This window comes from Triticum urartu, chromosome 2 (assembly GCF_003073215.2).
Source record: "Triticum urartu cultivar G1812 chromosome 2, Tu2.1, whole genome shotgun sequence".
Lineage (NCBI taxonomy): Eukaryota > Viridiplantae > Streptophyta > Magnoliopsida > Poales > Poaceae > Triticum > Triticum urartu.
Window position 1 is genome coordinate 655,470,159 of NC_053023.1, and position 72,089 is coordinate 655,542,247.

The 72,089-nt window shown below is 47.3% G+C and overlaps 3 protein-coding genes across 3 annotated transcripts; 2 read left to right on the forward strand and 1 right to left on the reverse strand.

Annotated features, from left to right (window-relative positions):
- Positions 1–36,650: 36,650 nt before the first annotated feature.
- LOC125539480 (probable potassium transporter 11) lies at positions 36,651–41,858 on the forward strand. The gene is made up of 9 exons (XM_048702937.1): positions 36,651–37,518; positions 38,093–38,318; positions 38,740–38,985; positions 39,086–39,136; positions 39,246–39,512; positions 39,636–39,688; positions 39,768–39,882; positions 40,060–40,314; positions 40,566–41,858. The coding sequence occupies exons 1-9, from the start codon at positions 37,399–37,401 to the stop codon at positions 41,609–41,611; spliced, it is 2,379 nt and encodes a 792-aa protein (XP_048558894.1). The 5' UTR covers positions 36,651–37,398; the 3' UTR covers positions 41,612–41,858.
- Positions 41,859–41,991: 133 nt separating this feature from the next.
- On the reverse strand, positions 41,992–44,133 carry LOC125539481. The gene is made up of 3 exons (XM_048702938.1): positions 43,787–44,133; positions 42,711–43,213; positions 41,992–42,598 (listed from the first exon to the last, which is right to left on the reverse strand). Exons 2-3 carry the CDS (start codon positions 43,209–43,211, stop codon positions 42,302–42,304), a joined length of 798 nt encoding a protein of 265 aa, XP_048558895.1. The 5' UTR covers positions 43,212–43,213; positions 43,787–44,133; the 3' UTR covers positions 41,992–42,301.
- Positions 44,134–48,667: 4,534 nt separating this feature from the next.
- Positions 48,668–49,443, forward strand: LOC125537695 (F-box protein At5g07610-like). Its single transcript, XM_048701021.1, has one exon. It carries the CDS (start codon positions 48,682–48,684, stop codon positions 49,441–49,443), a length of 762 nt encoding a protein of 253 aa, XP_048556978.1. The 5' UTR covers positions 48,668–48,681.
- Positions 49,444–72,089: the final 22,646 nt, after the last annotated feature.

The window sequence follows — 72,089 nt, forward strand, 5'->3', positions numbered from 1 at the left end:
AAAGCATTCAGACGATAAGGTTGCATTTTCAAATATACCATGTCACCTTCCTGAAAAGATCTTTCTGTGCGTTTGCGGTCAGCAAACTTTTTCATCCTCTCCTGAGCAAGATGCAAGTTTTCCTTCAGATCAACCAACAGTTGTTGTCTGTCCGTTAACAAATCTTGAGCTTCATTGTTGTGAATGACATATTCACTGAGTTGTGGAGGAGGATACCCATAAAGAGCCTCAAATGGGGTCTTCTTCAGAGAGGAATGAAATGAACTATTGTACCAATATTCCGCCATTGGTAAATGTTGCACCCACTTGGTTGGATGAGCAGAAGTAAGGCACCTGAGATAGTTTTCAATGCATTGGTTAACCCTCTCGGTTTGGCCATCTGATTGTGGATGATAAGCTGAACTGTATCTCAAGTCAACTTTCAGTGCTGCAAAAATATCCTTCTATAGCTGACTAGTGAAAATTTTGTCTCTGTCAGATACTATGGCAATAGGAGGGCCATGCAGTTTAATGATATTGTCAATGAATACTTGAGCCACTGTCTTCACAGTAAAAGGATGTGACAGAGTAAGGAAGTGTGCAAACTTTGTGAGCCTGTCAAAAACCACAAAAATCACTTCCTTCCCTTGTGACTTTGGAAGTCCTTCTATGAAATCCATACTCAGATGAGTCCATGCCATATCAGGAATATGCAGAGGGTCCAGTAGCCCAGGATAATGGCAGGTTTCCCCCTTATTTTTCTGACAAACAGGGCATTCTGTCACCCATTTTTCTACATCAGATTTGAGGCCAGGCCAATAGAAAATTTTCTTTATCCTTTCATAAGAAGCTTTTCTGCCTGAATGCCCACCCAAGGCTGATGAATGTAAGGCTTGTATGATGTTGGATTTGAGTTCTACATCATTTCCAATGTAGATTTTGCCCTTGTGCCTTATGAGACCATTATGAAAAGAATCATGTTGGTCTGTATGATTAGGAGCTAGCAGCAGTTTCTCCAGGAACTCTTTTCCTTTTTCATCCTTTTGATAAGATTTTTCCACTTCTTTTGTCCATTTTGGTGTGATCAAAGATATTGCATTCAACTAATCTTTCCTGGATAGTGCATCAGCTACTGTGTTGTCCTTTCCTTTTTTGTATTCCAACTGAAAGTCAAACTCCAGTAATTTCAACATCAACTTGTGTTGAATTCCAGTATGTAATTTCTGGTCCATCATGAACTTCAAACTCTGATGGTCTGTTCTGATGATCAGTTTGTGTCCTACCAAGTAGTGTCTCCACCTTTTTAATGCTTCTACTATAGCCAAAGCTTCTTTCTCATATGTGGATAATGCAGCATTTCTTGGGCACAAGGAGGAACTGTAGTAAGCAATAGCTCTGCCATTCTGCATCATTACTGCTCCCAATCCCACACCAGATGCATCAGTCTCAATGACAAATGGCAAAGAGAAATCAAGCAAAGCTAAAACTGGTGCAGTAATAAGTGATGTTTTCAGAGCTTGGAAAGCCTTATCTTGTATTACTGTCCACTGAAAACTGTCTTTCTTCAAGAGATCATGCAAGGGTCTTGCAATTGGTCCAAAATTTTTAACAAATCTTCTATAATACCCACAAAGACCTAGAAATCCTCTCAATTGAGTTACAGTTGTAGGGGTTTTCCAGTCAGCTACAGCTACAATCTTAGCTGGATCAGTGGCAACACCTTCACCAGAGATTATATGACCAAGATATTCCACTTGGTTAACTGCAAAGAGGCACTTGGAGAGTTTCACATACAATTTCTCCTTCCTGAGGACATTCAGTATAGTTTCCACATGTTGAACATGTTCTTCCAGAGTTTTGCTGAAAATCAAGATATCATCAAAGAATACCAACACAAAGATCCTGAGATAAGGGGCTAGAATGTTGTTCATGAGGGCTTGAAATGTGCCTGGGGAATTTGCCAGCCCAAAAGGCATTACCAGATATTCAAAATGCCCAAAATGAGTTATGAAAGCAGTTTTATGGATATCCTTTTCATTCATCCTGATTTGGTGGTATCCAGACCTTAAATCAAGTTTGGTAAAGTATTTGGCTCATTGCAGTTCATCCAACAAATCTTCTATAACAGGTATAGGGAATTTGTTTTTAATAGTGAGAGCATTGAGGTTTCTGAAATCCTAGCACAGTCTCCAAGAATTATCCTTTTTAGCAACTAAAATAGCTGGTGCAGCATATGGACTCTGGCTTTCTCTGATGATTCTGTTGGACAGCAGCTTTTGCACTTGATGTTCCATTTCATGCCTGTGTCTGTGAGGGATTCTGTAAGGTCTGGAAGAGGGGGGAATTGCACCAGGCTGTAGAGGGATTTCATGATCAAAAGCTCTCACTGGTGGCAGTCCTTCTGGTTCAGCAAAGACATCCTGAAATTTCTTTAACAATTCTTGCATAGGAACAGGCAGTTCAGAGTTGCTCAAAAACTTGTAGTTGTCTTCCTCTGCATTTTGTTTCAACAAATCTGTCTCATTTTCTTTTACCATGTTGAACTTAGGAGCACTATTCTTTGTGTCAGAGTTGTTCTCAACACCACTTTTTTCTTGTCCTGTGTCCACACTGACAGTGTTAGAAACAGTCTCCCTTGTAACAGGTGTAAGAGTGTCAGATACATCAGTTTTCTGAGGTTTTTCCCTTAGAGTATTTATCAGGAACAAAGCATATCCTGGTGCACCTTTAAGGAGGACATCTTTCTCATCCACCTCAGTTGCATTTGCCATAACATCACATGCAGGGATTGTGATAGGTAGTACCCTATCTTTGTGAACAGTAATTGTTCTTTGGATGTGATCAAAAGATGTGGGGCTATGCTTTGCTAACCAGTCACAACCCAAAACCACATCATGACCAGGAATTTCCAATATTTTGAATGTCTGAAGGAACTTCTGTTTGGCTATAGTGAAATAAGTGTTTGGAATATAAGCTCCAGACCACAATTTCCCTCCACCTGCAACTGCCACTGATCTGCTTTTGTCTTTCAAAATTGTGCAATTTGTTTTGAGGGCAAACTGCAAGTTCATGAAAGTAGAGTTACTTCCTGAATCAATCAAGGCCACAGTCTGTTTTCCTCCCACCTGAATTAATATGGAAATGGTGTTAACACTATCAGGCTCCATAGCTTGTGCAGAGATTTTCATGCATTTCTCCTGAACCTCCTCACTTTCTTCTGGTTCATATTCTGACCCAGTATCCTGTTCCTCCCCTGTTTCTGTTGGTTCTTCTCCTGTCAACATATTGATCACAGGAGCTTGTTTGCATTTATGCCCATGGAACCAATTATCACCACATCTCCAGCATTTACCAGGCTCTCTGGCTTTTTGTACTACTGCAGGTAATTTCTGCTCAGGCAGTTTAGTTTCAAACCCAGGTGTTTTGAAAGAGTTGTAAGGATTTTTCTGGTAGCTGTTTGGAAAGGAGTTCTTTTTGGGAATTAGGGACTGCTCCATATCTACTGCCAACCAATAAGCTTCAGTCAGAGAAGGGGGCCTCAATGGTCTGAGTTGGAATTTGATCTGAGGTTTCATTCCATTTACAAAACATTTGATGAACCACTCTTCAGACAGTGGAGGGTTTTCTTCTTGCATTTCTGCCATTAGGGACTCAAACTTATCTGTGTACTCAGAGATGGACAGGTTTCCTTGTTTGAATGCAGTAAACCTATCAGTTAGATCATAGGAGCTTGTGGGAGAAAATCTTTTAAGTACCTCTTCACAGAATTGTGCCCATGTAGGATGTTTCTTCAGTAGACCTGACCTCCTCAACCAAACATCAGCTCTATCAGTGAAATAGAGTTGTGCAAGGGACACCTTGTATTCATTTGGAGCTCCTGACATTTGGAAGTATTTTTCAGCCTGTCTGATCCATCCTCCAGGATTATCACCATCAAACCTTGGGAAATCCATTCTAGGACCCTTGGTAATGTTCTTTAGGAACTGTTTCTGATGGGATCTCTTGTGGATTTGTTCTGTTGAACCCAGGAGGAGCTGATTTCTGTCCAATTTGTATAGGGGGCAATCTAGAAGCACTAAGTAGTGTATACTGTCTTGTTTTTTCTTGTTCCAACAGTAAACGCTTCCTTAATTCCTCTGTGAGTGGCCTTTGCCCCTGTTCGACTAACTCCGTGGAATTTTCAATGCCTGTCTGAACAATGGGAGGTGGATCTGTTCGTCCCCCTTGCTGCTCTGTAACTCTGGCTGTTGGTTGAGCAGAGGAACTAGCTCCTTGAGCACCCAGATTCTTCAGAACATCAGTAATTGTGGTTAACTGATCATTGAGGGCAAAAACTGCTTTCTGAACTGTTGAAAGTACAGTATTCATGTCATCCTGCTTGGCATTCATGAGACTCATCTCTTTTCTTAACAGATCAACCTCTTCCCGAAGCCCAGTCGTATCCTCTCGATTTGTCAGCACGTCTTCCTTGAGCTGAAGAAGTTCAGCGAGCTCAGACTCGTCGATGCTCGGCTTCGAACGCCCCATGATCACGCTAGCAGAGAGGATTTTTACCACCGTAACAACGGCAACCCGAAACGCTCACGGATCCTGCCGCCGCCCAAAATTTACGCCACCGAACAGCACCACTCGTGCGCGTACCTGGGATTTCACTACCGAGACGAGGTGTCCCAGCAACCAGTACCGCCCTCCGAGCTGCCGACGAACAAAACACCGCCGCCTGCGCCGCCAATTCCCCGTCCCGCACCCGTGAACACCGCCGCTGTCGCCAACCAAGGGTGGGAAGGGAGGAAAAAAATTCTAGCACGAACACGCGCGATCGCGCCTCCGAGGAAATCGTTGGCTCATGATACCAATTTGTCACACCCTACTAGCAGATCGGGGAAATTTCAGGCAAGGATTTCGATCTAGGGTTCTAACTTGCTTGTATTAACTCGAATATGCTAAAGTATATTCCTCACAGAGGGAGGATTAGGTATACATTGTTTGGATATTTCTGGGAATCGAATGAATGGCTACAAGCGCACAGCGCTGGCTGTTATATAGCCCCGATAATAGCTAAACGGTAACGGTGACCGGCAACCTGCTGAAACGGTACAGGGAACGGGCGAGCGAAGCGAGCCGTTGGATCCTTTCTTCTTGACGTTTGACATCCGTCCGATAACTGAACTTCCTCTGCACCTGACACCCAGTTTTCCGATCGAGTGGACGAGTGATCCGGCAGAGCTAGCCAGCGCGCAGCCACATCCCTCGCCCGCCCCTAGCCTGCTGACTCGCTCGCTAGCTAGCTCACCGGAGCTAGAGTAAGCCTAAGCGGCGGCGCAGCCACATGTGCAGCCTGCGCGCGGCAGGCCTCCACGTACTACGTCGACCCTACAGGGTGGTTAGCCGACTAGGCGGCCGGGCGGGAAAGTCCCTTCTCAATGCCACAGCAACGTACGGTCGACGTCGCCCTCGCGTATCCTCCGTCACGAATTGATTAACCGGTCTTATAATGGCACGGTCGCTAAACAGATCGATAGACCGAGATGGCCGTCGGAGATTATATTTGTAACAAAGAAAAGATCGACATTCATGCAGGGATATATATCTATATATATATCGATCATGTCCAGTTGAGCTACATGTGCATGCGTGCACGCTAGACCGCCAACGGTGTCACCGGCCGTTTCAGAAGGAAGACCTGCCGGTCGACTTCTCTTTCGCCGGGGATCCGTATTGATCGTTCGGTTCACAAGTAGGAGCGCACAATATCGGAGGAGAAGGAGAGAGATATGTGTATGGTCGCTCTCACGCATAAATTGCTGCGACAAATGCTCCTACACGTACGCAAATCTGCACGATCGATTAATTCCGACAGCCGGTTGACGGTTGGTTTAGGGTCCACCATATTAGGGCTGACTGATATGCTGGCTGGTCGTTTGGTGGGTGCCGATGCTGCTCATGGGTCTTGTATTAGTTCCATGGGATGATCAAAATTCAAAAGTTGCATATCATGGCCGAACTTGGCCGAGGGTTTACTCATTTACTACATTAGATCCCCGTCAATCAAAGAAAAGAAAAGGAGAAGCTTGTTTTGATTTTGGTACGTTCTGTGGTAAGCTAGATCCCTGTCGAGAAGCACGTGGTTAATAATATCGGGCGCGAGAGATCGACATCGATCTCGATCTCATATCTGCTGAGGACAATCAAGGAGGTCGTGGTCGGTACATGCCACATCATGATATATGCTTTTCGATAAAGGGTGGTTTTTATTCGCTCAAATGAAGCATTAAGAAGATACAAACATAATAAGCATACATCCAACCTCTGTATAGATAAGATGCACACAGTTAATACCAACAAATACACATAAATAGCAAAGTCATATAAAACTAAAGCTATGCGTTGGCGAAAGAAATAGACCCCTAAAGCGACCAGATCACGATCGACAAACTATAACAATGACCATATCTACACCAACCAACTTATGACATCACACGGTCAACGAAGTTCTTCAGTAGCAATGCCTTTACAAAAAGAGTGACGCTAAAACGTCATCGTCGCCGGATCCAACCAACCAAGGCCAGGTTCTAGGTTTTCACCTTTAAGAACCAGTATAGGCATGCCCGAACAATGCTTTCAACACGGTAACGATGAAAGAACATCGCCATTGCCAGGTATAACCAATTCATGTTAGACCTAGGTTTTCACCCCGAAACTCGAGACCAGGTGCTCGAGAAGCACCACCATTGAAGTCAATCATGTGTCGTCGCCACCACTTTCCCACCACCCCAACAGCTACACGCGATGTGCCGCCGCTGTTGCACAACCATCCCACTACGTCAATTCATCGTCTATAGATTGAACCTCCTCGCCAAAGTCAATCACCGAATCTAAAGACCGGTGGCCACCGTACTCCGCAGCGAGGTTGCCGTCGTAGGTCGAAGTAATAAGGACCAACCCGACAGCGAAGCACACCACCGCCGACTACCACTTTGCCAAAGAGAGCCATCTGCATAGGCCCATCGGCCTAAGGCTGGCATCATGATATATGCTACATTCCGAGCTCTTTTTTCCATTTAAAACAACGACCCACTTCCGCGATTTTTATTAAAGAAATCGTCACAAGCTTCACAAAGTAAGATAAATGCAACAAGGGCATAAGGCCAAAAACCTAAACCTGCTAACATACATGTAGAGCAACTACTGAAATCAATTGCACCCAGGTAAATCAAAACCTAGCGATCATGTTTTTAAAGTTCAACAACTACAGATCAGCAGATAACAACAACTTTCCACGGATAGAACAACATTTCAGTCTAGAACGAGCCAAGTGTCAACTGCAAACCCTTCTAGCTAAAGGGTTCCATCCATAAATTATGGGATACGCCTCACGCAACACCGCCTTGATCCTTAGCACATCAGCTAGTTTCGCTTTTGTCTTGGCTTTTCTACAATATGCTCCAATATTGTCAAAAAATAGCATATATTGAAAACAACAATAGTTGGATCATTAGAATTTTTTTTTATCGAAACATGCTCTGTTTCTAATTTTTTTTCAGATAGTCCAGCAAATAATAACTCCTCTCCTTAGCACAAGATGCCTCTGATTTCTATGAAAGGGAGTGCAACCAACACCCCAACATATCTGTTACCCCATTAGGAGGTCTGGTCAGATCAAAAGCACAGACAACTACTTGCCAACAAATTCAGCCAAGTTACAATGAAACATGATGTGATCCACACTTTCGTTAACCCCACAAAAGTGGCACTCCTCATTTACAGTCCAACTTCTCATTATCAGGTTATCTTTAGTTAGAATACATTTTTAAATCGTTAACCAAAGAAAAACCTGATCTTAAGAGGCAGCTTCTGTTTCCAAATGCTTCTAAATCCAACTAAGGGAGAGGATTTAAGAAATAGGTAAAGCTCTTTCACCACAAATTTGTTTTTGTTGTTCAACAACCATATCACTCTATCTTTGATGTCACTTAATTCCACCTCATCAACCAGTTTCTTCAACTCCTCCCATTGCCCGAAGTATTCTCCATGCAAGATCTTCTAAAACTAAAACAACCACATCCGAATCTTTCACAAACTTGACAGTGACCTGCTTAGCAAAGTAATATTGAAGATTCTCGGAAAAAGCTCAGCAGTTTCTTCTCTTCGAGCCAAACATCTTTGGAGAACAAAATCTTAGCACCATTATGAACCACCATTCTGGTCAGGCTGACAAAAGTATCTTTAACCTTCATCAGACCTTGCCAGAATTTTGATTTCATTATTTCCCGCAACCAGAGCAGTAAAAGTCTGATTAGAAATATATTTCCTAAACACTTCCTGCCATAGACCCTAGGAGTTCTCAAGCTACCGGAGCCGTTTTATTAGCAAGCATTTGTTCATGATGTCCAAATCCAAAATCCAAGTCCTCTGCAGCTTTTAGGCATACACAGCATACCAGTTAACTAGATGGTATTTCTTCTTAGTTTTTTCCTCTTCTATGGATGCAAAAACATCTTCAAGCTTGACCATAGCTGTTTGATCACGACACATGAGAACTACGTTCAGCACAAGAATTTTTTTACCACTACGTTGATTTTGTCAGAAAATATAGATCCATGCGCGCATGATACCTTGGGCATGTCAAACTTTCTACAGTACACCAACATGACGACGGGTAAGGAATCCTGAACACATGCGTACAGGAATCGTATCTAGGTATGTGGTATTTGATTCGATCCATCGCGATCTAAATTTATTTTATAGATCATCTGTACATTCACAAAAGAAATATTAGTACGCCCATCGTACAAGATCGCGATCTGAATTTGTACCGAGTATTTGAATCAGTTTTACAAATCTGATGATCCTGAGGAACTTGTCCAAGGCTCCATCTTTTTTTGTTAGAAGTACACACACACACTCTCTACACACACATATATAATTGGGAGTCATCGGTTGCATCTGGTGGGGTCAGAGGAGTGAAACCGGCCGGCCACCACATGTCTCTTTCGATTCCATCAGCTGATCTGTGCGTGATGATCTCACATCAAATGTTTTTTTTGTCTGTCCATTTGAAGTAGATTGGGTATCTAATTAGATTAGTGCTAATCCTAGTACTCATCTAAAGTATGTTTAACATACTGCAAACAACTAACTCTTAAAGGCTAAAGTCAATATACGATATAGAATTACCAAACCATGTGTATATCAACTTGCACACATGGTGTAAGAAACAATCATCGGGAAACTAGTATGAGTTTTTTTTTCTTTTTGTCTCATATGATCACCGCCATTTCCAAAGTCAAACATGCATCATATCATTATTTATTATTCTTGTATATGTATTTTGCACCACTTTATAGAAAACTTAAATTCAAACATGACACGTCAATAATTGACCATCTGGAACTGCGTTCAGGGAAATGGAATACAAATATTGAAACCACAAGAGGTGTATGAATGACGGTCTAGTTAGCCTTACGTCGATGCACGGAATGTTTTGATGGTATTTGAAATATGTTTGGACATGAGAATTTTTAAGGGAAAATTCTCATGCCTTAAAAATGCAGCTGTGACTACGGCGACAAGAATAGTAATCTAGGACTAACCATGGTTCTTGAGAACATTATGAGTGAGTGAGTGAGTGTTTAAAAGTAACACGAGTGGGCATAAAAATTAGGTGCGCCCTCGCTGTCATTCAAGCGGGCCGTCCTCTTCTCCATTATCAGTGATGTCGTGCGTCATGTGGACACGATCGATCTTAATGCAGCTAGCTGCAGATCGATCGATGGATCGACGATAGTCTAGATCTGAGAATGCACTTTCTTTTCTCTCTCTTTATTTGGGGAGGATCGACTGCAGTTAGGTAAAAGTTCGAGGGAGAAAACTACGGCCACTTACTTTCCTTCCTCTCTGTTCTGAAGATAATCATTTACTTATATTAAATTTGTGTGGGTGCATGCAGTAGAAAAAAGGAGGATACGACACCTCAAGTCCTTCCACTAAGACCAAACAGCTTACTTTGATCAGCACGCACCAAGCTACACGATAGCTTATAATATAACCACACAGGACACCGAGAACAAAGTGAAAATGACCACACGTACACACACTATCACAGCCAGCTATCACACGCACACTATCACACAACTTAGCGAGATAGGGTGAGAGAGAGAGAGCAAATATTAGGTCATCTCCAACGCGGACCCTTAAAATCGCAATCATCCGAACCGAGCTGATCGGACTTATTTTGTCATTCAACCCGGTCCCCGCATGAGCCCGCCGACGTGTCCAGCTATCCGTTTTCCCGCAAACCGAAAGCAAACTAGGAGAGGGAAGGGGCTTTGAGGGAGTCCGGAATGCCGCCACGTAGGACTTTGGCAACCTCGGCCCACTAAAATCCTCCTCCACTCCCGCCTGCTCGCGCCTTGCCTCAATTCGCACCCTCCTCGTTCGACACTTTTGTTGTACCTCTCTAGGTGTCGTCTAGGCATCCTTGGACGCCCGTAGCCCCACCAACGTGCCTAGTTGTCTTGGACTACGTCGTCCTTCACTCAGGATCCGTTTATAGCCAGGTACACTCCATCCCCTGCTGATTCCGTCCACAACGGACACCACGCCCTATAGGTGTTCGATCAAATGTCATTGAGCTTTCTTGTTGAAATTTCTGTTATTTCCTAGAGTAATTTGATGGCGGGCTACTCGGTGATCGAAGATGATTTGTTGTGCAATGTGTGGTTGATCGTATCTGCCGACTTGTAGGAAGGTACTCAAGGGGCTCGATTTTGTGGCAACGTGTGCATGCTTCGCTTCATGAGCAAAAAAACAGAACTTCACGATGTATGACATGCACGTCATCCATGAACATAATGTGCAGTTGGTATCACATCGATGATACACGATCTGCAACTCTGTCATCAAGTATCGTGGTGCGATTCACCTGAGTGGAGACAATGTGGCCATTGAGCTCGTCAACCATGGAGATTGTAAGTTTTGCTCCTTGTTGTTCTACATGTTGGTTAATTCATTCATTCACTCAACGTTGCTCTACGCATTGTATAGCCTGCACTCGCTGCTGTGTTGTACTACAGGACCGAAGGCAGGCCATTCACGAACATACGTTGTTGGATAAAACTCAAGGGGCAATATGTGTGGGATGACATGTGCCGATTCTGGCTCGAGTATCTTTGAATTTGAATTTTGAAATAGATGAATCCGAAAAACTTGTTGAGCATCCGGTAATCTTGGATGCAATCATTTACATTTGAACTATTGTTTTAGGGATATTTGCAAGTTATTTATGAATGAATTATTTTATTTTCTATAATTATTTTGAGTGTCATGGTCTTTAAAAAAGCAAGGACGAATATTTAGAAGACGTGGTTAGACGAGGACGAAATCACTATTCTGATCCTTTGAACGAACTTTGTCACAAAATGAACTCGACGTGAAAGTATTTCACGATCTGACCCTTTTAGCAACGCCATAGCCCGCGTCGTTTCTGCTCAAAGAAGAAACGCCGAGGTAGCTAGCGTTTCTGATCAAAGAAGAAACGCCGAGGTAGCTAGCGTTGCGGACCAGGTAAGAAACGCCGAAGGCGCTGGCGTTTCTGGCCATCATAGAAACGCCAAGGAACCCTGGCGTTACTGCCCTCTTTGGTCATAATTAATTAGCCTTATTAATTAGGTTGTTCATGCACGTTCCACATGCACATGAAAAAGGGCAGCAACGCCATGGTCATTGGCGTTTCTACGATGGGCTGCAACGCCAGCGCCTTCGGCGTTTCTTATCTGGTCCCCAACGCTAGCTACCTCGGCGTTTCTATAACGCCCTCGATGCGGCTATAGCTCCCACGTGTCGAGGCACGACTTAGAGACATAACCGCATTGAAAGCAATGTCACAAGTCAGGCAATCATTACAACATCCCATGTAATACATAATAAAAGGGGGAGATACATAGTTGGCTTACACTCGCCACGTCACATCAGAGTACATAAATAACATCCATCAAACAATCACTCATGGCCCGACTACGGCGCCAAAATAGAAAAGAACCCAACATGCGACAAGGCCCTGAATCGAACCCCAACTAGGCACCACTACTGATCATCGGGAAAGGAAACATAATAACGCTGAGAGTCCTCGTCGAACTCCCACTTGAGCTCGTACTCGTCACCTGGGGCGAAATCACCTGGACCTGCATCTGGAATTATAGTATCTGTGAGCCACAGGGACTCAGCAATCTCGCACCCTCGCGATCAAAACTATTTAAGCTTATAGGAATGGATGAGGCAAATATATGTGGAGTTGCAGCAAGCGACTAGCATATGTGGTGGCTATTTTATACGCAAAAGAGCGCGAGAAGAGGAGGCAAAGCGCGAGCGAGAATCTAGAGGAACAACCTGCGCAAGCATAACTCCAACACCGTGTCCACTTCCCGGACTCCGCCGAGAAGAGGCCATCACGGCAACACACACAGTTGATTCATTTTAATTAATTAAGGTTTAAGTTATCTACAACCAGACATTAACAAATTCCCATCTGCCCATAACCGCGGGCACGACTTTCGAAAGTTCAATCCCTGCAGGGGGTTCCAACTTAGCCCATGACAAGCTCTCACGGTCAACGAAGGAATAGACCTCCTCCCAAGACGTTCCGATTAGGCTCGGTATCTCGGTAACTCAAGACACTTCGACAGGTTAAAACAAGACCAGCAACACCGCCCGAATGTGCCGACAAATCCCGATAGGAGCTGCACATATCTCTTTCTCAGGGCACACTCAGATTGTCTTAGGTACGGGTAGGCCAGCCCAGAGTTGCCCCTGGTGGCCACCGGCAGCTGACAGGTGGACCAACACTCAGAGGAGCACTGGCCCGGGGGGGGGGGTAAAATAAGATGACCCTTGAGTCTGCAGAACCCAAGGGAAAGAAAAGGCTAGGTGGCAAATGGTAAAACCAAGGTTGGGCATTGCTGGAAAAGCTTTAATCAAGGCGAAATATCAAGGGGTTCCCATTATAACCCAACCGTGTAAGGAACGCAAAAATCCGGGAACATAACACCGATATGACGGAAACTAGGGCGGCAAGAGTGGAACAAAACACTAGGCGAGAGGCCGAGCCTTCCACCCTTTACCAAGTATATAGATGCATTAAGATAACATAGCAATATAATGATATCCCAACAAGTAAATAAATGTTCCAATAAGGAACGGCCTCCAATCTTCACCTGCAACTAGCAACGCTATAAGAGGGGCTGAGCAAAGCGGTAACATAGCCAATCAACGGTTTGCTAGGACAAGGTGGGTTAGAGGTTGACATGGCAATTGGGAGGCTGACAAGCAAAAGGTAGGCATCGTAGCATTGTCATAGCAAGAGCGAGCAAACTAGCATAGCAAAGATAGTAGTGATTTCGAGGGTATGATTATCTTGCCTGCACAGTTGTCAGAGTTGACTGGATCCTCACAAGCAAACTCAACGGGCTCCTCGGTAGCGAACTCGTCTCTCGGCTCTACCCAACAAGACAAACAAGCAACAAGGATACAATCAACCACGTGGAAGACCCAGCAATAAGATGAAATGATGATATGCTATGCGGGATGCGATGCGGGATGCAAAATGCAAGATATGACAGGAAATGCATAAACCTGGCCTCAACTTAGAATTCCAAGGGTGCCACTGGATAGAGGGGATGAAATCGCTTGAAAACGATATAAAGATCATTGGAATCGGAGTTACGGTTTGGAAATGGCAAGCGTTTTAAGATATGACACCGGTCTGCGATTTACAGCAAGTAGGCATCTAAATGCAACGAAATGAACATGCTACAGCCACCAAACATGACAACAAAATACATGGCAGGGATACCCACAAGATGCTTAACAAAATAATAGCACTGAGCCGCGGCCAATTCATCCATTATAAGGTTCAAACAAGCATGGCAAAAACGCAAATGCAAAACAGATTCCAGACTTGGTGAAATTAACACTAGTCTGAAATTTCAGATCACGAAGCCCTCTTCGGAGCAGCAAAACAACATGAAACATGACCTGAACATGACAAGTAAGAACATGGCATGGAGCTACTCAACAATCGTAACAAAAGACCCAAAGTGACCTGGGGCCAAAAGGGTTCACAAAATATATTAACGGGCACACGAACATAGCTAAAACACAATCAGTTTTCAGACTTAGCGAAAACTGAGACATGCTGAAATATAACTCACGAAGGCATGTAAACGAGCTCGATGCACTCACCATGGTGCAAGTCACAGCAAGGAAAGAATACATCCAATAAGAAGGCACAAAATACAAGCTAGACATGGCAAGAACAATGGCATAGCATGCACGGATCAACTACAACAACGCCGGCAAAATCGCAAACGAGTTGACGATCTGCCCAGATTCACCACGAAGCAAAAGTAGAACTCGACTGACTCAAGCTATGGTGCTCCATAATTGCAAACAAAGACATGGATGGGTAGAGCATAACATGATTAACAAAACTCCTTTACTGATCATCCTCAAAAGAGGCACGGATCACTAGGAAACAAGCTGAACATATGGCATCATGAACTAAAATATCCCAGACTTGGTGAAAACAACTAAGTCTCTGAAAACAGATTTCCCGGGTGCCTCACTTTGCAAGCTTGCACAAGTCACCACACACATCCTAAAAATGCATGGGTTGCACCTCTGGATAGAAGACAAAATGCTTAACAAAACATATGAAGGACTCACAGGCATAGCATGCACACAATAATCATGGCAAAAATGACAAAAGTCTAAGATGAACTAGCAGATCTGACAATTAACTCACGAAGGCTCCTTCTAACAGCATTTTGGGCATCAAGATGGACTCAAATGAAAATGATGCAATGGAATAAATGATGTACTCGTCGAGACGAACATTTTGATATACTATATGTCCAAATCGGAGCTACGGATGCAAAGTTACGGGCGGTCAAAGTAGGCATAAAAAATTAAGGGGGAGAGGGAAAAAGTCAACCCTAGATATTTTGGATCTCAGATCTGGAACGGTGCACTGTTCATCGGGCGCGCGAACCGAGGTCGCCGGAGAAGATGGCCGGGGCGAGGCCGGCCGGTGGAGGAGGGAGGCGAGGCCGGCTCAGGCGGGGGCGGCCGGAGTGGCCGCGGCGCTCGCCGGCGTTGGCGGCGGCCGGAACGGGGCGGCGAGGCGGCGGTGGTGGCGATGGGAGGCGTGCCGCGGCGGCGTGGCGGCGCCGGCCGGCGATGGCGGCGCGGTGGCCGACCGGGGGAAGACGGCGGCGCGGTCGGCGGAGCTGGGGACGAAGGGAGGCGGCGGCGGCGCTCCTCTGGCCCGGGAAAGCGGCGTCGGGGGCCGGCTCGGGCCTGGCGGGCCCTCGCGGTGGGCGGCGAAGCGGTCCCGCGCCGGGGACACGTGGGGCAGCGGATAGGCGAGGGGCGCGGCGGACGTTGTCCGGCCGGGGGCGGACACGTCCGTCGGCGGAGGTTTCTGTTTTTTTTAGAACTAGGGTTTCGAGGGGAAGACGAGATCCGAAAATGGAGGGGGTATATATAGGCATAAGTAGAGCTAGGAGAGTCCAAATGAGGTGCGGTTTTCGGCCACGTGATCGTGATCGAACGCTCTAGGACATGGAGCAGAGTTTGGTGGGTTTTGGGCCAAATTGGAGGGGTGTTGGGCTGCAACACACACGAGGCCTTTTCGGTCCCTCGGTTAACCGTTGGAGTATCAAACGAAGTCCAAATGGTACGGAACTTGGCAGGCGGTCTACCGGTAGTAAACCAAGGCCGCTTGGCAAGTCTCGGTCCAATCCGGAAATGTTTAATCCCCACACATGAAAGAAAGCTAGAAATGGCCACCGGAGGAGAACGAAGCGCCGGAATGCAAAACGGACAACGGGGAAAATGCTCGAATGCATGAGATGAACACGTATGCAAATGCAATGCACATGATGACATGATATGAGATGCATGAAAACGAAAACAACACACGGAGACAAAGACCCGAACCCGAGAAATAAATATAACTTAACGCCAGGAACGGCAAGAGTTGGAGTACAAATAGGGAAAGTTACATCCGGGGTGTTACAACACTCCACCACTATGAAAAGATCTCGTCCCGAGATCTAGGACTAAAAGAACTCCGGGTACTCAGAACGGAGGTGATCCTCGCGTTCCCAGGTAGCTTCACGGTCAGAATGGTGTGACCACTTGACTTTGAGAAATTTGATTGACTTGTTGCGAGTCTTGCGTTCAGTCTCTTCAAGAATAGCAACTGGGTGCTCACGATAAGAGAGATCTTCTTGGAGCTCAATGTCCTCGAAGTTGACGGTGCGGTCAGGAGTCTTGAAGCACTTTCGAAGCTGAGAGACATGGAACACGTCATGAACATTTGCAAAGTTTGAAGGAAGCTCGAGTTGATAGGCGAGGTCGCCTCTCTTGCTGACAATCTTGAAAGGTCCCACGTATCGAGGGGCAAGCTTCCCTTTGATACCGAAGCGACGAGTACCTTTCATAGGAGAGACACGGAGGTAAACATGATCTCCGATCTCGAAAGCCAAATCACGGTGCTTACTATCATAGTAGCTCTTCTGGCGGGATTGGGCTGCTTTGAGGTTATCACGAATGACTTTGCACATTTCTTCTGCTTCTGTGATTAAGTCATTACCCAGCAGCTGACGTTCACCGGTTTCAGACCAGTTGAGAGGGGTATGGCACTTCCTGCCATACAGAATTTCAAAAGGGGCCTTGCCCGAACTTGCTTGAAAACTGTTGTTGTATGAGAATTCAGCATAAGGAAGACAATCCTCCCACTTCATGCCGAAGGAGATCACACAAGCCCTGAGCATATCTTCAAGAATCTGGTTGACACGCTCGACTTGACCGCTTGTTTGAGGATGGAAAGCAGTGCTGAAGCGGATGTTCGTGCCCATGGCCTTCTGAAAAGAATCCCAAAACTTGAAGGTAAAGATGCTGCCACGGTCTGAAGAGATCACTTGAGGAATACCGTGCAGAGAGACAATGCGAGAGGTATAGAGTTCCGCCAATTGAGCTGCAGTGATCGACTCTTTGATAGGCAGAAAGTGAGCCACTTTGGTGAGCTTGTCGATGACGACGAATATAGCATCATTGCCACGCTTGGACTTTGGAAACCCAGTCACGAAGTCCATTTCAATGTGGTCAAACTTCCATTATGGAATGGCAAGAGGTTGGAGGAGACCAGCTGGCCTTTGGTGTTCTGCCTTCACTCTTCTGCAGACATCACATTCATTCACGAATTGAGCGATCTCGCGCTTCATTCGAGTCCACCAATAAGCTTGCTTAAGGTCCTGATACATCTTCGTGCTCCCAGGGTGGATGGAGAGGAGAGAATTGTGAGCCTCGTTCATGATCACTTTACGAAGTTCACCTTTGGGCACAACAATACGATCCTCGAAGAAGAGAGTGTCCTTGTCATCAAGGCGGTAGCACTTGTACTTGGACTGACTCTTGGCAATCCCAATCTTCACCTTTTTCACCATAGCATCAAGAAGCTGGGCTTGGCGAATCTCGTCTTCTAAGGTAGGAGAGACTTGAAGGTTGGCGAGGAAACCTTGAGGAACAACTTGCAGATTCAGTTTGCGGAAAGCTTCACAAAGCTTGGGTTGATAAGGCTTGAGAATCAGACTGTTGCAGTAGGCCTTTCCGCTCAAAGCGTCAGCAATCACATTGGCCTTACCTGGAGTATACTCAATACTCGGATTATATTCTTGAATCATTTCGACCCATCGAGTTTGCCTTAGGTTGAGATTAGGCTGAGTGAAGATGTACTTGAGACTCTTGTGATCAGTGAAAATGTCCACTTTTCTTCCCAATAGAAGATGTCTCCAAGTCAACAAAGCATGCACAACTGCCGCCAACTCGAGATCATGAGTGGGGTAGTTCTTCTCATTAGGCTTCAACTGGCGAGATGTATAAGCAACCACTTTCTTCTCTTGCATCAAAACTGCGCCAAGACCTTGGAGAGAGGCATCACAAAAGACCTCGTACGGCTTGGATTCATCAGGCGGAGTCAGAACTGGAGCAGTGATCAATTTCTCTTTCAAAGTGTTGAAAGAAATATCACACTCCAGAGACCAAACGTACTTGACGTGCTTCTGAAGAAGATTTGAGAGAGGCTTCGCGATCTTGGAAAAGTTTTCAACGAATCTTCGGCAATAGCTTGCGAGACCGAGAAAACTTCGGAGTTGCTTCACATTCTAAGGAGGTTCCCAATTCACAATTGCGGATACCTTCTCGGGATTCACGGAAATGCCCTTGGCAGAGATGATATGACCAAGATAAAGAACCTCATCGAGCCAAAATTCACACTTGGAGAACTTGGCGTAGAACTGATGTTCCCTGAGCTTATCGAGAACCAAATGCAAGTGCTTGGCATGATCTTCCTTGTTCTTCGAGAAAACCAGAATGTCATCGAGATAGACCAAAACGAAGTCATTGGTGTAGGCGTTGAAGATGAAATTCATCATGCGAGAGAACGTCGGAGGAGCGTTGGCGAGGCCAAAAGACATGACAGTGTATTCATATGAACCAAAGCTTGTTCTGAATGCTGTCTTGGGAATATCTTCTTCACGAATGCGAATCTGGTGATAACCCATACGGAGATCAAGCTTGGAGAATACTTGGGCACCTTTGAGTTGTTCGAACAGCTCATTGATGTTGGGAAGTGGGTATTTGTTCTTGATGGTCTTCTTGTTCACTGGACGGTAATCAACACAAAGTCGGTCCGTCCCATCCTTCTTCTTCACAAAAAGAACACCACAACCCCACGGAGAAGTACTAGGCCGGATGAGACCCAATCTTTTGTTGGAAATATGCCCTAGAGGCAATAATAAAAGGCATTATTATTATATTTCTTTGTTCATGATAATTGTCTTTATTCATGCTATAACTGTATTATCCGGAAATCGTAATACACGTGTGAATACATAGACCATAATATGTCCCTAGTAAGCCTCTAGTTGACTAGCTCGTTGATCAACAGATAGTCATGATTTCCTGGCTATGGACATTGGATGTCATTGATAACGGGATCACATCATTAGGAGAATGATGTGATGGACAAGACCCAATCCTAAGCATAGCACAAAGATCGTGTAGTTCGTTTGCTAGAGCTTTTCCAATGTCAAGTATCTTTTCCTTTGACCATGAGATCGTGTAACTCCCGAATACCGTAGGAGTGCTTTGGGTGTATCAAACGTCACAACGTAACTGGGTGACTATAAAGGTGCACTACAGGTATCTCCGAAAGTGTCTGTTGGGTTGACACGGATCGAGACTGGGATTTGTCACTCCATATAATGGAGAGGTATCACTGGGCCCACTCGGTAATGCATCATCATAATGAGCTCAAAGTGACCAAGTGTCTGGTCACGGGATCATGCATTACGGTACGAGTAAAGTGACTTGCCGGTAACGAGATTGAAGAGGTATTGGGATACCGACGATCGAATCTCGGGCAAGTAACATACCGATTGACAAAGGGAATTGTACGGTTTGACTTGAATCCTCGACATCGTGGTTCATCCGATGAGATCATCGTGGACATGTGGGAGCCAACATGGGTATCCAGATCCCGCTGTTGGTTATTGACCGGAGAGTCGTCTCGGTCATGTCTGCATGTCTCCCGAACCCGTAGGGTCTACACACTTAAGGTTCGGTGACGCTAGGGTTGTATATGTATATGCAGTAACCCGAATGTTGTTCGAGTCCCGGATGAGATCCCGGACGTCACGAGGTTCCGGAATGGTCCGGAGGTAAAGAATTATATATAGGAAGTACTGTTTCGGCCATCGGGACAAGTTTCGGGGTTATCGGTATTGTACCGGGACCACCGGGGTCCCGGGGGCCCACCGGGTGGGGCCACCCCGGGGGGCCACATGGGCTGTAGGGGGTGCGCCTTGGCCTATATGGGCCAAGGGCACCAGCCCCTATAGGCCCATGCGCCTAGGGTTTCCATATGGGAGGAGTCCCCACTAGTGGAAGGCACCCCTAAGTGCCTTGGGGGGGAGGGAAACCTCCCCTGGCCGCCGCACCTAGGAGATTGGATCTCCTAGGCTGGCGCACCCCCCCCTTGGACCTCCTATATATAGTTGAGGAGAGGGAGGACTTCATACCTCAGCCTTTGGTGCTTCCTCTCTCCCCGTTACGTCTCTCTCTCGTAGTATAGGCGAAGCCCTGCTACTGTGACGCCCTGCATCCACCACCACGCCGTCGTGCTGCTGGATCTTCATCAACCTCTCTTCCCCCCTTGCTGGATCAAGAAAGGAGGAGACGTCATCCGTTCCGTACGTGTGTTGAACGCAGAGGCATCGTCCGTTCGGTGCTAAGATCTTCGGTGATTTGGATCACGTCGTGTTCGACTACATCATCCCCGTTCTTTGAACGCTTCCGCTCGCGATCTACAAGGTACATAGATGCATCTAATCACTCGTTGCTAGATGAACTCCTAGATGGATCTTGGTGAAACCATAGGAAAATTTTGTTTTCTGCAACGTTCCCCAACAGTGGCATCATGAGCTAGGTCTATGCGTAGTTCTCTTGCACGAGTAGAACACAAAGTAGTTGTGGGCGTTGATTTTGTTCAATATGCTTGCCGTTACTAGTCTTATCTTGATTCGGCGGCATCGTGGGATGAAGCGGCCCGGACCGACCTTACACGTACTCTTACGTGAGACAGGTTCCACCGACTGACATGCACTAGTTGCATAAGGTGGCTAGCGGGTGTCTGTCTCTCCTACTTTAGTCGGACCGGATTCGATGAAAAGGGTCCTTATGAAGGGTAAATAGCAATTGGCATATCGCGTTGTGGTCTTTGCGTAGGTAAGAAACGTTCTTGCTAGAAACCCATAGCAGCCACGTAAAACATGCAAACAACAATTAGAGAACGTCTAACTTGTTTTTGCAGGGTATGCTATGTGATGTGATATGGCCAAAGTTGTGATGAATGATGAATGATCTATATGTGATGTATGAGATGTTCATGCTATTGTAATAGGAATCACAACTTACATGTCGATGAGTATGACGGTGACAGGATGATCATGGAGCCCCAAGATGGAGATCAAAGGAGCTATGTGATATTGACCATATCATGTCACTATTATTATTTGATTGCATGTGATGTTTATCATGTTTTGCATCTTGTTTGCTTAGAATGACGGTAGTAAATAAGATGATCCCTCATAATAATTTCAAGAAAGTGTTCCCCCTAACTGTGCACCGTTGCTACAGTTCGTCGTTTCGAAGCACCACGTGATGATCGGGTGTGATAGATCCTTACGTTCACATACAACGGGTGTAAGACAGATTTACACACGCAATACACTTAGGTTGACTTGACGAGCCTAGCATGTGCATAGACATGGCCTCGGAACATAGAAGACCGAAAGGTCGAGCATGAGTCGTATAGAAGATACGATCAACATGAAGATGTTCACCGACGTTGACTAGTCCGTGCCACGTGATGATCGGACACGGCCTAGCCAACTCGGATCATGTTATACTTAGATGACTAGAAGAGGGATGTCTATCTAAGTGGGAGTTCATTAATAATTTGATTAGATGAACTTAATTATCATGAACTTAGTCTAAAATCTTTACAATATGTCCTGTAGATCAAATGGCCAACGTTGTATTCAATTTCAACGCATTCCTAGAGAAAACCAAGCTGAAAGACGATGGCAGCAACTATACGGACTGGGTCCGGAACCTGAGGATCATCCTCATAGCTGCCAAGAAAGATTATGTCCTACAAGCACCGCTAGGTGATCCACTCGTCCCACAGAACCAAGACGCTATGAACGCTTGGCAGACACGTACTGATGACTACTCCCTCGTTCAGTGCGGCATGTTTTACAGCCTAGAGCCGGGGCTCCAAAAGCGTTTTGAGAGACATGGAGCATATGAGATGTTCGAAGAGCTGAAAATGGTTTTCCAAGCTCATGCCCGGGTCGAGAGATATGAAGTCTCCGACAAATTCTTCAGCTGTAAGATGGAGGAAAATAGTTCTGTCAGTGAGCACATACTCACTATGTCTGGGTTACATAACCGCTTGACTCAGCTGGGAGTTAATCTCCCGGATGATGCGGTCATTGACAGAATCCTCCAGTCGCTTCCACCAAGCTACAAGAGCTTTGTGATGAACTTCAATATGCAGGGGATGGAAAAGACCATTCCTGAAGTATTTGCAATGCTGAAATCAGCAGAGGTAGAAGTCAAGAAGGAACATCAAGTGTTGATGGTCAATAAAACCACTAAGTTCAAGAAGGGCAAGGGTAAAAAGAACTTTGAGAAGGACGGCAAGGAAGTTGCCGCGCCCGGCAAGCAAGCTGCTGGGAAGAAGAAGTCAAAGTATGGACCCAAGCCTGAGACGGAGTGCTTTTATTGCAAAGGGAAGGGTCACTGGAAGCGGAACTGCCCCAAATACTTAGCGGACAAGAAGGCCGGCAAAACAAAATGTATATGTGATATACATGTAATTGATGTGTACCTTACCAGTACTCGTAGTAACTCCTGGGTATTTGATATCGGTGCCGTTGCTCATATTTGTAACTCACAGCAGGAGCTGCAGAATAAACAGAGACTGGTAAAGGACGAGGTGACGATGCGCGTCGGGAATGGTTCCAAGGTCGATGTGATCGCCGTCGGCACGCTACCTCTACATTTACCTACGGGATTAGTTATAAACCTCAATAATTGTTATTTCGTGCCAAGTTTGAGCATGAACATTGTATCGGGATCTCGTTTAATACGAGATGGCTACTCATTTAAATCTGCGAATAATGGTTGTTCTATTTATATGAGAGATATGTTTTATGGTCATGCTCCGATGGTCAATGGTTTATTCTCAATGAATCTCGAACGTAATATTACACATATTCATAGTGTGAATACCAAACGATGTAAAGTTGATAACGATAGTCCCACATACTTGTGGCACTGCCGCCTTGGTCACATAGGTGTCAAACGCATGAAGAAGCTCCATGTAGATGGACTTTTAGAGTCTCTTGATTATGAATCATTTGACACATGCGAACCATGCCTCATGGGTAAAATGACCAAGACTCCGTTCTCAGGAACAATGGAGCGAGCAACCAACTTATTGGAAATCATACATACTGATGTGTGCGGTCCAATGAGTGTTGAGGCTCGCGGTGGCTATCGTTATGTTCTCACCCTCACTGATGACTTAAGTAGATATGGGTATGTCTACTTAATGAAACACAAGTCTGAAACCTTTGAAAAGTTCAAAGAATTTCAGAGTGAAGTTGAGAATCAACGTGACAGGAAAATCAAGTTTCTACGATCAGATCGTGGAGGAGAATACTTGGGTCACGAATTTGGCACACACTTAAGAAAATGTGGAATAGTTTCACAACTCACGCCGCCTGGAACACCTCAGCGTAATGGTGTGTCCGAACATCGTAATCGCACTCTATTAGATATGGTGCGATCTATGATGTCTCTTACCGATTTACCGTTATCCTTTTGGGGCTATGCTTTAGAGACTGCCGCATTCACTTTAAATAGGGCTCCGTCGAAATCTGTTGAGACGACACCGTTTGAATTATGGTTTGGGAAGAAACCTAAGCTGTCGTTTCTAAAAGTTTGGGGATGCGATGCTTATGTCAGGAAACTTCAACCTGAAAAGCTCGAACCCAAATCGGAAAAATGCGTCTTCATAAGTTACCCTAAAGAAACCATTGGGTATATCTTCTACCTCAGATCCGAAGGCAAGATCTTTGTTGCCAAGAATGGATCCGTTCTGGAGAAAGAGTTTCTCTTGAAAGAAGTAAGTGGGAGGAAAGTAGAACTTGATGAAGTATTACCTCTTGAACCGGAAAATGGCGCAACTCAAGAAAATGTTCCTGAGGCGCCTGCACCGACTAGAGAGGAAATTATTGATGATGATCAAGATACTTCTGATCAAGCTCCTACTGAAATTCGAAGGTCCACAAGGACACGTTCCGCACCAGAGTGGTACGGCAACCCTGTCTTGGAAATCATGTTGTTAGACAACAGTGAACCTTCGAACTATGAAGAAGCGATGGCATGCCCGGATTCCGACAAATGGCTAGAAGCCATGAAATCTGAGATAAGATCCATGTATGAAAACGAAGTATGGACTTTGACTGACTTGCCCGTTGAACGGCGAGCCATAAAAAATAAATGGATCTTCAAGAAGAAGACAGACGCGGATGGTAATGTGACCATCTATAAAGCTCGGCTTGTCGCTAAGGGTTATCGACAAGTTCACGGAATTGACTACGATGAGACTTTCTCACCGGTAGCGAAGCTGAAGTCCGTCCGAATCATGTTAGCAATTGCCGCATTCTACGATTATGAGATATGGCAAATGGACGTCAAAACGGCATTCCTTAATGGTTTCCTTAAGGAAGAGTTGTATATGATGCAGCCGGAAGGTTTTGTCGATCCTAAGAATGCTGACAAGGTGTGCAAGCTCCAACGCTCGATTTATGGGCTGGTGCAAGCATCTCGGAGTTGGAACATTCGCTTTGATGAGATGATCAAAGCGTTTGGGTTTACACAGACTTATGGAGAAGCATGCGTTTACAAGAAAGTGAGTGGGAGCTCTGTAGCATTTCTCATACTATATGTAGATGACATACTTTTGATGGGAAATGATATAGAACTCTTGGACAGCATCAAGGCCTACTTGAATAAGAGTTTTTCAATGAAGGACCTTGGAGAAGCTGCTTATATATTAGGCATCAAGATCTATAGAGATAGATCAAGACGCCTCATAGGTCTTTCACAAAGCACATACCTTGATAAGATTTTGAAGAAGTTCAAAATGGATCAGTCCAAGAAGGGGTTCTTGCCTGTGTTACAAGGTATGAAATTGAGCTCAGCTCAGTGTCCGACCACGGCAGAAGATATAGAAGATATGAGCGTCATCCCCTATGCATCAGCCATAGGTTCTATTATGTATGCCATGCTGTGTACCAGACCTGATGTAAACCTTGCCGTAAGTTTGGTAGGAAGGTACCAAAGTAATCCCGGCAAGGAACACTGGACAACGGTCAAGAATATCCTGAAGTACCTGAAAACGACTAAGGAAATGTTTCTCGTTTATGGAGGTGACGAAGAGCTCGTCGTAAAGGGTTACGTCGACGCTAGCTTCGACACAGATCTGGATGACTCTAAGTCACAAACCGGATACGTGTATATGTTGAATGGTGGAGCAGTGAGCTGGTGCAGCTGCAAACAGAGCGTCGTGGCGGGATCTACATGTGAAGCGGAGTACATGGCAGCCTTGGAGGCAGCACATGAAGCAATATGGGTGAAGGAGTTCATCACCGACCTAGGAGTCATACCCAATGCGTCGGGGCCAATCAAACTCTTTTGTGACAACACTGGAGCTATTGCACTTGCCAAGGAGCCCAGGTTTCACAAGAAGACAAGGCACATCAAGCGTCGCTTCAACTCCATTCGTGAAAATGTTCAAGATGGAGACATAGAGATTTGTAAAGTACATACGGACCTGAATATAGCAGATCCATTGACTAAACCTCTCCCTAGGGAAAAACATGATCAACACCAGAATTCCATGGGTGTTCGATTCATCACAATGTAACTAGATTATTGACTCTAGTGCAAGTGGGAGACTGTTGGAAATATGCCCTAGAGGCAATAATAAAAGGCATTATTATTATATTTCTTTGTTCATGATAATTGTCTTTATTCATGCTATAACTGTATTATCCAGAAATCGTAATACACGTGTGAATACATAGACCATAATATGTCCCTAGTAAGCCTCTAGTTGACTAGCTCGTTGATCAACAGATAGTCATGATTTCCTGGCTATGGACATTGGATGTCATTGATAACGGGATCACATCATTAGGAGAATGATGTGATGGACAAGACCCAGTCCTAAGCATAGCACAAAGATCGTGTAGTTCGTTTGCTAGAGCTTTTCCAATGTCAAGTATCTTTTCCTTTGACCATGAGATCGTGTAACTCCCGGATACCGTAGGAGTGCTTTGGGTGTATCAAACGTCACAACTTAACTGGGTGACTATAAAGGTGCACTACAGGTATCTCCGAAAGTGTCTGTTGGGTTGACACGGATCGAGACTGGGATTTGTCACTCCATATAATGGAGAGGTATCACTGGGCCCACTCGGTAATGCATCATCATTATGAGCTCAAGGTGACCAAGTGGTTGATCACGAGATCATGCATTACGGTACGAGTAAAGTGACTTGCCGGTAACGAGATTGAACAAGGTATTGGGATACCGAGATCGAGTCTCGGGCAAGTAACATACCGATTGACAAAGGGAATTGTATACGGGGTTGATTAATCCTCGACATCATGGTTCATCCGATGAGATCATCGTGGAGCATGTGGGAGCCATCATGGGTATCCAGATCCCGCTGTTGGTTATTGACTGGAGAGTCGTCTCGGTCATGTCTGCTTGTCTCCCGAACCCGTAGGGTCTACACACTTAAGGTTCGGTGACGCTAGGGTTATGAAGATATGTATATGCAGTAAACCCGAATGTTGTTCGGAGTCCCGGATGAGATCCCGGACGTCACGAGGAGTTCCGGAATGGTCCGGAGGTAAAGAATTATATATAGGAAGTACTGTTTCGGCCATCGGGACAAGTTTCGGGGTTATCGGTATTGTACCGGGACCACCGGAGGGGTCCCGGGGGCCCACCGGGTGGGGCCACCTATCCCGGGGGGCCACATGGGCTGTACGGGGTGCGCCTTGGCCTATATGGGCCAAGGGCACCAGCCCCTATAGGCCCATGCGCCTAGGGTTTCCATATGGGAGGAGTCCCACTAGTGGAAGGCACCCCTAAGTGCCTTGGGGGGGAGGGAAACCTCCCCTGGCCGCCGCACCTAGGAGATTGGATCTCCTAGGCTGGCGCACCCCCCCTTGGACCTCCTATATATAGTTGAGGAGAGGGAGGACTTCATACCTCAGCCTTTGGTGCTTCCTCTCTCCCCGTTACGTCTCTCTCTCGTAGTATAGGCGAAGCCCTGCTACTGTGATGCCCTGCATCCACCACCACGCCGTCGTGCTGCTGGATCTTCATCAACCTCTCTTCCCCCCTTGCTGGATCAAGAAAGGAGGAGACGTCATCCGTTCCGTACGTGTGCTGAACGCGGAGGCATCGTCCGTTCGGTGCTAAGATCTTCGGTGATTTGGATCACGTCGTGTTCGACTACATCATCCCCGTTCTTTGAACGCTTCCGCTTGCGATCTACAAGGTACGTAGATGCATCTAATCACTCGTTGCTAGATGAACTCCTAGATGGATCTTGGTGAAACCGTAGGAAAATTTTGTTTTCTGCAACGTTCCCCAACATCTTTCTTGCTCATCGAGTTGCTTCTTCAGCTCCTTCAACTCTTCAGGTCCAAGCTTGTAAGGACGTTTGCACACAGGTTCTGTGCCAGGTTCAAGTTCAATAACGAATTCAACTGGCCGGTGTGGAGGCATTCCTGGGAGCTCTTCTGGAAAGACGTCTTGATATTCGCAAACGACTGGAATTTGAGAGATGGCATCCAATTCACCCTTCTCATTGAGAGAAAACAGACGGATGGTATTATCCCGAGCGGCAAAGACAATTACATCCTCAGACGAATGAGTCAATTGAATCTGCCTGGCTGCACAATCAAGCTGAGCCTTGTGCTTAGAAAGCCAATCCATTCCGAGAATAAGATCAATATTCGAGTCACCAAGAACCGTTGGAGAAGATAGAAACTTGTAGTCACCCAAAGTGATAGTAACATCCGGAGCAATGGAGTTAGCATGCATGCGCTTACCGGGGGAGACAACTGCTAAAGGACTAGGCAAAATTTGCAAAGGCAAACCATGCTTAGATGAAAACGGTCTCGAGATGAAACAATGCGATGCACCCGTGTCAAAAAGAACTTTTGCAGGAATATCATTAACAGGAAGGTTACCCATGATCACATCTGACGAGTCCTCTGCCTGAGCTGCATTCATCAAATTGACCTTGGCATGCTTGGGGTTATGCTTGACCACAGCTGTACTTGCCGATCTGACAGGAGGAGGAGGAGGAAGACGCCTCTGGTTGAAACACTTGTTGGCATAGTGACCCTTCTGTTGGCACTTGTTGCACGTGACCTCTGAAAGCGGACGGTGATACGGAGCACTCGATCTTGGAGCTTGAGACGAAGTCTTGTTCTGAAAGCCAGGGTTGGGTGGGTGGGAAGAACCACTGCCACCTTTGCTCTTCTGCTGATACGGCTGACGGAACGGAGGAGGAGGAAGCCAAAACTTCTGCTGCTTGGCCACCTGAGTAGAGGAAGAAGGAGTAACATCTCTGACTCGCTTCCTGGAAGCATCACACCTCAACTGAGCAGCCTCTTGCTTCAGTGCCATGTTGTAGAACTCATCATATCTCAAGGGCTCGAAGAGAACAAGAGCGAGCTGAATATCTTCTCTGAGACCACCCCTGAACTGGTATATCATGCTCTTCTCATCAGGCACGTCCTGCTTGGCAAAGCGGGCAAGCTTCTGAAACAATTTGTTGTAGTCATAGACAGACAAAGAGCCTTGCTTCAGATTGCGGAATTTCTCACGCTTGCTTTCAACCACGCTCTGCGGAATGTGATGAGCTCGGAAATCTCGACGGAAATCATCCCAAGTGATAACACGTCCACCTCTAGAATCCTTGTACTGCTGGAACCATTCTGCAGCTTGATCTTTGAGTTGGAAGGAAGCGAATTTCACAAAGTCCTCAGGCCTGACGTTACTGCACTCGAAATGCTTACACAGACCCACAAGCCAATCGTCAGCATCGGTTGCCTCAACACAATTACTGAAAGTCTTTGGCCCGTTAGCAAGGAACTGGTTGAGTGTAGCAAAGTGACTCTGGTTGCTGCCTTGATTCCCTTGACTGCCTTGATTGCGCTCTTGGAGAATTTGCATGATCAGCTGAGTGTTTGCATTGGTTGCGGCCATCACAGCTTGCCATGCCTCTGGAGGAGGTGGAGGCGGTGGCGGATCTTGATTCTGGTTCTGACTGGTGCTCTTAGCGGGAGCCATCCTGAAGAGGTTGACCACCGTTAGCACATAGACAGATAAATATTGAAGCTGAATCCAACGGAATGAAAATTGCAACATATAGTCTTCACATCCGAACAAAATGAACGAATGCATTCCTCTTCAAATGGTCACATATCCATAAATTGAGAAGCCACGTAGAATTAAGGTAGAGAAATAAATCAACAAGGTACGGATCAAGAACGAATAATCGGTAAGAAACCCCAATCTCAAACCAATATCCGTGGAAGAAGAACTAGAGCTACTAGAATTCCCACCTATGAAACTCCCGAACCTTTCCGGTTATGCAATCAGGTGTTGGGGATACAAGGGAAGCATAATATCTCACCCAAACTAGCAAATCCTACATCCAGTTGTATCCATCCTTCAACACATAACCAAGAAAACTTCGGAAACCATCTATCTCAACCTTCGAAAAGCATCCGTTATACAAGTTATGGCGATACTCCCGAACTCCCGCCCCAGTACTGGGTGGCGTCGACGTTATCTCACCAACGAATTGCATAAAAGAGATTTTTGATGTCGGCGAACATATCTCAAGTATTCCAGAATTGCAACGATAAAATTATGATGACAACACCTCAGAGCTCAACTCCCCGGGACACTTCCACTAAACCCCTGACAGGAGGCACCAAGACAGTATTCTCATCATAAGCCATCGGAACAAATCCAAGATACTCGCGTGATCCTAAAAAAATCTTTAGTGAAATTTGAGAAGAGAAGAGTCAAAACTCTACGTCAGGATGCCTTACCAGAGCGATGAGGAGACTGGGGAGTAAAAAGAATTCCTAACTCTCCGATATATAATTCCTAAAAGACTCAAAACATTTTTCTAGACACAACTCGGCTGCTAAAACGATCAAGCAGTGGGGCTCCTAAGGTCGGGGAAGGCTCTAATTACCAACTTGTAACGCCCTCGATGCGGCTATAGCTCCCACGTGTCGAGGCACGACTTAGAGACATAACCGCATTGAAAGCAATGTCGCAAGTCAGGCAATCATTACAACATCCCATGTAATACATAATAAAAGGGGGAGATACATAGTTGGCTTACACTCGCCACGTCACATCAGAGTACATAAATAACATCCATCAAACAATCACTCATGGCCCGACTACGGCGCCAAAATAGAAAAGAACCCAACATGCGACAAGGCCCTGAATCAAACCCCAACTAGGCACCACTACTGATCATCGGGAAAGGAAACATAATAACGCTGAGAGTCCTCGTTGAACTCCCACTTGAGCTCATACTCGTCACCTGGGGCGAAATCACCTGGACCTGCATCTCGAATTATAGTATCTGTGAGCCACAGGGACTCAGCAATCTCGCACCCTCGCGATCAAAACTATTTAAGCTTATAGGAATGGATGAGGCAAATATATGTGGAGCTGCAGCAAGCGACTAGCATATGTGGTGGCTATCTTATACGCAAAAGAGAGCGAGAAGAGGAGGCAAAGCGCGAGCGAGAATCTAGAGGAACAACCTGCGCAAGCATAACTCCAACACCGTGTCCACTTCCCAGACTCCGCCGAGAAGAGGCCATCACGGCAACACACACAGTTGATTCATTTTAATTAATTAAGGTTTAAGTTATCTACAACCAGACATTAACAAATTCCCATCTGCCCATAACCGCGGGCACGACTTTCGAAAGTTCAATCCCTGCAGGGGGTTCCAACTTAGCCCATGACAAGCTCTCACGGTCAACGAAGGAATAGACCTCCTCCCAAGACGTTCCGATCAGGCTCGGTATCTCGGTAACTCAAGACACTTCGACAGGTTAAAACAAGACCAGCAACACCGCCCGAATGTGCCGACAAATCCCGATAGGAGCTGCACATATCTCTTTCTCAGGGCACACTCAGATTGTCTTAGGTACGGGTAGGCCAGCCCAGAGTTGCCCCTGGTGGCCACCGGCAGCTGACAGGTGGACCAACACTCAGAGGAGCACTGGCCCGGGGGGGGGGGTAAAATAAGATGACCCTTGAGTCTGCAGAACCCAAGGGAAAGAAAAGGCTAGGTGGCAAATGGTAAAACCAAGGTTGGGCATTGCTGGAAAAGCTTTAATCAAGGCGAAATATCAAGGGGTTCCCATTATAACCCAACCGTGTAAGGAACGCAAAAATCCGGGAACATAACACCGATATGACGGAAACTAGGGCGGCAAGAGTGGAACAAAACACTAGGCGAGAGGCCGAGCCTTCCACCCTTTACCAAGTATATAGATGCATTAAGATAACATAGCAATATAATGATATCCCAACAAGTAAATAAATGTTCCAATAAGGAACGGCCTCCAATCTTCACCTGCAACTAGCAACGCTATAAGAGGGGCTGAGCAAAGCGGTAACATAGCCAATCAACGGTTTGCTAGGACAAGGTGGGTTAGAGGTTGACATGGCAATTGGGAGGCTGACAAGCAAAAGGTAGGCATCGTAGCATTGTCATAGCAAGAGCGAGCAAACTAGCATAGCAAAGATAGTAGTGATTTCGAGGGTATGATTATCTTGCCTGCACAGTTGTCAGAGTTGACTGGATCCTCACAAGCAAACTCAACGGGCTCCTCGGTAGCGAACTCGTCTCTCGGCTCTACCCAACAAGACAAACAAGCAACAAGGATACAATCAACCACGTGGAAGACCCAGCAATAAGATGAAATGATGATATGCTATGCGGGATGCGATGCGGGATGCAAAATGCAAGATATGACAGGAAATGCATAAACCTGGCCTCAACTTAGAATTCCAAGGGTGCCACTGGATAGAGGGGATGAAATCGCTTGAAAACGATATAAAGATCATTGGAATCGGAGTTACGGTTTGGAAATGGCAAGCGTTTTAAGATATGACACCGGTCTGCGATTTACAGCAAGTAGGCATCTAAATGCAACGAAATGAACATGCTACAGCCACCAAACATGACAACAAAATACATGGCAGGGATACCCACAAGATTCTTAACAAAATAATAGCACTGAGCCGCGGCCAATTCATCCATTATAAGGTTCAAACAAGCATGGCAAAAACGCAAATGCAAAACAGATTCCAGACTTGGTGAAATTAACACTAGTCTGAAATTTCAGATCACGAAGCCCTCTTCGGAGCAGCAAAACAACATGAAACATGACCTGAACATGACAAGTAAGAACATGGCATGGAGCTACTCAACAATCGTAACAAAAGACCCAAAGTGACCTGGGGCCAAAAGGGTTCACAAAATATATTAACGGGCACACGAACATAGCTAAAACACAATCAGTTTTCAGACTTAGCGAAAACTGAGACATGCTGAAATATAACTCACGAAGGCATGTAAACGAGCTCGATGCACTCACCATGGTGCAAGTCACAGCAAGGAAAGAATACATCCAATAAGAAGGCACAAAATACAAGCTAGACATGTCAAGAACAATGGCATAGCATGCACGGATCAACTACAACAACGCCGGCAAAATCGCAAACGAGTTGACGATCTGCCCAGATTCACCACGAAGCAAAAGTAGAGCTCGACTGACTCAAGCTATGGTGCTCCATAATTTCAAACAAAGACATGGATGGGTAGAGCATAACATGATTAACAAAACTCCTTTACTGATCATCCTCAAAAGAGGCACGGATCACTAGGAAACAAGCTGAACATATGGCATCATGAACTAAAATATCCCAGACTTGGTGAAAACAACTAAGTCTCTGAAAACAGATTTCCCGGGTGCCTCACTTTGCAAGCTTGCACAAGTCACCACACACATCCTAAAAATGCATGGGTTGCACCTCTGGATAGAAGACAAAATGCTTAACAAAACATATGAAGGACTCACAGGCATAGCATGCACACAATAATCATGGCAAAAATGACAAAAGTCTAAGATGAACTAGCAGATCTGACAATTAACTCACGAAGGCTCCTTCTAACAGCATTTTGGGCATCAAGATGAACTCAAATGAAAATGATGCAATGGAATAAATGATGTACTCGTCGAGACGAACATTTTGATATACTATATGTCCAAATCGGAGCTACGGATGCAAAGTTACGGGCGGTCAAAGTAGGCATAAAAAATTAAGGGGGAGAGGGAAAAAGTCAACCCTAGATATTTTGGATCTCAGATCTGGAACGGTGCACTGTTCATCGGGCGCGCGAACCGAGGTCGCCGGAGAAGATGGCCGGGGCGAGGCCGGCCGGTGGAGGAGGGAGGCGAGGCCGGCTCGGGCGGGGGCGGCCGGAGTGGCCGCGGCGCTCGCCGGCGTTGGCGGCGGCCGGAACGGGGCGGCGAGGCGGCGGTGGTGGCGATGGGAGGCGTGCCGCGGCGGCGTGGCGGCGCCGGCCGGCGATGGCGGCGCGGTGGCCGACCGGGGGAAGACGGCGGCGCGGTCGGCGGAGCTGGGGACGAAGGGAGGCGGCGGCGGCGCTCCTCTGGCCCGGGAGAGCGGCGTCGGGGGCCGGCTCGGGCCTGGCGGGCCCTCGCGGTGGGCGGCGAAGCGGTCCCGCGCCGGGGACACGTGGCGGCAGCGGATAGGCGAGGGGCGCGGCGGACGTTGTCCGGCCGGGGGCGGACACGTCCGTCGGCGGAGGTTTCTGTTTTTTTTAGAACTAGGGTTTCGAGGGGAAGACGAGATCCGAAAATGGAGGGGGTATATATAGGCATAAGTAGAGCTAGGAGAGTTCAAATGAGGTGCGGTTTTCGGCCACGTGATCGTGATCGAACGCTCTAGGACATGGAGCAGAGTTTGGTGGGTTTTGGGCCAAATTGGAGGGGTGTTGGGCTGCAACACACACGAGGCCTTTTCGGTCCCTCGGTTAACCGTTGGAGTATCAAACGAAGTCCAAATGGTACGGAACTTGGCAGGCGGTCTACCGGTAGTAAACCAAGACCGCTTGGCAAGTCTCGGTCCAATCCGGAAATGTTTAATCCCCACACACGAAAGAAAGCTAGAAATGGCCACCGGAGGAGAACGAAGCGCCGGAATGCAAAACGGACAACGGGGAAAATGCTCGAATGCATGAGATGAACACGTATGCAAATGCAATGCACATGATGACATGATATGAGATGCATGAAAACGAAAACAACACATGGAGACAAAGACCCGAACCCGAGAAATAAATATAACTTAACGCCGGGAACGGCAAGAGTTGGAGTACAAATAGGGAAAGTTACATCCGGGGTGTTACAGTTTCTATGTTGGACAGAAACGCCGCGGGCTGTGGCGTTGCTAAAAGGGTCAGATCGTGAAATACTTTCACATCGAGTTCATTTTATGACAAAGTTCGTTCAAAGGGTTAGAATAGTGATTTCGTCCGTTAGACGACTGGCTACTGCATTAGTGTTCACGGACTGGTTCTAATCGGCGTGAGAGATGCCTTATATTCCAGCAACATTGAGAGCACCAATGTTGCGAGCATGGTGGCGCATCATGTATTGCACTCGCAGAGAATAGTATTGTACGTACCCACTCAAAGAAAATGCCACCACCTCCACACACGCAAACACATTCATAGAGCCCATGAGAATGTCCATGACTTGTGACTACACTTCCACCCTGAACCAAATCCTTCCTAGCAAGCTAGGAGCACAAATCAATAGGCGGCCATGTCGCCGTGCGCCCATGCCGCCATGACTTTTCAGGTGCTCATCCACCATTTCCCTAGCAGCCCCCTCTCCCCTTATGGAAGCCATGCACAACAGGAGGGGCAGAAGCGCCATTTAACTAGCCTCCAGCAGAGGCTCTATCCATCCATCTATCTATCCATCGTGTGGATAAACCCTGTGATGCGCAGCTGTGTCGTGTCAACCAGCTCGATCACCATGAACCGCACGCTAGCCTAGCCAAGCCAAGCCAGGCCAGCTCCCGGGTAGGGACACGAGTGACGAGGGTGGTGCAACCCAACGCATGCGTGTGTCCGCTTGCCCATTAGTAGCGGCCTTGTCCCACTCCCACCCCAGCGACGACCTACCTCGCCTGGACCCAGCTTAGCTGAGCTAGGTAGCCAGCCACAGCTCCTTGTCCCGTCCCGTGCCATGCCATCCATCACTCCGTCCATGCGTGCATGTATATCCGGACGCAGTGCCATTATTTGTTTTAATATTCACGCAGAGACGTTTTCCAAACGGGACGATCACATTTTTTCAAACGAGATAATCATGTATTATTGCTCCCTCCGTCACAGGGTATAATATAAAAAACGCTCTTATATTATGGGACGAAGAGAGCAGTGTGCATTTTTTAGTTAATCGCTTGTGGTGGTGAATCTCTTGGGGCAACAGAAGTCACGGGGCATCGGTTCCTCGAGCATAATTCCCCTCACATTATTGGTTTGTTTAGCATTATATAATTGCATCTAGTTCCAATTCCCTTCCCCTTGCATAATTGCACCGCCCTTTTTTGCTTGCTTGTTCTTTTCTGCGTGTTTTTCGCTCAAGAATATGTATGGCACCAACAGTGGAGGATTCTCACAATCATACCAGCTGGTTTCACTCAGGGTTAACTCGGATGTGACGCACGAGTCGTCCTCATCGGCAGCGCGATGATATCGACAAAAAAACATTCAAAACTCACGAACAAACTTGTATTCTTCTTGAAGAAACATCGAATTAAAAGGTGTTCCCACATGAGGAAAACCCGAGTTGTCCACCGAACTAGAAAAGATTAGAGAAAAGAACCACAATCAATTATTCTTGAAAGCTACGCGCTATAATCTCGTGTGTCTCAGCTTAGGACGCGTGCTAATCGCCGATTCGCTGCCGTTGACGGTGACATATTAGTAGATGAAGCTCTTAATCTCTAGTCCATTTGCATTTTGCAACAATAAGTGCACTAGAGTTTCACGCGTTCTTTTTCGTTACAAGATAAGTACATGAGCAACAGAACTTTGAATTCAAAGATGATGATTTGTAGTAAACTAAAAAAATATGTAACAAAAGAAGTTGGACTTGGATTGCTAATCGCCTATTGGCTCATGGATGATGCAGGCGGCCTACTAGCCTAGCCTAGCTAGGGCCTAGAGCCGAAGATACACTTTACTAAAGGAAAAGAAAATGCCCCACCACATGAATGAAGAGCATAAACAAATCAACAAAGTCAAAGAAGAAACAATATTCAGATATACTCCAAGTTGCAGCACGATAGTACTCCACCAGCAGCAACCTGGGCACAGTCCACTTGCCACTGCTGCCAGCAGACAAGGATTAAGCAGCTAGCTGACAGAAGTGCTTATAAAACACACAAAGTGACAGCCCTGGATCTCCATCTCGGAAAGATTAGCGGCAGCTGCCTGTACTTAATTAATCAGAGCAGCATCAAGGTAAACTAGGTTAGCAGCAGCTACTAATTAAGAAGGAAACATGAGGGCAGCAACCCGGGTTTGTTTAGTCACACTGGTTAACCGGCCAAGTGGCACCAAAGCTACTAGATTAAGAACCTGTAACTAACCAGTCAAGCAGCATTAGCAGCAGGGGCATCAAGTAGTGGTAGTAATATGCCGCGTCGGTGTCAGCAGTTTTGGTGCCACAGTTGTATGGCACATAGATCAGCAGTGAGGGACGGGTCAGCAATGCTGTCTGAGCCCTGAGGTCAGTCTCCTCTTCTCTTCTCTTCTTCTTCTTCACCTCCTTGTCATCGCTGCTGCTGCTGTGCTACCATCCAAATCCCGGAGCTTTCCATCGGTTAAATTCCGGGCCAAAATAGTGGGCGCCCACCAGCGCCCTCCTCCCCGTCTCTTCCCCCCTGTCCTCATATGCCGCTCCTGTCCCGTCCTCCTCCTGCCACTTCTTCCTTTCCTTGCTTCTCTCGCTCTGCCAGCGCCCTCCTCCTCCTCTCTGAATCTCTCCCCTGCCGAGGAGGCCCGTCGCGTGCCGCCGCTTCGGACCCCGGCCGTCGAGGCGGCTGTCCGTGACCCGGGGAGGTTTTCTTGGGGGGAGAAAGGTCGGGGTTTTCGGCTGGTTGGTTGGGATTTTGGTTCTTGATTTGAGCGGCGATTTCGGTTGGTTTTCTGCGATTCGGAGTCCCTGTGCTGTGATTCCTGCCGCTCCCTGCTTCCATTTCTGTTCCCTGCCAACACCCCCCGGAATTCAGAGCGGCCGAGGCGGTTCTTCGCTCCGGGCCTCCGTCCATGTAAGAATTGGGTTGGGGTTGGAGGCGTCGATGCGGAGATTCGAGGTCGAACTTTGAGCGAGCGGGAGATCAAGAACTGTTGCTCGAAGGTCGATTTTTATCCGTGAACCCGGTTTTCAGATTGGTTGTTGCGAAGGCTGCAAGTGGAGGACGACTGTCGTTTTTCGCGAGGATTTGAGAGCTGTGGTCGAGGTCAAAAGAGATCAATGGCGTCGCTGTCCGAAAGCGAGGGGACGAACAGGGGGGGCATGTGGGAGCTGGATCAGAACCTTGATCAGCCCATGGATGAGGAAGCCACCAGACTCAAGAATATGTACCGGGAAAAGGTCTGACGTTTCTCTTCTTCAGTTAGTTGCTTTACAGTTCATTTATATTAGTATTTTAATTCATCTGTATTTAGCTTCCAAGACTTGGTTATTTTCAGAGAAAATGTAAAATCAGTCTCTGCATGTGACCAGTTCATGTCAATGTGCAGTTTGTGCTTTGAGAACATCTGGAACAGATGTGTTACTTTGATATGGATTGTGCTGCTTGAACATATTGTTTGCCATCTCTAGTGTGCGAAGTAATTTGGTGTAGTTGGTATTATGGGATTACCATTTTAATTTTCAATGATGGTGGGATTACTGAGTAACTGAAGAAATATAATTTTTAGTGCTTTCTTGGTAGTGAAAATGATGCGCTTCCAGGTGTGTCAGGGAAAAGAAAAAAGGAGCAGTGATTTTGTTTATCCAAGTTTTTTCTGCATTCCATTGTGATTAAACAATTAGCAGAATAATCATTAGTCCTGAAATTTGATGCTTGTGTATTTTTGAAAAGAAACTGAATGCTTGTTTATTATTCAAGTTGTTGGGCTACTAAATCAAGAGTTTATATTGACTGTTATTTCCCTTGATGCAGAAATTCTCATCAGTTTTGATGCTGCGGCTTGCATTTCAGAGCCTTGGGGTGGTCTTTGGTGACTTGGGCACATCACCGCTCTATGTGTTCTATAATGCCTTTCCTCACGGAGTATACGACGACGAAGATGTTATTGGAGCTCTTTCCCTGATCATTTACACCCTTACTCTCATCCCTCTTCTGAAGTATGTTTTTGTTGTCTTGAGGGCAAATGACAATGGTCAAGGTAAGATAATTTATCCGCACAAGGTCCAAATATCATACTGGTTAGACCTTCAATGAGATGGTGTCTCTTATGATCTGCTCTGTACTTGGCAAAAAAGGAAAATACTGACTGCAATACATCTCAAATGCTTGTTTCTACACATTAGCTAACGCCAAGCACAGTAGAATTCAATAAGGGGCAACTATAACAGTGCATTTTTTCCATCAGATTGGTAGGTGAATATGTTAATACAATGCCTTTCTGGTCATGAGATGCCAGAGTGGCAGCTAAATTATTTTCTATGGAAAGTTTAGTCTGAGATCACTCTACTGTTGCCTCAGTGTTGGAAACAACTCTTCCATGCACAATTCTGTGACTTCTTGATTTGATAACTTTGCTTGCAGTTTTACACTGGTGGTGACCTCTTTTTTTTGTCTTGCAGGTGGTACACTTGCTCTATATTCACTACTCTGCCGTCATGCAAAGATCAGCACTATACCCAACCAACACAAGACTGATGAGGACCTAACGACATATAGTCGGCAAACTTATGAGGAGAACTCATTGGCAGCGAAAATAAAGAGATGGCTAGAAACACGCGCATATAAAAGAAACTGTCTTCTTATTCTTGTTCTCCTTGGTACTTGTACAGCTATTGGAGATGGAATCCTTACTCCTGCTATATCAGGTATTCTGCATAATTTCTTCTAAACTCATGTTCAGCATCATATTTTTGTGAGTAAATTGAACGTTTCCAGGAACCTGATTTGTGATTTTGTGTTTCACAGTTCTTTCTGCATCAGGTGGTATAAAAGTTCAAAATCCAAACATGAGTACTGGTAATATTGTGTTTTCAATCTCATATGTACCGTTACCCTTGTACTTTATCTTTTGCATAAATCCATGTTGTAAAGTCGCTTCATCTTTGATTTTCTTTGTATGTGGCAGATATTGTTGTACTTGTTGCCGTGATCATCTTGATTGGAGTATTCAGCATGCAACACTTTGGTACAGACAAAGTTGGATGGCTATTCGCACCTATAGTGCTCATCTGGTTCATTTTAATTGGAAGTGTCGGAGCACTGAACATACACAAGTATGGTAGCTCTGTATTAAGAGCGTACAATCCAGTCTATATATACCGTTATTTCCGAAGGCGGGGAAATTCTTCTAACACCTGGACCGTTCTTGGAGGAATCATGCTTAGCATCACAGGTCAGTCCGTTTTACGTATTCAGGTTTAGAAATCATGCTTAGCATCACAGGTTTAGAAATTACCTTCCATCAACCTATAATAAAACTCGTATGACATGCAGATATTTGTTTCTTTCTCTTCAGGAACTGAAGCGTTATTTGCAGATCTATGTCATTTCCCTGTGTTGGCCATTCAGGTAGCATGTCTTCCATCAGTCATTGCGATATATCTGTAGCCAAATGTGTGCTCCCTAATTTGAAAATGTCTATTTGCAGATTGCATTCACCTTCATTGTATTCCCATGCCTTCTTCTGGCATACACAGGGCAAGCAGCTTATATAATTTCCAACAAGAAACATGTGAATGACGCCTTCTATCGCTCCATTCCAGGTCCTCCTCAGATACTATAGCTTGTCATCCTATTGACTAATCCTAAGATAGATTGATCGATGTGCCAGCACATCACGTTTGCACACTGTCATAGTGCGTAGCCATTATTGACAGTGCATACTAGTGCTGTTGCTTTATGTACTATAGTTCTCATAGTGAGATGTTTAATAATTGCAGATGCCATATACTGGCCAGCCTTTGTTATAGCAACTGCTGCAGCAATAATTGCAAGTCAAGCCACCATATCTGCAACCTACTCGATAATAAAGCAGGCTCTTGCATTAGGATGTTTCCCCCGCGTGAAGGTAGTCCACACCTCGAAGAAATTTCTCGGGCAGATTTATATCCCTGACATCAACTGGCTCCTCCTTATTCTTTGTATTGCTGTGACTGCTGGATTCAAGAACCAGAGCCAGATAGGAAATGCATACGGTAAGGTTTACTTTCTAAATATGGAGTCTGATGAGCATTCCTTGTTTGCAACACCATGTAGTATATATTGCTAAGCTTGGAAAGGCTACATTCAGACAATTTAAAAGGAAAGATTGCCTTATAATAGAAAGAGTGACTGGTAATAGGCTGAAATTGTCCTGAAATAAGAACTGTCGCAGAATTTACATGACACAGTCTTCGCTGCATATCTCAGACAACTCTAAATTTACATTTCCTGTTTGTGTGAACAGGCACTGCAGTGGTTATAGTTATGCTAGTGACAACGTTCCTCATGGTACCAATAATGCTGCTGGTGTGGAAGAGTCACTGGATTCTTGTCATCACCTTTATTGTGCTCTCGTTGATGGTAGAGCTACCATACTTCTGGGCTTGCATATTGAAGATTGACCAAGGCGGTTGGGTCCCGCTTGTCATCGCGATAGCCTTCTTCATCATCATGTATGTGTGGCACTATTGCACTGTAAAGCGGTATGAATTTGAGATGCACAGCAAGGTGTCAATGGCCTGGATTCTTGGCCTCGGTCCGAGCCTTGGTCTAGTCAGGGTTCCAGGGATAGGCTTTGTGTACACTGAGCTGGCAAGTGGCGTACCGCACATCTTCTCACACTTTATCACCAACCTACCTGCTATCCACTCGGTTGTCGTCTTCGTCTGTGTCAAGTATCTTCCAGTCTACACAGTCCCGGTGGAGGAGCGGTTCCTTGTGAGGAGGATTGGGCCGAAGAACTTCCATATATTCCGTTGCATTGCAAGGTACGGATATAAAGACCTCCACAAGAAAGATGATGACTTTGAGAAGATGCTCTTTGACTGCCTCACGTTATTCATCCGACTCGAGAGCATGATGGATGGTTATTCAGATTCCGATGAGTTCAGCTTACCAGAGCAGAGGACTGAAGGATCGATCAACACTGCATTTCTAGCAGACAAAACTGTCAACACAATGTGCTCCAATGGTGACCTTAGCTACTCATCACAGGATTCTATTGTGCCAGTGCAGTCACCCCTCGGGGTAAACAACCTGTTGACGTACTCAAGCCAAACCAACCGTACAGTCAGCAACGAAGTTGAGTTCTTGAACCGGTGCAGGGATGCTGGTGTTGTGCACATCCTAGGGAACACCATTGTGCGCGCTCGGAGAGATTCAGGGATCATCAAGAAGATTTCTGTAGATTACTTGTATGCCTTCATGAGGAGGATCTGCAGGGAGAACAGTGTGATGTTCAATATTCCTCATGAGAGCCTTCTTAATGTTGGGCAAATATACTACATCTGAAACATCGTTTTCCGTTTGGTTTGTACTGGATTCTGAGCAAAAAGCTCTGATGTACCGTTCTCTGGAAGGGAGAGGGGGGTGGCTGCTTTAAACTGTAAATATAAATAGGGAATAGCTTCAGATTTTGTTCCGCACCCTGCATCTTTCAGGCGGTTTTCATGCTAGAAATGTTCGCCTTTTGTCTTGTAATTCGTAAGATTCAGATGCTTCCTTTCCCTGATAAATCATATATTGTGATAGTTGTCTAGAAAAATCTCTAACTGGCAACTCATGGATTCGAAAGTAGTTGCAGCTTTATAAGTTGTCACCTTTGTTTTCGTTGAAAAACCAACATCATCTTTGTGGCTGGCTGCAAAGGTTCAGGTTTTCAGTATGGCTGAATTTGATGTGACAGTCAGATAGATGTACATATGTTGTGCAATAAAAACATGCTCATGCAAAATGCCTTAGTCAACTAATTAAACAGTGCACATTACACAAACCATAGTTTTAGGATGATCATATTCTCATCTGAATTCAACGACAAGGGAGTTCCACGAAAACTAGCAGATAAAACTACCTAGATGGCTACATCACTGATTACATTTGCAGGTCATGCTGGTTGCTGATGACTGAACCAGATGATGGACAAAACATCTTCATCGCAAAATGAAACTAGCCTGGACCACGAACCACTCGGCATATTGAGGGCTAATTGGCCTTAGCCAATCTACGAATCTGACTTGGGCACGGCTTTTCATCCTGATTGCAACAAGCTGCGTCGCAAGGGATCTTTCCACATGGGCACTTGTCTCCATGACTGACAACAGCTTCTGCGATCGACCTTTTCTGGCAACGATGACGAAGTTCCTCAAGCTCGCACTTCAGGTTGTCGACCTGCTGCCCGAGTGAATCAACCTTGTCCGTGAGGTAGTTCATGTGCTCAATCGCCTTCTCAGGGAACTTCCTGTCCAGCCATTGGGTGAAACCACAGTCCTGTTTTGAATCCTGACAAAAACAGAAACGAAGACATAGATTATCATTGTGGATCAATGCAGTGATAGTTAAGACCATTACATGTATATGCAACCCCGATAAACATTTTCCAAAGGAAGCTCACCGCGAAGAGAGGGCAGCGGTAGAACCTTCGCCCTGGGTCTTGACGGTCCCATGAAGTTTCAATGGTGCAAGGTTTATCATGCTTGCAAGTTGGCCAGCTGCCATCATCATCAGATTCATCTGTCACTGCAGGATCTTCATCAGAGGTTGTTTTCTTGGCACTCCACTTGACAAACAGCCTGAAAACTCCAACATGGCGCCATGCCACATTCAGGAACGCCCTCCAGGAATCGTCCCCAGTTATGTCAATCAGCACGGTGGAAGGAGGAGCCATGGGATTGTTCCTGACATACAGAATGTGCTGCGGAGTGAGCTCATGTGTCACGTCATTCAACTGGAAGAGCTGCATTATCCAGCGTCGCACTTGCTCGAACGACTTGTTCAGTGGCTCTGGTAGCCGTGCGACCAGAAACGGGCAATCGGGACTCACTAGTGCCCCCTCGGGCCCATTGGAAATCTTCCCTTCAGCAGGAAATATCACAAACTCTTCTGGCATCGACATACCTGTAGAAAAATAAAGGTATGAATGAACTATTTTCCACATTTGTATATTTCTTCTGAAACTAAATTTCCACTTTCCCAATATATATCGGCAATCCATGACGTCCCTCAATCACTGTCTAACAGTAGCAACCTCTAGTCTAGAGAGATAGAAAAGTTTGTCCTACATGTTTCCATACCACACAAAATCCATCTGTTCCCCAATTCAACTGAGATGATGTCATTTTTGGAGAAAAACTGACATAATGGCATCCTTCCCTAATCAGTAGTAATCATCATCACCATAACAGCTACCCCTATACAAACTCGCCAAAACGCACAAAAGGAACATCATTTTCTGTTTCCTACAGCTAAATCGGTTTACACACAATTCATGTGCCCTCCTAGTCAACAGCCATAGAAACACTCTTCCCTAATCAGCAATCGCCATCACCATGTTCTCCAGTTCAACTGACATGATGAAATTCTTTCCTAATCAGTAATCGAGATCACTAGTGGCGATATGTTTCAGCATAACCGCACCATTAAAGCAAAGCGAAGGAGGAAGGAAACCGCCGCGATCGGAGAAACTTTTACCTCGCAGAGGAAGGCGTGCCGGTTCCCAGCAAGGGCGTCGGGATCGCCGCCGCGAGCGAAGTCACCGGAAGCGGCGGAACCCCCTCCTCTCTCCGGCTGGATTGCCGCCTGAACCCTAGGCTGGACCCTCCTCCGGCGGTTGGAATGTGGGAGATTTCTCCCCCGTTCTCACCCTTTTATCATGCGGGGTGCCGCGGCGGAACCCGAGCGGGCTCGGCTGGTGTCGATTTTGGCGGGGAATGGTTAGCCTCTCCTCCCGCGCAGACGATTTGAAGATTTTGGGACTGCTGGGGACGCGCGCTCGATGATCGTGCTGCCGCTGGACCCAAAGTGCGATGGGAATGAAATACCAGGGGTGTCGATGCAAATGCTCCTTGCCTCGGAGTAGAAGGACGCAGCCACACGGAAATCTAAGGTCGAGTAGTCAATTGGGGTCTTTAATTCTTAATAAATTAGAATCATCCGATTTTATCCGGTCAACAATTTCTTAAAAATCTCTCTCATTCAATTCTTTTAATTTATTATGCTCATTAATTTTGCAGCTTTTTTATTCTATTGAGATATTTAATTTGGATTTTGGTTCATGACATTGATTTGATTAGATTTAGACCGGGTCAACAATTTCTTAGGAGCCCCCTCATTCAATTCATTTTCACTATGCTCCTTTACTTTGAAGCTTTTCCATTTGATCGAGGTTTCAATTTTAGATTTGCTTCATAATTTTAATAAGGAAACAAATTTTCAAATTGATCGGCAGCAAACAGCCTTATATCAATCCCACACACCCACTCATCACATAGAAAAAAGAAGTCTCAATATGTGACACTGTAGCACCAAAATTTCCTTAAATAATACTGGTTGATTAGCATATAATACAAAATCACACCGCGAATGGCCCGCCAACCGTATTATAAAGAAAAGAAAACGCACTCCATCATCTCCCCACTCGCAAAACTAAATACTCCCTTGGTTTCAAAATATAAGATGTGATTGTGTTTTGGAAGTCGAATTTCTTTAACTTTGACTGAGGTTAGGGCATCTCCACTAGGCCCCCCAAGAAGCCCTCCATGACCACTTTTTAGCCGCCGGCGGTAAAAATATGTCCCAGTCACGCCCCTAGACTCGATTTTCGCCGGATTTCGCAAAAACTAGCGCCGGCACTCTCATGCAGAACCCAGCCCGTCGGGGAGCACCTGGAAGCGGAGAGAGAAAATTTTGCATGCATTTGGCCCACAATCAGCCTCCCACTCTCTCTTTCCTCCCTTTTTCTCCGGGTCCCACCCACTTGCATGCCCTCTCTTTTGGTTCTCTCCACCAAACGCAGAACGAGATTCTTCAGGCCGCGCACTGCTCCTTGCACCGGCCGGCACCGCGCACGGGTCCGCCTCCACCACCGCGCCGCACCTTCCCGCGCCGCCGCGCCGCGAAGAAGGAGCCCTGCCCGCGCCCCAGCAGGCTGTGCCACTCCAGCAGCTCCCATGGCGGCGCCGCGCTCGGGTCCGCCTCCACGGCAGCAGAACCCGCGCAGCTGCGGGCGCAGGAAGTGCAGCACCAGCTCGTCCTCCGTCGGGCGGCCCCGGCCACAACGAGCCACGAGCGACCCCGGCTCCTTCGGGCGCTCCACGGGCGGCCAGGGTGGGAGGCCGGGCGGCGCGTGGGGCGGCCGGGCTGGCCGGGGCGTGGCCGGCACGCCCCCACCTCCTTCTCCTCGACTCCTCCTCCTCTCCATCCTCGTCGACGGCGGTCAGGGAGGGCCCGCGCGTGGGCGCGGGTGGCGGGGGCACGGACGCGAGCGGGCGCGGCCACGAGCACGAGCGGGGGGGGGGGCTGCCGGTGGTCAAATGCCTCCCCCTCCTCCTCCTGTGTCGCCAGTGGACGCGCACCCAACGCCGTTGATGGGGCGCGAGCGCGACGCCCGCGGTGAGGACGAACGGCGGCAGCGCGGACGGGCCGTGGTTGCGGAAGAAGCCAAAGTGGCGGGGCGGGCGCGCAGGACACGGCGCGGCGCCAGCGGCGGCACATCGCCGCGCACCGGCAGCCGCCTGAAGACCTCCAACAGCATGCCGTGGGGCAGCGCGGACGTGATTGGCATCCACGGCCTCATCACCTCCCGCTCCTCCGCCAGCATCTACCCCGTCTTCGAGTACATGGAGCACGACCTCGCCGGACTCGCTTCCTCCCCTGACCTCTCCAAATGGAGGGACTGCACCGCGAGCAGGGCCTGTATGCACCGGAGCGTGCCCGCGTCATCGCCTGTGACCTGCTCGACGAAATGCCGCTGCCTACTTGAGCCTCAACACTGCTCCTGGGGGGGTGCAACGAGTGGAAAGATTTACGCCCCCAGGCAAAATATTTCGCCGGCAGTCCCCCAAGGGGCGAAAGAAATGCCTCCTGGGGGGCCGAACGGCTGGAGATGCCCTTAGAGCCAAAAATATCGACATCCACAATACTAGATAAACAAAAAATGAAAATTCATTTCATGATGGATCGAATGATACCGATTCGATATTATGAATATCTATATATTTCTCTATAATTTTGGTCAAGTTTACAGAGGTTTGATTTTTTGAAAAACTAACGCACCTTATATTTTCAAACAGAGGGAGTAACAAAATTATGAAAACCCTTCAACACCAATGACGCAGCAAAGCACGTCCAACCCTTCTACTACAAAATTAGGGAATGTGACAGTATGGAGGGTGATATTGGCCGGGTAGAGCCTATAAACTGAACAGTTGCGCCAAGGCACAAGGAGTCTGTGTCAAGAGTCATAGAGGAGCAGTTCCGATGTTTCTTCAGAGGCGAAGACATCCATGAAAGCGCATGTGGTTGGATGATGCCACTTCTGCGCGGCGAAGAGGGCGGGGGGGGGGGGGGGGGGAGTAGGGAATACATATTATGGATCCTCAAGGTGGAGAGAGCGCTGGGAGTGGCAACCGCCAGAGATACTCGTTGTACCGGCGGTGGTAGCGATGCAGGCCCGTTTGTTTGCAAAGAGAGGAAAGGAGAGGTCGGGAGGGAGGAGCGTGGAGTGATCGGTCTGGTGGACCGAGTAGATAGCGAAACCCCCGCTAGGAACGTTGGACCCGATGAACCACAGTCCTCCAAAAATGCTACGGGGGAAGCGGTCCTTTTAGGACATCCGCCTAGTCTTACGGCGAGCTAGACAATACTTTTACGTGAATTGGGGGGGTGGGGGTGGGGGATGTACGATCAGGTCACAAGAATGGATGGTTCTAGAGTCTAATTGCCTAAGAGGCTTCCTATAGAGTGCCCAGTTATAATGTCTCTAAATAGGATCCCCTATTGAATGCTTAGTTTAATAAACTTCGTAAATGGTGTGGAGGGGTCCCACTCAGCATTATCGTCGTAAGGTCACGAAGTGTATCACTATGGTTGTAAAGATTAGGACGTGAAGTGATTCGAGGGGACAATAAAAGCCTTCACCCCTAGCATTTATGATTGTTAGGGGAATTACGGAGAACCCTTAGAGAGACAGTGTCCACAGGGCAACCCTCAATTACCGTAGTAGTAACCTGCAGAGGGAGACTATAGTAGTGGTGTGTGTGACACAAAGTTTACCTAAAGTAGAACATGTTCTATACCCGGCTCCGCCCAGCATAATCGTCAAGAGTGACTCAAGTATTCAGACAATACTATGTTAATGCATAGGTTACGTTAGAGACATACCAATGAGAATTCCAGACTATCTGAGAACGCCTTACTCCTCTGCCAGTTCCACTTGTTACTCGTGCTATTGTTTTTATTAACTTTTCATGTTATTTACTTTCAGTTCGCTCTTCAACCAAAAACAATCATTTTTTTCCGCCCCACTTTGTAAAGAATCTACAATTATTTGCAGGCACAAATTCATAATTTAGTAGAGGAGGCAACATCTAATTCCTATGCTTCTCGTGAAATAGATACTCTTACTTCAAAAAAAGTACAACTAAATCATGTGCACTTACATGCCATTAGCAACTTATTCATCAGAAAAAATGGCAGGTAAATCACTTTTCCTAGATGGACACGTAAATCACATTGATTGCATACACATTATATTCCCATAAAAAAGAAAGACTAACTGGTACTTGGGAAGTAGTTAGCTAGTTTTGGGGTTATAAGCTAAACATACTTTGCGGCTGGCCGTTTACGTACATGTCGCCTCGTTAGCAAACACGCGAAGTGTTTTCCTCTCGGGTGCTAGGTGACTGAAACCTTAGCCGCTACTAGGAGAGACCACTCGCCAGCTTTCTCGCGCCATCCTTTGACGAGACCCCTCCGCTGACGGCCTCTCGGTCCTTGATGGTGAGGGGGTTGCCGGATCCCGTGTGTTAGAGCCCTAGTAGCTTTGAGCTGTTGAGCATCTTATGAATTTTTCTGTAATTTTCCTTCATGTGAGGTGCTTTGTATCGTTGGAGATCCTCTATAATAGATCTGGGGGCTCATTCGGAAAACAAAGTGACCGGTAAATCACTTTAGATGGGCAGGTAAATCGCATTGATTCTACAGCAAATATATTCGGATATATTCACCGCATTTCTAAAAGTTATAATACGTAATATCTATACGCAAAAAAGAAAGACGATTGCATGGCAGTTAAACGCGGGCCTGATTAGACGCAGCATTTCGCCGCTAATCTCGTTGCTGGCGAACATCATCCCCTATAAAAATGCTACTACGGTTAATAGGTTACGGATCCTCCATCGCCGCGCGTCTACGCCGCCGAGAAGCGCCGCCGCCTACGCCGCCGCCGCCTCAAGCCAAGGTATTTCTCCTCGCGCGCACGAAGAGACCGCGAGCTAGTTCCCCGTCAGTTCGTCCTTCTCACCCAGATTGATGAATCCACTGTACAGATTGATTTATCCTAACCCCTTGTTCCTTTCAGCGGCGCCATGGAGGGGAAGAGTTCCGCGAAGAAGAAGAAGGTGAGGAAGACCAACCCTCCGGCGGAGGAGGCAGTGACGGCGGCGGCGACCATCCTCCTGAGGGAGGATCTCATCTTGGAGATCCTCTCCCGCCTCCCCGCCAGGTCCGTCCACCGCTTCAAGTGCGTCTCCCCGGCCTGGCGCGACCTCATCGCCGACCCCGCCCACCGCAAGAAGCTGCCCCAACCCCTCGCCGGTTTCCTCTACAGCACCTACCACGGGCCGGGCCGTCGCATGTACGACTTTCACTTCGCCAAAGTTCCCGGCGGCGCAGCCCAGCCGGTCGACCCGTCCCTCTCTTTCTTGCCGTCCCACAAGTACTGGTACGTCGACCGGCTGGACACCTGCAATGGCCTCCTCCTCTCCCGCGCCCACAAGTTCCCTTCTACTCCTTTCGGGGACGACGATGAGCAGCTTGAATACCATTACATCGTTTGCAATCCGGCCACCGGGAGGTGGGTTGGCATCCCCGCACTCCCGCCGGTGGCAGACGGCCACCGCGTCATCGCTCGTTTGGCTTTTGATCCAGCAGTGTCGCCGCATTTCCACGTTCTTCAGTTTGAGGACACCGAACAGGATAAATACATCACAGGAGTGGCCATCTACTCTTCGCAAACCGGAGCCTGGAATTACAGAGAAAGCCGCCTTCCTGAGAAAATTAGCCTGTTCGCTGGCCTTACAAGTGTCTTCTTTCAAGGTATGCTGCACTTGTATGAACACGGACTTTGATGCTGTGCTGGTAGCAGTGGACATGGAGGGGCAGGTGTGGAAGACTATCCCTGTGCCATCAGGTAGTCTGAGTTTTGGTATGATGGGAGTGTCACAGGGGTGCTTGCACTACGCTGCCACACCGCTAGCTCCTGGCGAGAAGAAGAAGAAGGGGAAGAAGAAAAAGCATGGGGATACAACAACAGTCTGGTACATGAAGGATTATGATAGTAAAGAATGGGTCTTGAAGCATAGTGTGAGCTACGATGAGTTGTGCAGCATGACTGGTGGGGAGTACAGGGTGGCTGCTTTTCATCCAGACTGCGACACCATTTTCTTGGACTCGTTTGGTTCTGATACGTTGGCATCATACGATATGCAGCATCAGAAATTCCATCGGATCCGTAGTCTTCGGAAAAACAAGGCAGCGATATTTTTACCATATGTTCCATTGTTCTCGGACTCATTTGCAGGTGCAGATGGGCAGTAGTGTTACCTGCAAGTCAAGCTTGTGCTTCCTCCAAGAATTTGCTCTTCTTCTGTAGGTGCTGAACTATTTATCTGTTGATCTCTGAATTTTTTTTCAATCATGTCATTTTATTTGCTGGTGCTTGTGCTCCCGTAGCTTGATTTTCTGTTTGGAGCAATCCCTGTAACCATAGAGATTAAGCATACTGCAATTTTGAAAGAACATGGTTACTATTTTTGCGGTGTGTCCAGCTATTGTCCCGGATACGAATTAGTTTCATGTCGCTAAAGTAATCTGAAATCTGGTTCTCTTGTCCATGGTATTGAAGGATTGTGTGTCCTAATTCCTGATATTACTATATTTATTAGTGAGCGTAGTTCGTAAACCTTGTAGTGTATTCCGAGTCTCTTATCAGATTTTTGCAATGTCTATTTGATGCTAGCCTCAGGATTTCTGTGATGCATTGGCATTGAGCAAAATTCTTTTTATCGACTCTTCCTGTAGCTAATGAATTCAGTCTGCCGCGGTTTAACTTCTGCTACCTAACCTGTTAACCCAGCTGAATAATTGCATCAGTGACGAAAGAAAATAGCAGCTTTCGTAAGTAGTAGCAGTACTCTCTCCGTACCAAAATTCTTGTCTTAGATTTGTCTAAATACGAATGTATCAAGTCACATTTTAGTATTATGTATTAGGTACATCCGTATCTAAACAAATTTAAGACAAGAATTTTGAGACGAAGGGAGTAGTTTTCTTGCTGGGTGAGAAAAACAAGAAATATGCGTCCAACATGTTTGTGATTCCTCCCAAGATTCGGCTCTTTCGTAGGCCGAATTATTTGCCTATTGATTTCTGAATTGACCTAAATGATGTCATTCAATCTGCTGATGCTTACATTCCAGCTAGCTAGATTATTTGTTCGGAACAATGCCTGTTATCCCTACAGATTAAGAACACTGTAATTGCAAAGTTTAACATGTTTACTACTCCCTCCGTCTCATAATGTAAGACGTTTTTTAACATTAGTGTAGTGTCAAATAACTTCATATCGTTGTTTGTCTAGCTATTGCAGTGTACACGAATAGTTTCCTTGTGGCTTTCTTTATGGAGGGAGTATGTAGCATTTAAGGAATATTGCTGAGTGCAGCCTGTTAGCGGGTTAGTGTACTGAAAGCCTCAGTCAGACTGTTGCAATGTCTATCGGATCTTAGTCGTCAGCGGTAATGCACTGAATTGAACAAGTCCCTCTTCTGTGTCTGATGAATCCAGTCGACCTTCGTTCCTACTACATTTTACACTCAGCTCTCTCCAGTCTCCACGGCCTGACAATGGAAATGATGCCAAACCATTTGGCACGGCGACGGTAAGAAGACGCTGTACCGGCCGGGGCCAGCGAACGGTGCACGTCGATGGATGCACCGCCGGTGGAAAATGTGCTCCACTATCGTCTACTCCTTTGTGACCGACACGCTGTGTTTGGTAGAATGGTGCACTTGGTACATGGACCAAGGAAACCTGTAGAAAGACCAAGTCCATGTACGAGTTGTCGATCGCTATATCTGCTCCTTCCTTTCCCCATTCTCCCCCTTCCTTTGGGTAATAGGTTTTGTGTCCGAGTGACATCGCTCCGATGGTGATGACGGTGACATCTTTACTATTAAAGGGAATCGAACGTCGTGATGGTTCGACCTCCTTCGCTCCCCGCGTCTCGTTTGGTCCTCCCCTCGTACCACCTCCCTCGCACGATTTCTCCGTAAAAAATATTAGCCACGACCGCCGCCCCTTTGTTCTCCCAACCCCTCGCTCCCGATTCCCTCACGGCCTCACCCTCATGATGCCCACCCACGATCTCCCCTCTCCGCTCCCAACTCACTCGATCGCAGGGAGTCTACCAGGCAGTTTCGTCTTCCACGGTTCCATCCCATCAGCCACCGCCGATCCACTTACCCCATCCCATCTTCTTGCGGACCTCCTCATGGCCGCCGCCTCTCACCACCACCACCGTCTCCCGTACAAATCTTCTGCTCCATCCCCCGTGTCTCTGCATGCGTCGACTTCTCCTCATTTGCGACATGAACGGCGATCGACTGGTTGACTGTTTCATTCTTGCTGTCGGTGGCTGCCGCCCTGCAGCTGCTGTTCCGGGCATGGAGCTCCCTCTCCGTGTCGCTGCTTAGAGGAGCGATGATGCTATGCATGGCCATGTTGATTATGGTGCTCGCCCAGATGGCCTTCCTCGGGACGGTTAGCGCCACGGCGAAGATGAGACAAGCCACTGGCGGCGGCAGGGGCCGGCCATTCTGCCTCGAGACAAAGAGGCTGGCGGCTCCGCGACCTGCTTCCCCGTGGTGCTCGTCCAGATCCTGATGGACAATGAGAGGTATGTACACACGCATAGCTTGCTTAGTTAACACAGGTTGTTTAGCGTAAAGACGATTGATCGAACGACCTCAAATGTTGAGAGAGTCACAGAGATCGAGCTAGCTAAACTTTGAAGAGGAAGTAGTAGTTAAGAATTTAGGATGGATTAATCTCATGTCATGGCGTCCGCGAAGAAAATAGGTGTATCAACTATCGATTGGGGGCAGCTTACAGGCTCACGTCGTCGGCCCACCGATTAATTGTCCAGGTCCTTTGACGACTCCGCCGACCCATCGCCAAGGTAGGTGCCATTTCGTTTTTCCCCTAGCTTCGCCGCTAGGGTTCCAAATCTCCTCTGGCGTCTCACGCTAGAGTCCACGTAAAATCTCATCGATTGCCGGATCTTTCTGGCTGCCGGTGGGATCTACCACTACCCCGTCACGCGCATCTACGTGCATGGCGGATTCAACCCAACAGGAGTTCAGGGGGAAGGGGGATGAGAGGGCAGCGGAATTAGGGTTAGGGGAGATGGTGAACAGATCGGAAGTACCGGAGGGATCGGGTGGGAAGGGGAGTAATATCAACACCGGGGAGGATGCAGGGAAGAGCCAAAGGCAGCATGCGAAGGAGCACAACCATGAAGGAGCGGAGGAGGAATATGGTGACTATCTCGGAGTTGGTCCTGACTTAGAGGATCAATTTGCTGGCATGAGGCTGCACGAGAAAGAGGAGGAGGATCTTGATTTCTCAGCGGAGGTGGAGGATTTGGTTAAGGATGTGCGCTGGCTTGCTCTGTTTCGGGTGAATACGACGAAGCCGTTTAGTCACGCGGCACTCCTATCTCAGATGCGTAATGTGTGGTCTGCGGTGCAGGGGGTCACTTTCAATGTCAAGGGACCTAATCTTTTTCTTGTTCAGTGCCATTGTTTGGGAGATTGGAGGAAGATTATGGAGGGAGGGCCATGGTTGTTTCGGAGGGCACCAGTTGTGATTCAGGAATACGATGGTTTCTCTAATGTTAAGGCATATCGACTCAACAAGGTTCCGGTGTGGGCTCGCATCATGGGGCTGCCGGACGGGCTCACAAGGAAGAGGGAGCTGTCTGAGAAAGTAGCTGCCAAGGTGGGCGAGCCCCCTTTCACGGTCATAGTTAATGAGGGAAGGATAAACCCGGCGAGGACCTTGCGAGCTAGGGTTTTTGTGGATGTAAATGAGCCTCTGGTTCGGTTTGTTCCTATAACTCTGAAGGAACACAAGAAGTATAGTGTTTTCTATGAAAAACTCCCGGACTTTTGCTTTGCCTGCGGGCTGCGGACGTATGGGGCATCTAGCGGATGAGTGCGGAGATGGGGTGCACGACCCAACTTCTTTTGAATGGGGCGACTGGTTGCTGTGGGAGCCAGAGATGCCAGCGGCTCAACCGTTTGGTGGTAGGGGGCGAGGCAGGAGTTTTAGTAGGGGAGGAGGAGGTGATTCTGGTAGAGGAGAGAGGGGTAGAGGAGGAAGAGGACAGCCAGGAGGTAGAGGAAGGGGAGCATCTACAGGTGACATTGTGGGCTCTCAGCATGTGGATCTGGATGACCGTAGAGCAGTTCGAGCGGATGAAGTAGAGAAGGGTGCCCGAAAGAGATTAGTGGCTGCAGACGGCTCTATAAATATTCAAGGGCAACAACTTACTAACTTTGTGGGGAAGGTTTCGGAGACAGTTTTGCTCATCGAAGGGGCAACAGCTTCGGGCTCCAACATCAACACAGTTTCCACTCCGGAGAAGGTGCATGTTGGCAAAAAGAGGAGACATGATGGAGAGGAAGTGGAAGATGAGGTGCTTATGGAAAAGGCGGCCTCCCTCGAGGAGGGCCGCCAAACCTGATGAGGACTTTATGTTGGAACTGCCGTGGGATAGGCGACCCCGCGACAGTTCATGAACTCCGCGCTCTCGTGGAGGATTGTGCACCGTCGGTTCTTTGTATTGTGGAAACTCAAATTGCAAAAAAACGAGTGGAAGGTTTGGTGGCTTCGTTAGGTTTTCATAGTAGTTTTGCAGTAGCTAGTAGTGGGCGGAGTGGAGGCTTATGTATCTTTTGGAAGAAGGATGTTACTCTATCAATAAAGAACTTTTCTCAGTATCATATCGATGCTTGGGTATCGACCGCAGGTATGGACCAATGGCGCCTCACTTGTTTTTACGGGGAGGCAAACAGAAGCTTGCGGTATAACACTTGGGAAACTATGAAGAGGCCGAGGGGGGAGAGTACTTTACCCTGTCTTTGCATTGGCGATTTCAACAAGATCTTGCGCCAAGAGGAACAAATGGGGCCAAATCCTCGTGACAATGCACAAATGGCGGGTTTCAGAGATGCAGTCGATGTCTGTGGCCTGTCGGACCTAGGCTATAAGGGTCTCGACTGGACTTTTGAGAAGAGGGTGGCATGAGGACAATTCTGTAGGGTTCGGCTGGACCGTGCTCTTGCTTCACTGAGCTGGTCCAATCTGTTCCCGTTTGCTACTGTCGAGCACTTGTCTGCAGCAAAGAGCGACCACAGTACGATCCTGCTAAAGACTGAGATGGAAACGAGTGGTCAGTGAACGATCGGGAAAAAGCCTTTTCGATATGAATGTGCATGTGAAACTGATCTACATTTCAAAGATACAGTCGCAGAGGCTTGGGCTGGTGACGGCCCGACGTTGTCTGTTGGCGATTTGGCAAATAAGCTGCAATCTGTAGCGGCTTCCATGACACATTGGAGTAGAAGCACTTTTGGTTCTGTAAGACAGGAGATGCGTTCGTTGAGGAGCCAGCTTGTGTCACTACGGGCAGACCCGCGGCGAACAGGCCCAAGCCAGGAAGAGTGAAAGATTGAAGCCCGCATGATCGAGTTCGCATATAGAGAGGAGATTATGGCAAAACAACGGTCACGCATCATGTGGCTAGCCGAGGGAGATAGCAACACTAAGTTTTTTCAAAGGAAGGCGAGTGCTCGACGGGCGAAGAACAGGATAGTGCAACTGAACTGAGATGATGGCACAACGTGTACGGATCCTAGTGAGTTGGCCGGAATGGAAACGGATTTCTATAAAAATCTGTATACCTCGGAAGGCACAATCGGTATGGAGGAAGTCCTGTCACACATACCGGCTCGAGTGGACGGCAACATGAATGCACGTCTCAATGAGAACTATAGTAATGAAGAGGTAAAACAAGCTCTTTTTCAGATGTTTCCGACCAAGGCCCTAGGCCCAGATGGTTTTCCCACGCACTTTTTTCTGAAGCATTGGGATTTGTGTGGTGATGAGGTTACAAGGATGATCATACGAGTGCTTGATGGTGCTGACTCTCCGGAGGAGATAAATAATACGTTCATCATTTTGATTCCCAAGATATCCAGTCCAAAAGTTTTAGGACAGTTTCGGCCTATAAGCCTTTGTAATGTGATCTACAAGATCGCTTTGAAGGTCTTAGCAAACCGGCTGAAATCTATTCTCCCCGAGATCATCTCTGAAGAGCAGTCTACATTTGTCCCTGGACGTCTCATTGCAGACAATTTTATCACGGCCTATGAGTGTTTGCACTACATGAAAACTAGAAAGGTGAAAGGGAACAGATTTTGTGCGCTCAAGCTTGACATGATGAAGGCTTATGATCGGCTGGAGTGGCCCTACCTTCAGGCAGTTATGTTAAAAATGGGATTCAGCCCTAGATTCACGAACACGGTTATGAGGTGTGTGACTTCAGTTTCCTTCTCTGTTTTGTTTAATGGTGGTAGTCTGGATGCTTTCAGGCCTTCTCGGGGGTTGCGGCAGGGGGATCCTATATCACCGTACCTTTTCTTGCTAGCTACGGAAGGGCTTTCATGTCTATTGAAGTCTCAACGTGGTGTCAAGGGGTTAGCGGTTGCTCCCAACGCCCCTTCGGTAATTCATCTCCTGTTTGCCGATGATAGCTTACTCTTTTTAGAGGCTAATGATGCTGCTGCTACGCGTGTGAATGAGCTTCTCACAGCTTATTGTAATGCCTCGGGGCAGAAGATTAATGTTGAAAAAAGCTCAATCTTTTTTAGCAAGGGGGTTTCTGATGCCACGAAAGCTACGATAAAGAACATTCTTGATGTGCACAATGAGTCTTTGATAGAGAAATATTTGGGGCTGCCCTTGGATGTGGGGAGAGCAAAGGAAGGCTCTTTCAAATATTTAAAAGACAGAATCTGGAAACGAGTGCAAGGGTGGATGGAGAAGTGTTCATCAGCGGGAGGGAAAGAGGTCCTTATTAAGTCTATGGCACAAGCCATTCCGACATACTCAATGGCATGCTTTAAGTTACCTCGTGGATTATGCGAACACATAAATGGTCTGATTGGGAAATTCTGGTGGGGCAGTAAGAATGGTGAGAGAAAGACAGCTTGGGTATCTTGGAAAACTATGTCAAAACCAAAGTTTATGGGGGGCTTAGGTTTTCGAGATATCGAGTTATTCAACCTGGCCTTACTTGCCCGACAAGCTTGGAGATTATTGCAGCAACCTGAGTCCCTAAGTGCACGAGTTTTAAAAGCCCGATACTTCCCAAACACCGATCTACTACATGCTACCCTAGGTTCGGCCCCTTCCCAGGTCTGGCGGTCTCTTGTTGAGGGAAGGGATATACTAGAAATGGGTCTGATCAGGAGAATTGGAACAGGTGCAAGCACAAACGTTTGGCAGGATAATTGGATCCCAAGGGACTATAAACTGAGACCCATATGTGCCCGTTCGGCGAACCCCCCAGTTCTGGTCTCGGAGCTTATTAACCCTGCTACGCGCTCATGGAACAAGCATGCTCTGACCGAACATTTTATTGCGGCTGATGTTGAGGCCATTCTTAATATACCTCTTAGCACGCGGATGCAAGAGGACTTTTGGGCATGGCACTATGACAGGCATGGTATTTTCTCAGTAAGATCAGCCTATAGGATGATTTGTGCCATCAAAACACAACGGGAAGATTGGCTAGAGCATCGGCCAGGTCATTCAAACATTGCAGCTAGCAAGAACTCTTGGAAACAGTTGTGGAAAGTGAAGATTCCATCGAAGATTCGAGTCTTTGTTTGGCGGTTGGCACATACATCTATACCGACGGGGCTAGTTCGGCATGAAAGGAAGATGGCCGATACCCCCGGATGCTCATTATGTGGGGCAGAGGAGGATACATGGCGTCTGAGGGAGTCCTGGATTAGGGGGTGTCCGGATGGCTGGACTATACCTTCAGCCGGACTCCTGGACTATGAAGATACAAGATTGAAGACTTCGTCCCGTGTCCGGAAGGGACTTTCCTTGGCGTGGAAGGCAAGCTTGGCGATACGGATATGTAGATCTCCTACCATTGTAACCGACTTTGTGTAACCCTAACCCTCTCTGGTGTCTATATAAGCCGGAGGGTTTTAGTCCGTAGGACAACATACAGAACAACAATTATACCATAGGCTAGCTTCTAGGGTTTAGCCTCTCCGATCTCGTGGTAGATCTACTCTTGTACTACCCATATCATCAATATTAATCAAGCAGGACGTAGGGTTTTACCTCCATCGAGAGGGCCCGAACCTGGGTAAAACTTCGTGTCCCTTGCCTCCTGTTACCATCCAGCCTAGACACACAGTTCGGGACCCCCTACCCGAGATCCGCCGGTTTTGACACCGACATTGGTGCTTTCATTGAGAGTTGAACTCAAGACCTCCCGCTTACCAAATGGGTGCTCTAACCAAGCAGAGAAGTACGGGCCAAAAATTACAACGTTGGCGAATTAGTTCTACGCCTGTCGGACAAGAAAAAGGACAAACTCAAGCCCAAGTGGGCATAATTGACCAAGTCCTGACTGGTGGAGCGTATCGCCTGCGAGATGCATCGGATAACCGACTCGAGCCGAACCCATGGAACGCAGCCCGTCTCTGAAGATTCTATGCCTAGCGCCGGACTCTGTGTTCGTCTCCTTCCTCTGTCCATTTTTTATATACTATCCGTCTTACATTTCTCTCCTTCTCCCCTTTCTTTCTCTTATAGCCTTTAAAGGCTCATCAAATGACGTGCTATTCACACTTATTAAACCTGGGGGCTTCTTTTAACAGAAGCTTATTTATACGGGCTTCATGCCCAACACATGTGTTACACTTCCGCATGTACCTTTTATTTCACCATTATATGCATCGATATGACTTAAGTTTTGGCCAAGCTGGGTTGCCTGGCTCCTGTGCTTACCCCTACGTTCTCGATTATTCGGCTAGGCGGTAAAGGGAGCACCTCTGCGATTGTTACTGCCGGATCAGCCGGATGTGTACCTCAGACTGGGTGAAGCCGAAAGCTAGCGTTCTTAAGGGAATATTCGGTCGGTGACCTAAAAGATGATCTTTTCACTTATTTATTTATGCACCCCCGGATGCTTTTTCCTGCGTCTTTTTCGCAGAATGGGCATGCACTTTAGAGAATGCCTCCCAGGGAAAGGAACCCCTAACGGAACTATTCTCCCTGGAAGATGTTTCTTACTAACCATGTAATATAACATAACTAGTCGGGCACTTGTCTGTTCACACACTAATGACCCCTACGCCTGGTCTCCATGCATTCCCCGGTTCTTATATAACCGCATGGGAATTCGGACACACTCCGGACCGTCAGGTCCCGAGGCTGAAGCGAAAAGGTCGGCCATGACAAACGATCTACAATCCGGCTAGAAGGCATTATAAATGTCAATTAAATTACATAGTCATTCTGACTGATTGTATTCCTCTTCAATATCATCTAATAGGCTGTCTAATTTACAGTCCTGCTGGGAATACTTTGCGGCCAATTCTACTTGGCCGTATACTAAGCTTACAGGGATCTCCTTCCCATCGGGCCCCACAGGACTGACCTCGGCCATGTGGTTGGGGTCAGCCTTGGTGTACCGCGTCTTCACCATGGCCCAGGCCTCTCTAGCGCCTTGACAGCAGGCCGATATCTTCCACAATCGGAAGCACCGCCGTGCTCCCTTTAGCTTCTCCGCAAGCTCTCCAAGACCTTCGGGCATGGAGATGGATGGCCACAGGGCCTGGGCGACGCCTTGCATCGCCTTCCGAACTCGCTCGAGCAGTTGCGAGAGCTCGGGAAGAAGGTCACCCGTAGAATCGGGCATCTCCTCTGCAGGACGACCTGTTAGCACACCTATAGACATTACTCTGTTAGTCGACTTCCCCGCCGAACTTTTTTTTCTCCAAAGGTTCGTTCAACCACTTACTAAATATGCCGCGCCGAAGCCGCTGATTCTCCTTAACGGAGTTTGACAGCTGGGCACGAACATCTTGCAGCTCGACGCCCAACTTGGTGTTGGCATCTTGGAGATCGTTCTTCTCCCGCCTCACCTTTGTCAGCACCTTCTCACCAGCCTTCAGCTGGCGTATGAGGTGTTGCCTTTCCGGATTCAATCCGGCGCCATCTGCAATTTCATTTGTCAGATTCGCACCCATGCCGTGCTTCGCAAAATTACTTATCTTTCGAAGTGTATATTACCAGAGGGGGTCTCCTTGGGCTCCCCTGCCGCGGCTAGTGCGGCATCAAGTTGGGCTTTGCACTCTTTCAGCTCCTGGGACAGTAGGGAATTCTTTTCTGTAAGAACCTACATAACATATGATCCTTAAATCAGTTATTCTAACTGTTTCAAGTCTCGGGGGCTACTGGTATATATATATATAATTACCAAAATTTTCTTACCCGTATGTCTTTTACATATTGCTCCGTGGCTCTGGCTAGACCATTTTGAGCGGCACGGAGGTACGCATCTCCCGACTTGAAGGCATCTAATGCCTCTTGGGATAAACAAGCGTTGCGAAAAATTGTCCGGCGACGCCTGTGGTTCATGGCAGTCTCCACCTCAGAGTTGGTGGCAGACAACCTGTCCACATCCTCCGTCGGAGGAGCGTCCGGTGCGCGCCTTGTGTTCGCCTCCGCCTCCGGACCAGGCTTTGGAGCCTGGCTGGTGGAGGCGCGATTGGCAGCCTCTCCGAATATAGTCCAGCGAGGTCTCTTTGTCCTGAAGAGAGCACGAGTGTCAATATGCCTTAAAGGTATAACACCTGGGATAAGGAGGCGCGCCATACCTTTGCGCTGACGCCTCGGCCCGGACTGCACCTCTTTTCTGCCCACGGGGCCCTGCGGCCCCTCGTCGTCTTGTCGCCGCAGGTTCGGCCTCCCGTCTCAGAAACCACCCCTGCAAAGTTCGGTTGTAATCAGGAAACTGAAAACACGAGAGGGCGGACCCCTATTCGAGGTACTGGGACTTCGATCTCAGTTACCTGGGAGGCCGGGATTAGCCCTGGGTAATCGGCCGTAATGGCCACCAAGGCGTTGTCCTTGCTCAATTGATGGAACACTCCATCAATCAGCTCCACAGATACGTTCGGATCCTCTTGAGAGGCCGGATCGAGGAATCGTCCTGGGTCCTCTGGTTGTGGAGGAGGCCTTTTTATTTCTTTAACAGCCTGGCGCAGTTCCTGCGTTGAAGTCGCTAGACTGAATATTTAACGATGGGGATATAAAACGGATGGGCAAGATGCGACCACTTACCCAGCTTGGAGGATTGTACATAGAAAATCCACCCTTCGGGTCGACGCGGAGAAAATCCTCCTCTTCTCCCTTGTACAAAGCGGACAAGGTCTTTGCTAGAGCCGCAGCCGAATCCGGCCCCTTACGGCCGTAGCGGGTGGCGTCGTCCTCCCCGTTGAAGTCCCACATGGGGTGGCCTCTATACTGTAGCGGCTGCACCCCTCGCATGATGGATGCGGCCATGACCCCGATCATGGTCAGTCCGGAATGAGCTAACAATCTTATCCGGCCCATCAAGTAAATAATGTCCTTGTCACTTTCCCTCTGAGGGCTCCGTGGACGCCAACTTAGGCGCTTCTTTAGTGGGGCACTGTCGAACTCAGGGAGGCCGATCTGGACAGGATCCGGCAGCGGGACGTCCTCTATGTAAAACCATTCCGAAGGCCAGTCCTCGGACGCCTTCTTTGGGGTTCTGGATAGATATCCGGTCCCGGCAATGCGCCACACTTCGGCTCCGCCCACTTGATATATTGACCCCTTCTTAGAATGGGGCACGAGGCAGAATAGCTCTTTCCACAGCCCGAAATGAGCCTCAACACCCAAGAACAGCTCGCAGAGGGCTACGAAGCCCGCGATATGCAATACGGAGGCAGGCGTGAGATTGTGTAGCTGGAGGCCATAGAACTCCAGGAGCCCCCGGAGAAATGGATGGATTGGAAATTCGAGCCCTCTTATTAAATAAGGGACGAGGCACACCCGCTCTCCTTTGGAGGGATTAGGGGCACTCTCCGCTTGCTCTCCGCCATTATAGATGGCAAGACCGGCTCGAACCGGGACCATATAGGCCGGGGGGAGAAATCCCTTGGTCTGGAGCGTCACTAGCTCGCTATGCGGGATGGAGCATCTCTCCCAATATCCAGGCTGAGGGCTGGAAGGGCGAGAGGAGGAGTTGCGATGGCTGGCCATGGTGGTATGGACCTTTGTCGGATGCGCTCTGATGAACACTCGCGAAGGGGAGAAGGTGTGGTTTGGATCTAAATCCTCGTCCCCTTAAATGGGCGGCTCATTTACGCGGCTAGGGGTGTGAATGTAAAAACACTTAGACTTTTCATATTCGTTTGGCACATGGGAGACGGTCATTATTGGGCGTAAAAGTCGAGGAGCGCAACATTTACAAGAAACCGAACTTTATTCAACAGGTACACGGAATTTGGAGGAGAACCCGCCTTGCAATGCCGAAGACAATCTGCGCGCCAGACTCATCGTCATTGAAGCCTGGTCCGGGGGCTACTGAGGGAGTCCTGGATTAGGGGGTGTCCGGATGGCCGGACTATACCTTCAGCCGGACTCCTGGACTATGAAGATACAAGATTGAAGACTTCGTCCCGTGTCCGGAAGGGACTTTCCTTGGCGTGGAAGGCAAGCTTGGCGATACGGATATGTAGATCTCCTACCATTGTAACCGACTTTGTGTAACCCTAACCCTCTCCGGTGTCTATATAAGCCGGAGGGTTTTAGTCCGTAGGACAACATACAGAACAACAATCATACCATAGGCTAGCTTCTAGGGTTTAGCCTCTCCGATCTCGTGGTAGATCTACTCTTGTACTACCCATATCATCAATATTAATCAAGCAGGACATAGGGTTTTACCTCCATCGAGAGGGCCCGAACCTGGGTAAAACTTCGTGGCCCTTGCCTCCTGTTACCATCCGGCCTAGACGCACAGTTCGGGACCCCCTACCCGAGATCCACCGGTTTTGACACCGAGAGCGTCATTCACTCCTCGACTGCCGCATGGCGAGATGTGTGTGGGCGTTGGAAGACGATGATCTGGTTGGGCACGTGATCTCAAACCAAATTGCGGATCCTAAGCTATGGCTGTTCTGGCTTTTTGAAACAACCGACCAACAGGACCTAGCTCGAGTTTTGGTAACTATGTGGGCAATTTGGTGGGCTCGGAGGAAGGCAATCCATGAGAATGAATACCAGAGCCCGCTCTCAACTATGTGCTTTATCAGGAGATTCATGGAGGATTTGGAGATCGCCAATATGCGCACTCCCCAGACTTTCAAGGGAAGTGCGACTAGACCTCAGGCAAAAGTCTGGTTACCACCTTCAGGCGATGTAGCAAAGTTTAATTGTGATGGTGGCCTATCGACTTTGGGGGAGAAGGGAGCAGCTGGAGTTGTCTGTCGGGATAAAAATGGGAAATATTTAGGTGCGTCGGCGGTGGTGTATGACGGCCTAACTGACCCGACAAGCTTGGAGGCTCTAGCATGCAGCGAGGCACTAGCCCTCACACGGGATCTGAACCTACAGGAGCTCGTGATCAGACTGTGTCGAAGTAATATCAAACATCAGCAAGGCAGGATCACCATCTTATGCTCCCATTCTGAGGGAAATTCAAACCAGTAGGGCAAACTTTGCCTCTGTTTTTTTGTTTTGAAAGTAGAGTTAATAATTTTGAGGCCCATTCGCTTGCAAAGGGAGCTGCGTCTCTCGCGGTGGGTCGCCATGTGTGGCTAGGAGTGCTGCCAGATATTGCCTGTATTCCGGATGTTTTGAACCTTGAATAAAAGCCCTAGCTTCCTTAAAAAAAGGTAGGTGCCATTTCAAGTCTTCAAGTTTATAAACGGTGCATCTGCATGCATGCAGGAGCTGGTGAGGGAGGAGTGTGAACGATGGGCCAGGAAGAGCGTTGACGTGTGGTACGAGGCCCGCCAGGACAAGGTGTGGTATGCCTATGCCCGCCGCTGCAAGTTCGTTGCCATCTTCGACGTATCCCGCGCCGGAGTTCCTCGCCAACACCGCGCCGCTCCTCCTCCGCAACCCAGGCTTCATGCTCATGCAGGCGTACTTGGAGTTCAGTACGTTCAGCTCCTGTCCAATTGCATATGCATCCCTGGGAAGGGTGGTTGCCAATTGTAGAAGCTGCTACTATAACTGTATGTAGTGAATGCAGACGAGTGCCTGCTGATGAGGACACAAGAGATGTCCATGGACTACCATTTCAAGGTGGAGAAGCAAGCATGGTCCTCACTCTGCTACTTTGAATACAACTGGAGTCTCACATGTGCTTGTTGATCCCTAATTTTAGGTCTTGGCATTTAGTTTTGCTTGGTTTGTTTGGAACTATAGGTGTTTGTCACAGACATGAGCGGACTAAAGACAACATGCAGTTAACCATGAGTCAGACTAAAAGTGAAGACAACATGCAGTTAACTTAAGTAAGCGGAGACAAACATAAAACAGGATAGAATTACAAAAAACCACCACATTGACGCCTAGGTTTGCAGAGAACACGGGTTTATGAATTTTTGACAAAAATCACTGATTCTAAGCCTAATTTTTTGCAAAAAACACTAACTGATCGCTTTGGGCATTTTAACCTCGATTATGACATGTGGGGCCCGCATTTGATGACATGGCATAACGGCTCATGTTAGACGGCGTTTGGTCCAATATTACAAACTAGTCCCTGAAATTTTGCATAGAGATCCCTCAATCATAAAGCAAAAACGCAATTAGCCCCACTCACGTGCATAGAACCTGCATCACGGCGCCCATGGCTCTCGTCGCCGGCTTGGGGTGGCGGATGGACCTTCCCGGCGTCTAGGTCGAGCACCACGCTGGGCGACGATAACTGCGTCTCCCCGCGCGCCACGACCTGCCGGAGGCGAAGGCAAGCAGGTCACCAGCGACGAGCAGGTCCGCGCGTCGGCCATTGCGCTCCCGTCGTCCTTGCTCGAGCACCACGGCTACACCAGCTCGGAAGAGGCCAACGACGGCCTTGCGGCTGGGCGCCAACCGGCTCGAGCGTGCTCTCGACGCACTGCGACGCCGCGCCGCTTTTACTCTCGGTCACGGCGGAGGATGTGGCTGGACCGGCGCGGCCTTCTGTCCTCCGTCCCGACGACCACGACGGCGAGGACATGCGGCGTGCAGCTCGCGGAGGCGCGCACGGCTCACGCTGGAAGGGGCACCGGTTACGGGACAATGTTTCTTTGCGGCGGCGGGGCCAAGGTGGTTCTTCACGGCTCGCACTGGACGGGGCACCGGCGGCGTTCTTCGCGGCGGCTGAGGCCCAGGGCCCTCAAGACCAGCAAGCACCCCGGGCTGGTTCCACGAGCAAGGAATCGACCAGGAGTACGAGAGAGGTAGGAAGGAGCTCCAGCCAAGAAACTAGCAGGAGGAGGGGAGGGCGTGGTGTGTTGGAGAGCCAGATCCCGATCTGGATCGGGAAGGAAGAGAGGTGTTTTTTCAGAAAGGGGAGGACTTTTTGACAAAAAGACCCGTTTAATGCCGTTTATCACGAACCGTTATGCCACGTCAGCACAAAGTGGGCTCTATCTGTCATAATCATCACTAAAATGGACGAACCGTCAACTAGTGTTTGTTGCAAAAGATTAGGCCAAGAACCAGTGGTTTTTGGCAAAAATTCGTAAACCGGTCTTTTCTACAAACCTATGCTTCAATGTGGTGGTTTTCTGCAATTCACTCCATAAAACAATAAGGTACTTTGTTTCCAATATATCTCAGATGTTGAAAGAATATTAAAAGAGGTAAGACTTGCACCTGTACTAAACACAATTGGCTCTTGGGAATCTCTGAAAGTGAAAACCATGATGTTGATATATCTGTGATTGATAGTTCATGCGGTGCTGCACAATGGTAGTCAGACTTCAATAAAAAGGACAAAAATTGAAAAATACAAGAATAGTTCATCATCTTTTGACTAATTTTGAATCTAGGCCAATAGTTCAACATCTTCTTTCACAAGTTTTCAAAGAAATAATTCGAAATCTGCAGATGATCACTACAGGGTCAAATCCAGATGCCCTTTGACATCTTATGGGTGAAACTGGATTGTAAAAAGTAAATCTTGTTAGCGATGTCCCAACCCTCAAATTGATTTTTTTTACTGATGTGCAGACTTCCAAATTGGGAAATTTTCGATCGTGATATGATTTGGAGAGTTGATGCATGATTTCAGATGGCTACCAAATTTGAAAATTTTCAACCTTCACCAGTATATATAGAGGTATTTCACACGTGCAGGTTTGATTCATGATTGCAGTGCATGTCAGATTCAGTTTGTGCATGAAAAGTCTGTATATGCGTATACCAATAATGATAACTTTATTTTCAAATTCAAATGCACCTATTATCCGCATGACAAGTGCGTGAATAAATTAGTATCATGTTGCCCACATCAGGCTTATAATTTTTTTCTGAATAATGTGTAGAAAATATTGATGTGTACTTCCTGCGGTGTGTGAGCCAGAGTGCATGACGTATTCTCATAGCCTACCGCCACCAGTCAAGTACCAAGGTGGTTCTCGATCGATATTGAGCATGATGAGTACTTCCTCTCTCGTCGTGTCGCTGATATAGGCCCCATCTGCATGTGATCTACTTTTTTTTGATAGATTGGAAAAGGAGATGCTTTAATAGGAATAAAGGAATCAGAAGAGTATGACAGAGAAAGACATCGAACTGGCATAGCAGAAGAACCTTTCATGCAAATGTCATTATGTATATTTTCGCTGTTATATGTTGAGAACCTGAAGAATACACACACATTTATGTATTTCCTATGATTGGAGTCCGTTCTCGTAATTTTCTGTTAACCAGGCATGTCGGTTGTCCACCTTAATGTTCCTGTCAGTCTGAACTCATCACATGTTCTCAATTTTTAGTCATGCTTTCACATTTGATCTACAACTGTGTGAAATCAAAACATATGTCTGAGGCTCAATGTAATGTTGAAACTTGGAGGTTATCAAATCATATGCTTTTGGGGCTGTAAGAGCTTAAACTAACTATTGCATACATTTTGGCTCTAGATTTACCTTTTGTATTTGTCCATGATGAAGAAAAGGCGCACATAGAGCTGGATTTGTTAAGCTTCTCTATTCTCAAGGAGGTCAAAGGATCCCTCCTGAGGAAGAGTCAGTAAACATTCCTCTTTTGCAAGTCAAATGTATTTTGGTTTGGAAGTAGTATATGTCGTTTAAGAGGGTCTATTTTCCAAAAAAAATGTTATTCTCTTGTTTCTATACACAAAATTTTGCCACTTCATGTCGTTCATGTTTCCTTTTAGTTAGTTCTGAACAATATTGCTTAAGTTCCCTTTCAACAAACTAATTGCCAAAATAGCGATGAGAAGAATTTTTTGATTCGTTTAAAATATATAATATATAATAGAAGATTTTGAAAAGAGGGCTCACACTGTGGCAAAAAAGGTGAAGGGAAAGAAATGGCAATGAGAAAAATATCGCTTTATCTTCTTGCTAGGAGTGAGTGGTTAAAGAGACATGACAATTGCCTATGAAGGAAGAAGCAGGAGGGAAGAAGCGCAGAAATCCAAATCACATATTGTCATGTTCAACGCACAATTCTTAATTAAAACAATTATTCAATAACTATGCATTTTGTTGCTCCGTGACAACGCACGTGCATTCAGCTAGTCTGAAATAAAAGTCCTCCGGCCCCCATCTTATCTCATCAGTGCTTGGTGCTGAGAGCCCCTGGGTTTTTTTTGTCTCCGTCGGTCTTCAGTTATCCGTATTGTTTGTTGGCATGGCTTCTTGTGCATGTACGGCGAAAACGTCATCTTGTTGGACAATATTTTCGTTCAAGCCTTTGCGAGCAAGGTCCATCGGCTTGGTCTGGCTATACTAGCGCGGATGCATTCCTAGATTGGGTGATCGACCACCAATATGTTTGGCAGGATTGGCGATCTCCGCCGTACATGCTGATCTATTATTACATCGATTCAACAATATTCATTTCTGTAAAGATCTTTGCAGGTACTTCAGTGAATGGATTTCTCACTGTTGCATTGTAGCGATGATAAGTTCGACCGCGACTTCGGCAAGGATTTTGAGGCATATAACCATAGTCGTAGTCGCCTCTTTGTCCATGCTTGTTTTAATGTCTGTGGATGTAGTTACCCCATATCTGGTTGTATCCAATGTGATATTGATCTAATGTAAACCATATTTAATTTAAACAAAAACATAGCTTTGAACGATGACGTTGGAGGTTCGAAGGTTTGCACATATTACGAGCCATACATAGCCCTTGTTCAAACAACATGAAGGATTGTTTTCTCCTTTCTTCCTCCCACGAAACTTTAGGGTCTAGGGTGGCTGCGCCAACCTATCTCCTCCCTAGTGACATCACGACCCCCCTCTTTCTTTGTCGGTTGGTTCGGCGATGGTAGGGCACGGGACCCACCCCACTGTTTTCGGACCAGTGGTGGTAGGATGAGAATTTCATATTAGGTTTGGATCCTGACCATCATTGATGAGGTGATGGCGGCACCATTGGCATGGAACAAGTCCTCCCCGCATCATCCTCATTATGATGGTGCTTCTTGGCATCGTTGGGAGACATGTGGAGTGTCGTGTGTACCCATACCTTTTTTCGGCCGAGGGGTTTTCTTCTGAAGGTTGTCTTGGTGGCACTGTCCAGCGGAGCAAATGGTGCGGTTGTGCGTCTTGGTCCTTTGGCTCTAATTTCGATCGATGAAGGTTGGCCAACTCAGGCCTCGTTAGGGAGTGTGTGAGAGTTGTGCTCCCAGATTTTGTCTAACTGGACCTAGAGCGTTATACAAGCTCTATCCAATGTTCTTTTCTCTCTGGAGCGACGATGTTCCACTTGGTTCTGGGCACTGCTTCTACAAGCTCCTGGGTTTCAACAAGTTTGCTCCACTAAGATGGAGGCCAAGATGCAGCGACGAGCTTTGTTCTCGACACGCCGCCCATGGATGCCGAGGATTTAGACTTTGGCACCCCAAGGATTTTGATGTTCTTTCGAATTTATATAAGGATATTTTTACAAAGTCTATGGTACTTAATATGTAGGCCTTGGCCTCTCAAAAAAAAGCATGAATGCGTAGTTCTGAGGGCAAGGTATTTAACATACATAGTGAAGATGCACTCTCACAATGATTATTTTTTGCACCATACATCCATTATATGTCACTCTTCTTCCAATCCTATCCCTCTCGAGAAACCATATCCACCATGGCTCCATCGTTCCCCGCAGGCTAGCCACAGGTTCCCATCCTCCGCCTGGCACTATGATAGTCGGATAGATTTGTGTTGCAGCGTTATAGTTAGGTCTCTTAGGACTAGAGTTTCGTTCCCCGACGGTGGCCATGTGGCAGTGATGTGTCATGCTTATCAAGAATAAGGTTGCCCAGACTCCTCGTCCACCTTGTTGGTGACATAGACAAGGGCGGGCAGGGGAGGTCATTTGTCCACTTCTCTTCTAGAGTGGTGAGCATCGTCGTGTCTTTGTGTTATGTTTGAAGGTGTCTCCGAGCGAAGTGGACAACGCCGCTTCGTGTCTTCGTCCTCTAGCTCCATCTTGGGTGACATTCAACCAACTTTGGGGCCACTGGAAAGCCTATGAGGTTTTGTCTCCCCTAGTCTGTCTAAACGGATCTGGTGGGTGTGTGAGTGTGGGTGTGGGTGTGGGGGGGGGGGGGGGGGGGGGGGGGGGGGGGGGGGTCGTCCAACCCTCTTCAGTGTCTTCTTATGAAGATCTTTTACTGAGATTGTTGTCGCTGGCATCTTCTGGCTCCGACGGATGAGTTCTCGGTTGTCTTCGAGGGTGTTCTCCGAAGTTCTAGAGGCATCACTGAGCCTCGAGGGTTGGCCAATGCGTGCAGGAGAAAGACTGACGTTAATTTACCCAAGAACCGGTGTATAAACTTTAGTTTTTTTGAGGATGACCTTGTAAGGGTTGGCCAATTTTTTTTTTTAAAAAAAGACACACAAAGGGCATCTTTAATATATGAAATTTGGCAAAAAAAGAAATACAGCGAAGATACACGAGCGAGAGAAGTCCCACAGCAATTTGGCTTCAAGTTTCGCATCCTATAGACAGATTCATCTTTTTTAGGGAATTGAAGGACAAAGTTTTTTTTTTATTTCTGGACTGCAATATCGAACGTACGATTTGAGGTTAAAGTTCGCTAGAGAGTGTTGAACATGTGTACATGTACGTAGGTCTGAGTTTTGTATACCGCACTTGTAGTGTCTCTCTCTGTATTTACTTGTATCTTGAGAAACAAGACACCGGTTGCACTCCTTGTATCTATATATATGTGTGTAGTGCACGATCAATCAATTATCGATGCACCAAATCATTGTCTGCATGGTATCTATCTCAAGTTGATCTCCCCGCTTCCGCTAACCCTAGCCCTAGCCGCCGCCGCCTCGGGCCGCCGCCGCCACCGCCCCATGCCACCGCCACTACCCACCTCCCCGCCGCGCCGCCCTCCCACTGCGCCGCCTTCTTCACCCCGCTGGGCACGCCCTCCCGCCGCGCCGCCCGATCCACCGCGCCGCGCCGCTCTCCTGCCGCACCGCCCCCTTCCCACCTCTTCGTCGCCATGTCATCCAACGCCTCCACCTACTCCAACCCCTTCGCCGTCGACCCTGCGGAAATTCGCGACATCAACGTCCATGCACGCGTTCCCGTCGTCCTCGACGCCTCCAACTCCACGTACTTCGCGTGCAAAACGTACTTCACGCTGCTCTTCCACGAGAACAACCTCGTGGATCACGTGGATGGCACCGTTGACTCCCGCGCCATGGTGGATGACGCTGAGTGGACCGTGATCGATGCCACCATCATCCGGTGGTTCTTCACCACCATCTCCAAGGACCTGTTTCACACAGTCATGAGCGCCGGCGACGACGCCCGTGCCTTGTGGGTCAAGCTGAACGGCCTATTCACTGACAACAAGTTGAGGGGGGGGGGGATCGTCCAACCCTCTTCAGTGTCTTCTTATGAAGATCTTTTACTGAGATTGTTGTCGTTGGCATCTTCTGCCTCCGACGGATGAGTTCTTGGTTGTCTTCGAGGGTGTTCTCCGAAGTTCTAGAGGCATCATTGAGCCTCGTCCATGCTGCATCGGCAATGCGTGCAGGAAAAAGACTGACGTTAATTTACCCAAGAACCGGTGTATAAACTGTAGTTTCTTTGAGGATGACCTTGTAAGGGTTGGCCAATTTCCTTTTTCTTTTTAAAAAAGACACACGAAGGGCATCTTTAATATATGAAATTTGGCAAAAAAAGAAATACAGCGAAGATACACGAGCGAGAGAAGTCCCACAGCAATTTGGCTTCAAGTTTCGCATCCTATAGACAGATTTATCCTTTTTCGGGAATGGTAGGACAAAGTTTTTTATTTCTGGACTGCAATATCGGACGTACAATTTGAGTTTAAAGTTCGCTAGGGAGTGTTGAACATATGTACATGTCCGTAGGTCTGGATTTTTTATACCGCATCTATAGTGTTTCTCTTCCTCTGTATTTACTTGTATTTTGGGAAACAAGACACCGGTCGCACCCCTTGTACCTATATATATGTGCCTAGTGTACGATCAATCAATTATCGATGCACCAAATCATTGTCTACATGGTATCTATCGCAAGTCGATCTCCCTGCTTCCGCTAACCCTAGCCCTAGCCGCCGCCGCCGCCTCGGGCCGCCGCCGCCGCTACCCACCTCCCCGCCGCGCCGCCCTCTCACTGCGCCGCCTTCTTCACCCTGCTGGGCGCGCCCTCCCGCCGCGCCGCCCTCCTGCGGCGCCGCCCCCTTCCCACCTCTTCGTCGCCATGTCGTCCAATGCCTCCACCTACTCCAACCCCTTCGCCGTTGACCCTGCGGAAATCCGCGACATTAACGTCCATGCACGCGTTCCCGTCGTGCTCGACGCCTCCAACTCCACGTACTTCGTGTGGAAGACGTACTTCACGCTGCTCTTCCGCGAGAACAACCTCGTGGATCATGTGGATGGCACCGTCGACTCCCGCGCCATGGTGGATGACGCTGAGTGGACCGCGATCGACACCACCATCATCCGGTGGTTCTTCACCACCATCTCCAAGGACCTGTTCCACACGGTCGTGAGCGCCGGCGACTGTCACATCCCTAGTTCTAGTATGCTCTGAGATAGCTAGTCATGTGTTGCATCATGTTTAAATTCTTATGAATTTGAATTGGGGACTGTTGAAACCCTAGCACAGATGAATCCAACTAGGTTCAAATAAAAACAATATCATTTTCAATGATCCCAAAATTCCTTTGGAAAAGTTCATCATATTTGAATTGGTCTAGAAGCTCTGCCAAAAATGGTGCACATTTTCCTAGGTCACTTTGGATTTTTGAATGAATTCATAAAGTATTTGAATTTGGGCATTTAATTGCTATAAATAATTAAAATGCCCAAATAATTCTGAAAGTGGTTGAGGGCTATTGGAAATATTC

What these genes read in the sequence shown, in the direction of transcription:
- LOC125537695 (XM_048701021.1), top strand. Translation starts at nt 48,682, where the DNA reads ATGGAGGGGAAGAGTTCCGCGAAGAAGAAGAAGGTGAGGAAGACCAAC.
- LOC125539481 (XM_048702938.1), bottom strand. Translation starts at nt 43,211, where the DNA reads ATGTCGATGCCAGAAGAGTTTGTGATATTTCCTGCTGAAGGGAAGATT. An exon ending in ACCGCTGCCCTCTCTTCGCG is followed by an intron (nt 42,599 to 42,710) that starts GTGAGCTTCCTT and finishes TGTTTTTGTCAG; the next exon opens with GATTCAAAACAGGACTGTGG.
- LOC125539480 (XM_048702937.1), top strand. Translation starts at nt 37,399, where the DNA reads ATGGCGTCGCTGTCCGAAAGCGAGGGGACGAACAGGGGGGGCATGTGG. An exon ending in GGCAAATGACAATGGTCAAG is followed by an intron (nt 38,319 to 38,739) that starts GTAAGATAATTT and finishes TTTGTCTTGCAG; the next exon opens with GTGGTACACTTGCTCTATAT. An exon ending in TCCCTGTGTTGGCCATTCAG is followed by an intron (nt 39,689 to 39,767) that starts GTAGCATGTCTT and finishes GTCTATTTGCAG; the next exon opens with ATTGCATTCACCTTCATTGT.